At 36.0% G+C, this 72,089-nt stretch overlaps 5 protein-coding genes and 1 pseudogene across 14 annotated transcripts in view; 3 read left to right on the plus strand and 3 right to left on the minus strand.

Moving 5' to 3' along the window:
- The window catches only part of LOC114261270 (uncharacterized), a 3,527-nt pseudogene extending 2,340 nt beyond the window's left edge, over positions 1 to 1,187 (plus strand).
- Positions 1,188 to 5,389: 4,202 nt separating this feature from the next.
- Positions 5,390 to 10,970, minus strand: LOC114319338 (F-box/FBD/LRR-repeat protein At1g13570-like). The gene is made up of 2 exons (XM_082876833.1): positions 10,907 to 10,970; positions 5,390 to 6,024 (listed from the first exon to the last, which is right to left on the minus strand). The coding sequence occupies exons 1-2, from the start codon at positions 10,968 to 10,970 to the stop codon at positions 5,390 to 5,392; spliced, it is 699 nt and encodes a 232-aa protein (XP_082732959.1).
- Positions 10,971 to 19,125: 8,155 nt separating this feature from the next.
- LOC114261268 (uncharacterized) lies at positions 19,126 to 20,283 on the minus strand. The gene has a single exon (XM_028201508.2). The coding sequence runs from the start codon at positions 20,281 to 20,283 to the stop codon at positions 19,126 to 19,128; it is 1,158 nt and encodes a 385-aa protein (XP_028057309.2).
- A 2,227-nt stretch (positions 20,284 to 22,510) lies between these two features.
- LOC114261316 (uncharacterized) lies at positions 22,511 to 45,038 on the minus strand. 7 transcript variants are annotated; one of them, XM_082875680.1, is made up of 13 exons: positions 44,649 to 44,955; positions 43,240 to 43,404; positions 43,047 to 43,165; positions 26,474 to 26,548; positions 25,270 to 25,324; positions 25,056 to 25,160; positions 24,893 to 24,952; positions 24,659 to 24,790; positions 24,512 to 24,577; positions 24,325 to 24,423; positions 23,560 to 23,604; positions 23,039 to 23,141; positions 22,511 to 22,885 (listed from the first exon to the last, which is right to left on the minus strand). In XM_082875680.1, the coding sequence occupies exons 1-13, from the start codon at positions 44,769 to 44,771 to the stop codon at positions 22,800 to 22,802; spliced, it is 1,233 nt and encodes a 410-aa protein (XP_082731806.1). In that variant the 5' UTR covers positions 44,772 to 44,955; the 3' UTR covers positions 22,511 to 22,799. The 7 variants fall into 7 exon arrangements, with proteins under 7 accessions (XP_082731806.1, XP_082731808.1, XP_082731809.1 ...); XM_082875682.1 differs by lacking the exon at positions 25,270 to 25,324 and having other exon boundaries at positions 25,056 to 25,149; XM_082875683.1 differs by lacking the exon at positions 24,659 to 24,790.
- Positions 45,039 to 53,644: 8,606 nt separating this feature from the next.
- LOC114261315 (uncharacterized) lies at positions 53,645 to 61,937 on the plus strand. Its single transcript, XM_028201556.2, has 8 exons — positions 53,645 to 54,210; positions 55,715 to 55,960; positions 58,208 to 58,614; positions 59,193 to 59,378; positions 59,882 to 60,074; positions 60,647 to 60,723; positions 60,982 to 61,132; positions 61,334 to 61,937. Exons 1-8 carry the CDS (start codon positions 53,938 to 53,940, stop codon positions 61,628 to 61,630), a joined length of 1,830 nt encoding a protein of 609 aa, XP_028057357.1. The 5' UTR covers positions 53,645 to 53,937; the 3' UTR covers positions 61,631 to 61,937.
- A 1,919-nt stretch (positions 61,938 to 63,856) lies between these two features.
- The window catches only part of LOC114261314 (AP-5 complex subunit mu), a 10,499-nt gene continuing 2,266 nt past the window's right edge, over positions 63,857 to 72,089 (plus strand). For 3 of the 4 annotated variants that reach the window (XR_003628901.2, XR_003628902.2, XR_003628903.2), the window contains exons 1-5: positions 63,909 to 64,129; positions 64,266 to 64,409; positions 69,621 to 69,932; positions 70,891 to 71,183; positions 71,299 to 72,089. The exon at positions 71,299 to 72,089 is cut by the window's right edge and continues 145 nt beyond it. Coding sequence is in view for 1 of the 4 variants with exons in the window: in XM_028201552.2 (XP_028057353.2) it covers positions 64,062 to 64,129; positions 64,266 to 64,409; positions 69,621 to 69,932; positions 70,891 to 71,183; positions 71,299 to 72,089 (1,608 nt within the window). In the remaining 3 variants the exon portion in view is untranslated. Of the gene's footprint in view, positions 64,130 to 64,265; positions 64,410 to 69,620; positions 69,933 to 70,890; positions 71,184 to 71,298 lie in introns of all 4 variants that reach the window. The other variant, XM_028201552.2, reaches the window with a different exon arrangement.

The raw sequence follows: 72,089 nt of genomic DNA on the forward strand, positions 1-72,089 counted from the left end.
GTTCATAAGTTCTTTTCTAAGTTAACTTTCATTGTTAATATTGTTGGTGCATCTTGCAAGCGTAATGATGAACTACATGAAGCTCAAGCTACTGAAATTGCACACTTGATTTCCATTGATGAACTTGAGACTGGAAGAGGGGCAAATCAAATTGGCACTTTGCAACGAGCTGGAGATACTAGATGGAGCTCACATTTTAAATCAATATGTAGTTTAATAAAGATGTTTGGGGCAACTTGTATAGTTCTTAAAAACGTAGTCAAGGATGGATCCACTTATTCTCAACGTGGGGATGCCGATGCAGCGCATGATATGATTCCATCTTTTGAGTTTGTTTTTATTATGCATTTAATGAGGGAAATTATGGGTAGAACTGATATTCTTTGTCAAGCTTTGTAGCAAAAAACCCAAGACATCTCAAATGCTATGCATTTAGTTGCAACTACAAAAGCACTTATTCAAAAGTTGAGAGAAGATGGTTGGGACAGTCTCGTTGGGGAAGTAAAATTATTTTGTGAACGATATGAGATTGAAATACCTGACATGAGTGCTCGATACAGTGCGAGTCGAGGTCCACCTCGTAATCAACAAAATCACATAACAATCGAGCATCACTATCGAATAGATATCTTTACTGTTGCAATCGACTCTCAGTTGAGCAAACAATGGAGCTCCTTAATCTTAGCTCAAGTTTGGATCCTAAGAGTGCATATAATTCATTAAAAATTGATGATATTTGCACTCTTGTTGAGAAATTCTATCCTCAAGATTTCACAGAGCAAGAAATAATTCATTTGAAATTTCAGTTGCAACACTTTGAGCTTGGTGTGCCTCATCATCCGGATTTACAAAATCTCTCCACAATTTCTAAACTATGCCGGGGGTTAGTTAAAACGGGAACGTCAAAAACTTACCATTTGGTTCATAGATTGATTCTTCCCATATTGACACTTCCTGTTTCAACTGCTACTACAGGAAGGGCATTTTCAGCAATGAATATTGTAAAAACTAGCCTTCGCAACAAAATGGAAGATGAATTTCTTACAGATTGTTTGGTTGTTTACATTGAGAAAGAAATCGAAGAAAATTTTAGCGCAGAAATGATTATAGATGATTTCTATTCTCTGAAGCATCATCGAGCACAACTTTGATAGGAAATTATGTGCCTTTTTGTTAGTTTTACAGTAAAGGAGACAAGATATAGTCATTTTGTAACACACTTTTTGTTATATCATGGTGTTAATATATAAAGAATTTTAATCTTTGTTGCTTCATAAATGGTTATAGCTAGTGGATATTTATTTATTTATTTATTATTTAAGTCGACATTTATAATATTAATTTGGCCCTCCCAATTAAGAAATCCTACCTCCGCCCCTGAGCATATTGATAGATAGAGCTACTAAATGTGGTAAATTACACAAATCACCCATGTGGTATATTAAAAATACAAATAACACCCTTATATTTTTTAAAATTACACTAACATCCATTGTTTTAACGCTCGGTTTAGTTAGGATGAAAATGGTGGAAAGTGAAAGAAATGAAAAAAAAATAAGGTTTCGTTTGGTAGAGCTTTCTAACTTTAATTTCCCCCTTGGTTGGAGTGTGGTGTTTGTTTACAATTTTCAAAAATTGATTTCACTCCCACTTTTGCAAACGCGTCTACTCGGTCATCCTCCCGGACGTCCGGCCCGTTGACCGGAACCGTGTTCGGTTTTTTTTTTAGGCACCTGTTATTTTTATATTTTAAATAAAAAACATTTTCAGATTTTTTTAAAAAAATTTTATGAACTTTGAATAGAATTTTGGATTGTGTGTTTGGTTATGCATTGTAAGTTTTTGAATCAAATATCATATGTCACATCACTCAATCCAAACTCAGTTCAAAACTCTTTTCAAAACTCATAACCAAACAAATTTTTCACACTCAAATCACAATTCCAAAACTCACAAATTCAAAATACAACTCTATTCTCAAATCATAATTCTAAAACTCTACCAAACGCCATCAAAATTTTTCTAAATTTATTTACTATGAAAGTGGTGGAAGTTATAAGAAAATTAATTTTCTTGTACAACTCATAATAGTATGGTAACTAAGCTTCCAATTTTTTGCGAAAAACACGTGAAAATGCAACAAAGTTTAAATTTGTTGTAAAAGTAGTTACTTATAATTAGAATTCCTATGTTCTTACAAAATTTTCATCATAATCAAATTCATACGAGAAAAGATATTTTATTTTCCTTTTCTTTTCTTTCACTTTACTTTTTACCATTTTCACTTTCCATAATTTATTTCTTTCTAATCAAACGAATACGGGTTTGGATTCTCTCCAATTAGTTATCTCAATTTGAGAGAGCGTTTGGATTTAGTGGGGCCCATTTCAGGGTCGATCTCGATAATCTGAACAGTATATTTTTTAAGACTTGTTAAGTAAAATATTAATATAAAAAATTAAAATAATCGAATATTGGTAGTTATATGTTTAAAGGGAAAGGTTTCCCTTCAATCCACTATGTGAACTGGAGTGTACTGTTGGACCCGTGGAACCCACCATAGGTCCCGTTTCGATAATCTGAACCCTTTAATGTGTACAGCTTGTTAATTACTTCATGCCTGCAAAAAATCATGTTGATCAGATATCGATAGCCCCTTGATCAGAATACACTCTTGTTAATAATTTATTTTTAACATCATATTTACCATTAATCGGATATGAACTTTAGAGTCATGGCGGCGACGGTGGGAGTTATGTCCAAAGCAGTAAGTGGAATAGGTTGCGAAGCCTTAGGAGAAAAGATTGGCGGAGCGTGAGGCAGTGCTTTTTTGGACGATTTCGGAGCCATCAGAAGAGTCTCTGACTAGATCTATCAAACCTCACCACTGTCTCTGTCCCTGCCGTTGCAATAGAGATGGAGGCGGTGGTATATGTTGTGATGAGAGTAAGAGATAAATGCGAGGAAAAGAGAGAGAGAGAGGGTTTTGAGAAATTTGTTTTCAACAGATAAGTGTTTGTTTATTTTATATGTAAGGGTATTTTGGCCATTTTGCAGTGTCTTGTCCTTATAGCCATAATAAATTAACGGGAGCTTCTATTTGCATACATCACTTCCTTTCTATACACATTCTTCTTAATTGATACACCAAAAATATATATATATATATATATATATACTCATTACACATACTATTATTCCAATTATACCCCTATATCTAAAGCATACACACACAGCTTTCCAACATACTCAATCCACCCACCTTCCCTTACCTTTTTCATTCTCCAAACCCTAACCCTAAACCAGCCACTGTCGATGACACCATGGCTTCCCTCGCAGTCGCCGCTTCCAGTCATTACCCCACCGTTTCCTCCACCCACCATCGCAGCCCGCACACCCGTCCAACCCCTCTGCCAACTACCCCTCGTCCTTGCTACTACCACCATTGCAATACACCCACCGTTCGTTAAACCAAGGTCGAAAATCACACATTAATTCGACCATCAACATCCGAACAAAACACATTGGTTCGACACTGTACTTCCGAATTAATGTGTTTGGTTCGAAGGGGCAAAAAAGTGGAGGCGGCGGCGGCGAGTCACTTGGCGGCCGCAAAGAGAGAAAGAGTTGCAGATGGCAGGGAGGGGGCTTCGACGGGAGAAAAGAGAGACTAGGGAGTGTGAGCAACGAGCAATGAGGTGGGAAGAGGGCTTCGATTCAAGAAGATAGAGGCTAGTGGAGGAGGTGATGAAGGGGGTGGGAGAGGCGACGGAGGGGGTGATTAGGGTTAGGGTTTTGGTTGAAGAAGAAATGGATATTTGGTAATTTTATTTTAGGACAAAAATGTAATAAAACAAATATCATTAAGTGTGTGAGGAGAAGGAAAATGGTGTGTGCAAATAGAAGCTCCCTAAATTAACACTTGGACCTTTGAGCAAAAAAAATTAAAATTAGATTTATTGCCCGAGCATCCGATTTGATATTAATATTTATGTAATTAAATGGCATTTAAATTAATATTTTATTTTAAAATAATAAGACTCAGTCATATCATTTTGTATATAAATACCATTTCTTATCACGGGGTAAAAAACAAGAGCATTGGCTTCGCTAGGAGTTGATCTAAAAACATAGAGGTTATGATCTTTAAGGCCTACCAACTCAATTTAGGTGTGTTTTAAGATTTGCTTATTTTTTAGTTTATTAACTTTTTACAAAAAAATATGCAAAAAATTTAGAGGTAATGTGATAATTTGTAACAAATAAACAAATAAAATGCTTATTTAGGTGGTCCAAAACCAACCCTAAATAGAAATTAGTTTCAAATTTCTGTTCCCCACAAATCCCTCCTTTTTTTTCTTTTCCCTCCTACAAATTCATTCACAAATTCAAGATACAATTCAAACACATGGAAAAACATAAATAAGGAATTTAATTTACCAAGATGAGTGATGCTATATCTTCTAATGTTGTCCCTTTGATTCCACCTCTAATAACATGCTCCTATGTGAAGTAGTCTCACACTCTTTTTCCTCTCATCTTTAGTTCTCCAATTTCACATTATTAGAGGTGAAGTTGAAAAAACAAAATTAAGAAGATAACCATTATTCTACAATATAATAAGAATAAAAGTACAAATCATGGAGTTTCAAGTACATTGCATTCGTCCTCAGTTGCCACAAACAAAACCCAAGTGATAGCCATCCTTACAAAAAGCTTCCCGCATTGGAAACGTTTTAAGCAAAGAAATGAGTAGTGCTACATACTCATAAATTGAATTCTTAAATTTATCCATAGTGATGTGATAAGAAAGATAAATTTCACACAATTACAATACAATAAGAATAAAAGTACAAATCATAGAGTTTCAAGTACATTGCATTCATCCTCAGTTGCCACAAACAAAACCCAAGTGATAGCCATCCTTACAAAAAGCTTCCAGCATTGGAAACGTTTTGAGAAAAGAAATGAGTAGTGCCACATACTCATAACTTGAATTCTTAAATTTATCATAGTGATGTGACAAGAGAGATAAATTTCACACAATTAAACATGTAACAAATCAAAAATTGACATATATCATTGTCCATAGTTCAAGGTGGTTCACCTTCCAGTCCTTTGAGTTCGGGGACCCAAAAAAATTTCTAGACGAGCAAAGATGTTTAGAAAAGATGATTAAAAGTTGACTTTTTGATTTTTTTTATTCTTTGACTTTTTTTTTTATAAGAGGAAGTGGGTTAAAAGTTAAGAATGTAGTCCCACTTCTCAAAATGAGCCAGCTTTAACCTCACCTGACTCTCATCTTCACGACTCATTCCATCACTACTGGCAAAAACAAAATTGTTGAGTACTGGAGCATGAATATTCAAATATCGAAAGCTCGTGCAATCTACAAGCTCCTCTGCACAAGCGATGGGGTACTGAGTGTAATATAACTAACTGTGTCGGAACCAAATGCTATTTTATCAAGATGAAGGAATCGAAGATTCTGAAAGCTTCCAAATGATTTGTGGAATGCACAATTACAGAGCTTCAATCGTGTCAATTCATAGCACTCAGAGAAAAGGAGAAACTTATATGTAATAACATTCCAATTATCCATGGAGAGTTCCTTGATACCATTGCTCCACAGGAATGGTATCCAGATATTTATATATCGGTCCCAGTTAAATTCCATGTCCGGAATGTGGAGAATAAACTTTCGAATGGGACCTTTAGGATGATTATTGAGAATTTCGACAACTTTCTGCATCCATGCAATTGCATCTGGTTCAATCCATCGGTCGCGCTCTTCAAAGGGGCATTTGTCAAGTATGAATTGTGGATGTTCAGACCAATTACTTGTACTTGACAAGATGCATGTTCTTGCTGCGTCTTCAAAAGAAAAGTACTTTAGCATTTGGAGTTTCAACTCTATTGGCAAGGCACTGAACCATGGATGCAATTCTTCAAAAGGAATGTACTCTAGAATTTGAAGTTTCAACTCTATTGGCAAGGCACTGAACCTTGTGTTCGAACAATCTTCTGTGTAAATAAAATAACTTGAAATAAATTCAAACAAAATAAATAAATAACATACCAGATTTATTTATCGAACCGAATTAAAATTAAGACCAAGTCGAGTGTGTGACACTCTGTCCTTAAGACAGATTTGCCCCGCTATGGTACTTACGGATGAGTGGCGTCTATCTCCTAGGATACAATGATCTTCACAAATTGTAGTAGTACTCCAAACAATTTGTTCGGCAAACCAAACCTGTGTTCTAACTCTCTGAAATATAATCTAAATCTAAAATGAAGAATAATGCAAATGTTGTAAATTCTGGACAGCAAATGCAAATTAAACAGACTGAATTTTTGGATAGCAAATTGGATTACCAAGACTCAATTTTTTCCAGGGTCTAAAATGCTGGATATAAGGCTGTATATATAGGCACCCAAGTGTTGTTCCGAACAGGTGCAAAACATTGTTGAGAACAGGTGCAAACCCTGTTTCAAACATGGTCTGCCCGTATCACATGGAACTGTTTTTCCTTCCAAACAGTTTTGGAAAATAGCCGTTGGTGAATGGAACACTTACAAACCTGTTGATCAAAGTTTAAAAGTGCCCTTGCTACATTATTTATTTAAACTATTTGAAATAAATAAACATATATATATATTAAACTAATGAAATAGCTTAATAAATAAAGGAAGAGGTACAAACTTTAGGAAACCAGTTAAGAACCCAAAATTTGAATTTAGAATTAAATTAAATTCCCACAATAATTTTTATTGAAAAAATTCACATGAATTTTATTTAAAAAATTAATGTTAGATCCGAAAACGACGTCAACTATCCATTCACTCATAAATGGTTTTGACGTTCCGTCTTCACCGTATGACTTGCCACGCGGCAAGGTACACTTCACCTCTACAGACCCACCCCAAAAGACGTTTGGGGCCCACTCAATTTTGGGCTCAAAGTCAGCCCAAAATATGCCTATATAAACCATTTTTCCAACAATCCCCCACATGAATGGAATTTGACGGAGAGAAAATGCAACAACATGATCTAATCAGAGAGTACAGAAATTGGTAATATTCTGCAAAGGATAGGTAGCTTTTGGCTTTGAACCTTCCCTTGTGAGACACTATTGGATTTACTAGCTAAACAGTGAATATGATGTCTTGAACTGTTCAACCGTTTGTGTAAACCAAGACAATAGAACTCACACAGTATATTCCCTGACACAGTTTAGTTCTCACTATTGTGTTCATTTTGGCCCTGAACAACCTGGTCTTTCATGAGTGTTCTAAAGACTTATAGCCCTTCACAAATCTTATAGAACCGGCCCAGTTCACACTCACATAGGTGATTCTTATGAAGAGTATCCTACCATACTCCACTAGGTTTACCTAGATATAAGAATCATTAAAAGTTTTACGTAACCTAAAACGCTGCAGACATCACTATTTCATCAAAGAAATGGGTAGGAGTTAGACTCCCCAGTGATCCTTCTGAGTCATTCATAACTCGGTTGTCCCTTTGAACCTAGATCTTGGGATCTCCAGTCAACTAGGTTGGGTTGCCGTTGTGGTAACTCTTATTTAATAGGCTTAAGTCCCATTCCCCTCAATGAATTCTCAACTAACTCTCTTGCTAACCCTTTGGTCAGTGGATCCGCTATGTTGTCTTTAGACTTAACATATTCTATGGAAATAATTCCATTAGAGAGTAGTTGTCTCATGGTGTTATGTCGACGACGAATGTGTTGTGACTTACCACTATACATATGACTTTGTGCTCTACCTATAGCTGATTGACTATCGCAATGTATGCATATAGTAGGCACCGGTTTTGGCCATATTGGAATATCTTCAAGGAAGTGGCGAAGCCATTCTGCCTCTTCCCCTGCTTTGTCTAAAGCTATAAATTCGGATTCCATAGTAGACCTAGCAATGCACGTCTGTTTGGAAGATTTCCAAGATACAGCCGCCCCACCAAGAGTAAAGACATATCCACTGGTGGACTTTGAGTCTCTTGTATCCGATATCCAATTTGCATCACAGTATCCTTCAAGTACTGCTGGATATCTAGTATAATTCAGCCCAATGTTACGAGTAAAACGGAGATATCTTAGAACCCTTATAATTGCTTTCCAGTGTTCTACTCCCGGATTACTTGTATATCTACTTAATTTACTTACTGCATAAGCTATATCTGGGCGAGTGCAGTTCATCAAGTACATTAAGCTTCCAATAATTTGGGCATACTCTAATTGAGAAATACTTTTCTGTACATTCTTAGAAAGATACAAATTAACATCTACAGGTGTTCTAGCAAGATGATCATCATCTTTGCTGAATTTGTCAAGTATTTTCTCAATGTAATGAGATTGTGACAAAGCATATCCTTCTGATGTTTTGGTAATTTTCATACCAAGAATTACATCAGCAATGCCCATGTCCTTCATGTCAAAATGTTTATTCAACATTTTCTTGGTAGTTTTAATCATATCATTATTACTACCTATGATGAGCATATCATCTACATAAAGACATACAATGACATAACCTTTATCTGTGTTTTTAATATAAACACATTTGTCACACTCATTAATTTTAAATCCATTTGACATCATTGCCTTGTCAAATTTCCCATGCCATTGCTTTGGCACTTGTTTTAAACCATATAATGATTTAACCAATTTACACACTTTCTTTTCTTTTCCTGGAACAGAAAACCCTTCTGGTTGTTCCATGTAAATTTCTTCATTTAACTCACCATTTAAGAAAGCGGTTTTCATATCCATTTGATGAATTTCTAGATTGTATAGAGATGCAATGGCAATTAGCATTTTAATGGATGTTATTCTAGTAACTGGCGAGTATGTGTCAAAGTACTCTAGACCTTCTTTTTGTCTAAAACCTTTAACTACAAGTCTTGCCTTGTATTTGTCTATTGATCCATCCGCTTTCAATTTTCTTTTGAAAATCCACTTGTACCCAAGAGGTTTACAACCTGGTAGCAAATCCACTAATTCCCAAGTGTGATTTTGCAAGATGGATTCAACTTCACTGTTGACAGCTTCTTTCCATAAAGGAGCTTCAGGACTGGACATAGCCTCTTTAAAAGTTAAAGGCTCATTTTCTAACAAAAATGTTAGAAAATTTGGACCAAAAGATTTTGAAGTTCTAGCACGTTTACTACGCCTAGGTTCTTCTTCCTCATTTTGGTCTAACTCTTGCTCTTGATCATGTTCTTGATCATTACTAGTAATAGTATCAAAAGATCTCTTATTATTACTAGTCTCTTGTCCAGTTTTATTTGGAAATACATGTTCAAAGAATGATGCATTCCGAGACTTAATAATAGTATTTACATGCATTTCGGAATGTTCTGATTTATGAATCAAAAACCGATATGCACTACTATTCTTGGCATAACCAATGAAAATGCAATCAATGGTCTTAGGACCTATCTTAGTCTTTTTAGGACTAGGAATAGCCACTTTAGCCAAACACCCCCATAAGTATTTGTAGGATGGTACTCTACCATGCCACATTTCATAAGGTGTTTGATTCACTTTCTTTCGGGGTACTTTATTTAAAATATAATTAGCAGAAAGTATTGCTTCCCCCCATAAGTTCTGAGGTAATCCAGAACTTATTAACATGGCATTCATCATTTCTTTTAAAGTCCTATTTTTCCTTTCAGCAATTCTATTTTGCTGAGGTGAGTAAGGAGCAGTGGTTTAATGAATTATTCCATGTTCTTTACAAAATTCACCAAAAAGTGATTCATATTCACCACCTCTATCACTTCTAAGTTTCTTAATTTTCTTACCAAGTTGATTTTCAACTTCATTCTTATATTAAATGAAAGTTTCCAAAGTTTCATCCTTGGTTCGAATTAAATAAATATAACTATATCTAGTATAGTCATCTATAAAAGTGATTACATACTTTTTCCCACCTCTGGTTTGAATTGATTTAAAATCACAAATGTCACTATAAATTAATTCAAGTGGTTCCGTACTTCTTTCAATTGAATGAAAAGGAGTTTTAGATAGTTTTGCCTCAATACAAATTTCACATTTATGATTTGAATCAATGTTAAATTTAGGTAAACATTCCATATTAATTAATCTACGCAAAGATCCATAATTAACATGTCCTAGTCTACCATGCCATAAATTTGAAGACTCAAGCAAGTAAGAAGAAAATGTATTATTAATAACTGAGGGTACAACGGTCATTACATTTAATTTGAAAAGGCCATCAGACATGTAACATTTTCCTACATACATCCCGTTTTTGGTAAGTACAAATTTGTCACTTTCAAAAACTAGCCTAAACCCATTCTTACTCAACAAAGATCCGGAAACAAGATACTTGCGAATGTCCGGTACATGCAGCACATTGTTGAGAGTGAGTTCCTTTCCAGGTGTCATCTTGAGTACAATCTTTCCTTGTCCTTCAACTTTGGAAGTTGAGGAGTTGCCCATAAAAAGTTGTTCACCATTGTCCACTGAAGAATAAGATGTGAACATCTTTTTGTCGGCACAAATATGACTAGTAGCACCAGTGTCCACCCACCATTCTTTAGGATTTCCGACAAGATTTGCCTCGGAAACAACTGCAGAAAGATTGATGTCATCGACACCATTGGAAATATTGTCCACTTCGGTCATATGGGCTTGAGCAGGCTTCTTGCTTATTCTTCTTTTACTTTTGCCTTTGCTACGGCAATCTTTGGCCCGATGTCCCTCTTTGTCACAGATGTAACATTTGCCATCAAACTTGTACTTTTTATTTTCCCCCCCTTTAGAGCCTTGTGATGAACTTTCTCCAGAAGACTTACGTTTCTTGGTTTTTGAAGCATGTTCCACCACATTTGCCTTAGACTCCATAGGATTCTTACCTGCCCGCTTATCAGAATTGCGGTTGTCATCCTCAATTCTTAAACGCACAATTAACTCGTCCATAGAAATTTCTTTGCGCTTGTGTTTAAGGTAGTTCTTGAATTCCTTCCAGCCTTTTGGTAATTTTTCAATTAAGGCTGCAACTTGGAAGGATTCACTGAGAGACATGCCTTCTGCGTGAATGTCATGCAGAATGAGCTAGAAATCTTGAGCTTGGCTGATCACAGTTTTTGAATTAACTATTACAAAATCCAAGAATCTGCCAACCACAAATTTCTTTGAGCCGGCATCTTCCGTTTTGTACTTTTTCTCCAACGATTCCCAAAGTTCCTTTGCTGTCTTGATTGGACTGTAGACGTTGTATAATGTGTTGTCAAGTCCGTTCAAGATGTAGTTCCAGCAAAGGAAATCGGCATGTTTCTAAGCATCAGCCGCAGCAACCACTTGCCGGTCGGTTTCATCCTCTTTCAGGATAGGAGCATCTTCACGGAGAAAACGAGCCAGGTTCAGAGTTGTAAGATAGAAAAACATTTTGCTGTTGTCATCTTTTAAAGTCAGTTCCTGAGAACTTCTCTGGCTTTTCACTGTGATTTACTGGTACTGTTACAACAGGAGAGGGGGTTGGTGTCATTGCAGCCACCACAGTAGTATTTGTTTGGGCATTAGTTTCAGTAGCCATCAATTCTAATATATAAAAAAAAATTATAATTAGAATTTTCACTACACAGAAAATTAAACCAAATTCACATAATTAAATTCTGTAAAAATAAAAGAAACAAGAATGTAAATTTTATTTTCCAATTAATTTGAAAATAAAATAAAATTTTATTTAAACAAATTAATTCCACACAGAAAAATAAATTCTGTAAAATAAAAGAAATAAAAACTATAACTTTTATTTTTCAATTAATTAGGAAATAAAATAAAATTTTATTTAACCAAATTAATTCCACACAGAAAATTAATTTCAGTAACACTTCAATAATTAAAATACTGAAAACAGAATTTTAATTAATGAAAACTCAGAAAATAATTTCTAAAAAACCAAAATTAATTTCTTGACAATTTCTACAAAAATATATTCTGAATTGTTAATGACACCAGTATCGTACTACTAGTTGTCAAAGAAAAGAAACAGTATATTACTACTATCTGTCAAATAGCATATAATCACTATTTGTTTTTCCAACCAAAATATTATTTTGTAAATTCACAGAAAATAATTTTCTTCCGAAATTATTTACAAAGAATGAAAAAGGGAAACAAACGAAAAATTCTGTAAACAAAATAATTCGAATCTATCTTAAGATTGTTGGAACAATCTTCTATGTAAATAAAATAACTTGAAATAAATTCAAACAAAATAAATAAATAGCATACCAGATTTATTTATCGAATCGAATTAAAATTAAGACCAAGTCGAGTGTGTGACACTCTGTCCTTAAGACAGATTCGCCCCGCTATGGTACTTGGCGTCTATCTCCCAGGATACAATGATCTTCACAAATTATAGTAGTACTCCAAACAATTTGTTCGGCGAACCAAACCTGTGTTCTAACTCACTGAAATATAATCTAAATCTAAAATGAAGAATAATGCAAATGTTGTAAATTCTGGACAGCAAATGCAAATTAAACAGACTGAATTTTCGGATAGCAAATTGGATTACCAAGACTCAATTTTTTCCAGGGTCTAAAATGCTGGATATAAGGCTGTATATATAGGCACCCAAGTGTTGTTCCGAACAGGTGCAAACCCTGTTTCAAACATGTTCTGCCCGTATCACATGGAACTGTTTTTCCTTCCAAACAGTTTTGGAAAATAGCCGTTGGTGAATGGAACACTTACAAACCTGTTGATCAAAGTTTCAAAGTGCCCTTGCTACATTATTTATTTAAACTATTTGAAATAAATAAATATATATATATATATATATATATATATATATATATATATATATATATATATTAAACTAATGAAATAGCTTAATAAATAAAGGAAGAGGTACAAACTTTATGAAACCAGTTAGGAATCCAAAATTTGAATTTAGAATTAAATTAAATTAAATTCCCACAATAATTTTTATTGAAAAAATTCACATGAATTTTATCTAAAAAATTAATATTAGATCCGAAAACGACGTCAACTACCCATTCACTCATAAATGGTTTTGACGTTCCGTCTTCACCGTGTGACTTGCCACGCGGCAAGGTACACTTCACCTCTACGGACCCACCCCAAAAGACGTTTGGGGCCCACTCAATTTTGGGCTCAAAGCCGGCCCAAAATATGCCTATATAAACCATTTTTCCAACACCTTGAATGCAATTCTTCAGAAGAAAAGTACTCTAGAGTTTCAACTCTACTGGCAAGGTACTGAACCTTGATTGATCAGGTGGAGAATCACGGAAAGACTGTTGCTTCAATCGTTTATGTGCCTGTTCAGCAAAGAGGGACCCCAAGTGCAGTCAATGGACAACAAACTTCATACAGATCTAGCTAGTGTTTGATAACTTAATTCAAAACTTAAAACTTAACATATAAAGTGAAAATTAAATAAATTCGTTTGACAACCACCATCAGTGTCACTTACAAAATTGACTGTTGAAATGTATGCTAAAAATTAAAAAAAAAAAAATTAAGTAGTTGGAAACTTAATGATTGAATTAATTCTTGGAGCATCTCCAATCCTCTACCTTTTAGATATTTTGGAGAGTCTCACCCCATAAAACCAACTCCATCAGCTTCCCTAAAGAGGGCCCCTATTATAGGCAGTTGAACTGTTCCAGTTGCTCCTCAATTGTGGGGAGCTACTGCTACTGTAGGACCCCCAAAAATATAAAATTGTTTTTTATTCAACTGCTCTTGGCCTCTTCACCAAACAACTCTAATCACAAACAAACAAACAATCGTGGATTTTCCAACAGCTCTTTATCTTTTTGCTATTTCGTTTTCATGATATGTATTCTCTGATATATACAGACAGGGATGAACCGAGGGGCTGGCTGCTGGCAGTGGCCACCCTCCAAGATTACATAGGCTCACCCCTCCAAGATTTTTTTGAGAAATTTAGTACCTGCCCCCTCATTTTTTAATCTATATTTATTTTATTTTATTATCATCAATTTACAGGACTATGTATGTGTATCGGCAAAAGAATCCACTGAACTTGATTATCCTTGGACTCTATACCCTGTGTCTGAGTCTCACTGTTGGTGTAAGCTGTGCCAATACAGACAGCTAATAGTTTCTTGTAAACTGCTTAAAATCTTAATGGGTGAAATGTTGACTGCATGATGATTGCATAAAACTATTGTGTGATATCTTTTTGCATTGGGAGTTTTTACAGGAAAAATTGTGCTTGAAGCCCTAATATTGACGTCAGATGTGGTAGCCTCCTTGACTAGGTACACTTCTGGTTTCTAAGTGTATCAATTTTTTTATTAAATTTGAGTAAAAGCTTCCTTTGATATCAAGTGCTATAATGGAAGGTTTTGTAGTTTTATCAAACCACTGGTTGATCAGCCAGTGTAATTTTTTCACAAATTTTTATCTTAAGGTGGTCATTCGGGGAGACATCCGAAAGATATTCAGTGGTGAAAATCCAACATTAATGAACAGTGATTTGATGAAAGGCATATTGATTCCCAATTTGATGAAAAAAAAGTGAAATCCTGAATTTGATATGTATTTGATGAAACCGTTAGAACAAGTAAAGAAAGTATTTTTCATTAAATTTAAATTTGATGATAGTTTTGAGTAACCATTGGAGATGGTCTAAGAAGGACAAAGACTTCAGCTATCGTGATCCAATCTTGTTCACCTCTCTATTTACTCTCTTCTTGGCTGGTTTTATCCAGGTTAAATTGATCTTCTTTTGACGTTATATTGCCACGCAGATTTTCAATATTCACACTAAATTATATGAAAACATGTCTATGCTTATTGGTTTTGTACTTGACCTGGTTGGTCTTATGCTGTTGTGCAGATGTTCTTCCCACTTGGTTCCATCTCTGTTGCGGTTTATGGTGGAATCAGCACTGTAATTTTCTCAGGATATATTACTTATGACACAGATAACCTGGTCAAGCACTTCACTTAGGATGAGTAAACGTTCTCAACCGGTTCCTTTCCATTTTGAGGGTTCTTAGACAGAGTGACAGTTAGTTGTATAGTGCACTCACTCCCAATGAAGGTATTTCATGAAACAAACAGGCTGATGTTTGTTTACTTACCTTATCCTAACTGACTGCAAAGACTGATGTGGGTATAGTATATGATTAATACAAAGATGCTATTTTTGGCATCGTTAATGTCTATATTGCTACTGAGTAGGTTGTCGCAAACTATGGGCCTCACATAAACTTGAATCAAGTGTAGTCAATAGCTTTATTCAAAAATAAAATCTCTTTTCGGCTAAATAATTCTGGTTTCTTGTTTTTCTGGTGTTTGAATTTTCTTTCATTTATCATTATGTATCTTGAATTCCATTACATGTTAAGCTTTGGTACTATTTAAGCAGCTCAAGAATTGCAACTGTTGGGCATGCAGCTGAGTTTCAATCTTTGGATGGGGTGAAAATAGAAATGAAATAAAAGTTTTTTTTTATCCCTCTTTACCAATTGATTTTTATTTTGGGAAATTTGGCTATAAACCTATTTTACCTTTCTTTTATTGTTAAAAGGACCAAGAAAAAAATTTTACTTTTAAAACCCTCTCATAATTATAAAGTCTTGTATAAAGGACAAAATTTATTATTTAAATATTTTATCAGACTAATATACTCTCAACTAAATCTTCCCTAATTACCATCTTAATCTCTCAAGCTTCGTTTGATACAATTATTGCTTATACATAGACGATGACACCATGGCTAGGGTTTCAAAGGACCAGATTTGGTAGCAAAACCGATGCTAACGACCTCGCAGGCCTAGAGAACCATCACCGTCTACGCCATCAACAATTTCGAAACGACAAATCTGCTCTTCAAGCAAGCTGTGGTGGGAATACTTATGATGATTGTGTTTTATACATGCATGTCCTCACCGAAGTTACCAGATTCTCTTACATTCCCTTCATAATAGTTCTTTGCAGTACTATAGAAAGAAATAGATTACATATATATATATATATATATATTTTGAAGGCTTGAGTAATTGTTTTGATTGGTTTGCTTTTGTTTAACAATGGCGAGATGATGATTTTCTTATTGATCTATTATTACTTTCGATTTTTGATTCTTCATTATTTTGCTTTCAGATTAGCGATTTGGTGATCGTTCAGAGGAGTTGTTGAGTCCAGTTGCGTTTGATGAAGGCATTTCAGTTTTTTTTTTTTATTTATTGTTGTTGTTGAACAGATCTGTGTTAAATTTGCTTTTTGTTTTTTATTTTTAGATTTGAAATTGTTTTCCATTAATGATGGATTCGAGTAAGTTTTCGATAATTATTGTAGATTAAAGATCCTCGGTTTATTTTCGATCTTCTCTAATTTTTGTTTTTAATTATTATTATTATATAAGTTTAGATCATTTTTTGTTTTTGTTGATGATGAAGAAGAAACATATTGCAACAGATACTTTTTTTTTCTTTTTATGTTGATGTTGATGAAAATGAGACATATTGTAATAGATATGGTGAACATGAATTTGAGCTGTAGATGTCGTCTTGTTGTTTCCAATTGACATTTTTTTTTTATTTGTTATAGATCTTAGAGTAAAATTTAACTCTGATTCATTCATTTAGTATGTATTTTATTTTTTGTGATAGTAAAATTTTACTCTGGTTGAAAACATGTTGATTTGCTTAACAATATAAAATTTTACTTTAAATCATAGTAAACTTTACTCTGATTCAGAGTAAAATTGTATTTTTAGAGTAAATTTTACTTTTATACAGAGTAAAATTTATTTTTAGAGTAAAATTTTACTTTTAGTTTCAGAGTGTAAAATTTTACTCTCATTCAGAGTAAAATTTTACTTTCATACAGAGTAAAATTGTACTCTGAAATACATAGTGAAAATGTCTTAATAGGAGAACTGATAGATATGAGAGTAATATAGTAAAAGAAACAAGTTTTAAAATATCAAGATATTTTGAAAGTACTTATATAATTCTTGTCATTTTGAAAGAGAAATTAGATAGTGAAGGGGCTATGACTAAATTCCCTTTTTATTTTTTCATAATTCAATATCCAAACATGACCATGACCATGGGTTGTGACCATAAAGGGAGAATATTCATTATTTAATCATAACTTGGATGCTCATCGAAATTGGATATGACCAGCACGTTGCTAAAATCTTAATAATAGTCAAATTAGTCTTTTGATTAGTTCACTCTCCAAAAGGCTCATGTTATATAACAAAAGATTAACACCTTATTTGGGAAGTGGCTATTTTTATTTTTTGGTTATTTGACAATTTTATCAGGCTATTTTTAGTTTTTAGTGTTTGAAAAGTTGAGTTGAATTTTTTGGTTAATTATTATATTGAAAAAATGTGTTTGAAATGATATTTGAAACTAAAATGACAAATTTACCCCTAACATAAGACATTCACGTTTTTCCAAAATTTGTCTATAGGAGCAAAATTGTCATTTACTGCCTATGGTGACAGGCTATCAACTTATTGACAGTGGCTTAGACTACTGTTTGAAGCCTTAGAATACTGTTTGAGATTATTTAATTTTTTATGTTTGAGGCTATTTTAGTCCCAAATCTGGGTTCCCAAACGATGCTTAAATATTCATAAACACCAAGGGGCCAATCCTAAAGACATTTTAATAACAAATAACTAGCCTATCACCTATGCTTTGCACGGGATAATTATATATATTTATATTTGTTTTAATTTTTTTAATATATAAATTATGTTTTTTAAGATTTTTTTATAAAAATAATTTAATAATCTTATCACTAACCATAGTGTACAAAAGAAATTAAAAAGGCTACTGCAGTAACTATGCACAGGCTGTATCTATAATTATTTGTATGAGGAGATTTTAAATGCTAATGAGAGATTTTGACCAAATCAATGTAGATTGAAAAAAATTAATAAATGCTGATTAGGGGATTTTGACCAAATCAATAAATGCTGAGGTTTTTTTTTTTAAAATCAAAAATTTAGAAAATTAAGATTGAGATATTGGAGCTCCCATAACGCTTGGGATTTAGAAACCTCATTTTCCTTAATATATTTACAATTATCTATATATGTTTTTTAAATGTATTCTTTTTTTCCTTTTTTATATTATATTAAAGTTTAATATTTTGATAATAATCATATGTGTTGGACTTTTTAAGGAATTATAAATGTCTTCTTTTTTTATTATATTATATTAAAGTTTAATATTTTGATAATAATCATATGTGTTGAATTTTTCAAGAAATTTTTTTTATGCTTGTTCTTAATGAATTAAAGTGTTATTAGAAGGGATAATAATCATATGTGTTGAGACTTTTCAAGGAATTCATATGTATTAGATTTCAAAAAAAAAAAATTATACTTGTTCTTAATACATTAAAGTGTTATTATGATGGTAAGACTTGGGGGTTAGGAGAAATTAATAAATACTAAAGTTTTTTTTTTTAAATCAAAAAATCATGAAATTTAGAATGAGAGATTGGAGCTCCCACAAGCCTTGGGATTAAAACCCCTTTTTACTTAATATATAGCTTAGATGAGTACCAAAACCAATTGAGAAATTAAAATGGGTTCCAAAGCAGTTCCCACCTACGTTTGTAATTTGAGTTAAGTTGAATATGAAGTTGTTTCAAACGTATCACAAACCAAGTTTAATAAGGAGACTGATATGTAAACTTTAACAATTTTTAAAATATGTTCAAATTTAACTTATTTGCATAACCAGCATATCTTGAACAAACTTTTAATAAGTCGAGTACAAATCAAGCACAAATAAGTTGGACATGGATACATAATTGGTTTGACTTGTAAAAAAAACACATACTCACCATTTGTGAAGTAAACACACAAAACAATCCATTCTATATGAATTAACAATTTTAAGAGACTCCTAACATATAAAATTTTAGATCACTAACACAATTAATCACTTGATAAAAAAATATTGTATTCACACCTCAACCTTAAAAATAAAAAATAAAAAACTCACCATCATGGCATAAAAATTAACAATTTGCAAAATATCCCAATTGGAGAGTAGTAGTGAGTTATATAGAACAAAACTCAGAATATTTATCATCGTGGATCAACAAGCTCGTCATAATCCTCAATATCCCAACTGAGATCTTCCTCCTCTTCATAGCATCTTCCAGAATCAATGCTATCAATATCTTCAATCTTATCCCACCCAAAATCGTCTTCTTCCTCAGGTACTAATGATGGTTGGCTTGAGACATCGGAAAAGTCACTATCTTTACACGATCGGCCATTTTCTATCTTTCTTTCCGAACCCAATTCATCAGATCTTGCCTCCGACATGCTGCCAATTGATTCAGACCCATCATCCAAATGCACTCTCTTATCAACCCCATTGTCACTTTTGGATTCAGAAACAACCCCCTTATCTTCTTCTTGTTTCAGGCTCTTTTCTTCACTTTCAATGTTAGACCTCTCGACAACAATATTTTCTGAAGAATATTTCTCTCCCGCCTTTTGTTTTGAATTATTCATCAACTTAGACCCATCAATCTCTTCATAATCATCGTCATCAACATCCTCACCAAATTCATCCTCTTCTTCCTCCTGTACTGAAATTGCCCTCTTATTAACAAGCCTAGCTCTTGCCTCCTCTGCTTTCTTAACCTTACAAACCCAATAAAAATACCGACACCAAAAGGTCTCCCGATCAACCCTACTGGGAACAACCTCATTATAAATCTCTTCAATCATCCCATTCTCTTCGATCAAATCATCAATCTCCCATTCCTTCTCATCCAAATTAAACCCTAAATCCCACTTATAGTACTCCTCTAAATTCTCCGGTTCCTCGCAATACGTATTCAAAGCACATTGAATTTTGCGAATTTGCACATCAAACCTACTATACGGTCTCGAATTCTTCAGATTCTCAAATTCTTCAGAATCACCAGCAAGAAGAACAGAGTCCTTCTTACCGTCACATACGATCTCAGAGACTCTGTTCCCAAAATTAAGGGCGAACTCCTGAATCAGGGCGGTCTCGTTCCTCAGCCCGGAGGCAAATTCCTTGAGATCACGACAGTAGATCTCGATCAGAGACTTGGATTTGGAAGCAAGGGTTTTGATGAGGCGGTCACCAAAGGACCACACATTGGTGATTGATGAAATTGAGGGGTCGTTTGATCGGGAATTGGGTGGTGGGGAGGAAGGAGAGGTGTGTGGGTCGTCTGAGGAGAGCGAATTGAAGAAATTCATGGAGAGAGAGAGAGAGAGAGTAGGGTTTGAATTTGAAGCAATGAGAAATTAACTAGGGTTTGAAGACAAGTGAGAAGAAGAAGAAGAAGAAGAAGAAGAAGAAGAAGGTGAGTGTTTTTGAATTTGTATGTTTGTGTGAGTGGGATGTATATATAGACGTTGATATTCAGCTCAAGTAGGACTTGAAACCGTAGACGTGTGGGACATTGACAGAGAGCCAGTTAAGGTTGTTCTAGGTTTGGATTCGAACAAGTTTTATGTTTCACTCATGTAGTTTTTAGGTTGACTTTAAATTAGCAGTACATATAATTTCAGAATTAATTACTTAAAAATCTTACTTACAAATATTATAATAATTCAGATTCTATTTAAAAAATTTAAAATCAATAAATCTTATTTAATAAAATTGATAATATTATCAATTTTTTTAATTTTTAAAATTAAAAATATTATCAATTTTGTATAGTAATGTTCTAAATAATTGTTTGAGTAACTGATAAAAAAACAGGGCATGAGATCAAATGTTTTTGTCTTTTTGCTTGTTAGTTTGATTTAACTATCTAATAAAACTGAGAACATTATCAATTTTTTTATTTTTGCATTTATTTATTTATTATTATTTTTTTAATTTTGCATATCAATATTCCATCATCATACCTTTTTATAGGAGAAATTGTTAGTTTTGCACAAAAATAATTCAGTTTATTAGTTTTTTTTTTTTTACACATTATTTTTTTTCAATTTAAAAGTTGATATTTTAAAATTTTGAAATTCAAAATAAATGTCAAATCATCATGTTCTTTTATAAATAATCATAAATTATGAATAATTATTATTTAAATGACAATTACAACTATTAAAATTTAATAAAATTTAAAAGTCTAAAAAATCTTAATTAAAATTTAATAAATTTAATCTATAAAAATAATTAATTTAATTTGATAAATATAATTGTTTTTATTTTCTTATGTTTGACATCAAATTATAATCTTTTTATTTTATTGGGTTTGACATCAAGAAAATAGACGGTGAATATGCTTTTAAAAATAATTTTTTTTTTTTTAAGACAAATGTAATAAAATAAAATAGTTACAATTATCAAATCAATTTAATTTTTTTATAAATGATATACACACAATTTTTCAAAATTAACGATTCTGATTATCAAAACGAAACCTATAAAATCTAACATACCCAAACTTAACTGAAGGCAAGCCCAGTCATTTTATTATGTAATAAGTTATTAAATTCAACTTAAAAATTTAACAATTTTTATAATATATTTAAATTTAACTTATTTGCATAATAAATTAATTAATTCTTAGAAAGTTAATTACAGGTCAAACTCAAGTTAACTTGACTAATTTTATTCATACATAAAAACCTTATGGTGATATATTGAGAGGAAAATATAATTTTCCGTTTAACAAAAAAATTATATTTTATACGCACGTTTTCAAAATGAATAAGAACACCCATTTTTATTGAAAATTGTTTTCAAAACAAGTCAAAACATATCTTTTTATATGTATAATTTTTGATAATTTTGAAAGCTACAGTATTTTTTAACAAGCAGAACAGATATTAAACTCATTCTCGGTTCTGATTTTCCATATTTTTTACAACAAAAACATTAATAAACAAGACCAAAATAATTTGTCCTAATTCAATTTTCTCATCATTCATACTTGATTAATTGAGTTTTAGAAGATTATGATTTCATTTTGTAGGCTTCACTTTGCAATTTCTTAACGACCACAATTTCAACTCCTGCAAACCCTAGCAACTGTCTAACAAATACAATGTAGGAGAAATGATCAATACACTCCCTAAAATTTGTCTAAAATACAAATTCCTCCATCTAATTTGAGAAATTACAAATATCAAAGATTGCACAAAAATGATTTGTAAAAATTGGAAGAAAAATTGGAATCCAGGTCCTCCATCTCCCTGCTTTGCTTTTTTTTGTTTTTTTTTTTTGTGTGCGCCGCAGGTGGAGGGTGGTTGGGGAGGGTAAGGAGGTCACCGGTGGTGGAGGTGGCTTGGGGAGGTCACGTGTGGGTGTGGGTGTCTAGGTCTTCCTTTTTTCTTTTTCTTTTTCTTTTTTTAGGTACAAAAAAAAAAGAAAAAAGAAAAAAAAAAAGGGTTCAAATATAACATGAGAAACAAAATGTTAAAAAGAGAAAAAAAAATGAAAATTATGCAAGCTGAAACTGATAGGTTCAGATTTTGAATTGAAAATCACAGCTCAAATTTAATATATATATATATTACACTCACCATTTCCATTACTGACTATTAATTTCAACAATTGAAACACAGTTGCTAATGGCCTCTATTTAAACTGGCTTTTTTGGATTTTTAACAATTACTAATAAGCCCCTAGCTTTTCAACCACTGACAAATAATAGATATTGCTTTCTTTTCTTTTTTCCTTTTCCTCTCAAATGGGGTTTTGGAATTGTCATTATTACAAGGCTACACAACTATGAAACAATTATGGGAAGGTACCTCTATCATGCAAGGTTAGGTAGCCGAGACAATCTTTCAATTTCCTTGATTATCAGTTCCTTTTCCTCTTCGAATTGATCATCATCAGCTCCTGAAAAGTATACTGAATTAGCAGAGACAGGCACGATCCAACACAAACAATGATCGTAACAGATATTAACAAGAACCAATCATGTATGCAGACCGTCATTATCAATTAGACCACGTTGCTCTTAAATTGGAGATGATTTAAGTATGCATTTACCTTTTCCAGGAGAGAGACTGTGAAGCAAGCCCAGCAATCTTTCATGATTTTTAGCGAGGATAACTTTTATTTCTTGAGGCTTGTTAGGGTTGGCCACAAAAACCTATAGGTAGAATAAAATAAAGCAAATTAAAATGCATATAGACATGCACGGCCCTTTTAGTAACCATGTAATCCACGAAAAGTTATTTATGCAGTATGATGCGGTTTATTAATTAAGTAGCCAATGGAAAGGATTTGTGAAACTAACAAAGAATTGTATGTGATAAAAGGGAAACCCCCAATCCATGGTAAAGTGCAACACAAGGGCTCCTAGGAACTTGTACTTTCCATTTTCAGAGGTATGGTTCAATTTTGATGGTCAAGTTTTAGAATAAATAAATAAATAAATAAAACAAAAGCCAGCATGTATGGCCCACTTCCTTCGTCGTCTTCTCCTCATCCTTTTTTTTAATTTTTTTGTGAAGCTGAGGGGGTTTGTAATGGTATAATATAATCCTTGACAGCATGGAATGCACTACCTTAAAAATATGGAAAGCAGAGATCTGGATATTTTTGCTTGAATCCTGCTCACAAGCAAATTTCAAAACAAAAGCAAACAGGTAAGACAATGGAGGATGTACAATTAAAAAGAATTTGAGTGCATGCATTCATATTTGTCTTTGACAATATGGTAGGTTAGGCAGATAGATGAAGGCTTTCTGTGGACCGAGACAATATTAATTATCAGGTGACTATTATCGTTAGTACTATGTAAACTATGCTACACTGGATCCATTTTACTGCAAAAGGTTTAATTTTTGTCAACATTGTATCATAATTATGAGCATTAAGATACATTATGATGCAATCGTTGATTGGTTGACAATGGTAAGTTAGGCAGAATAATAGGGAAAATATTCGAGAACGCAAGGATCCAACCAAGCTGGGCCCAGAAGGAAGGGACTTCAACAGATTAGCAGCAAAACCAATAGATGAATCGATTACGCAACAATTTTTTTATGTTACAACAAAGTTCCTTTACAGTATAGGCTATGAAATTGTAAACCACAAAGCACAAAATAACAGAACAAAGTGACCTAGATTAACCCAAAAAAAAAGGAACTAAGCAAAAGGCAGCAAAATATGTTAAATAAATGAGAATCTGAATTACTAAGTTTAACTTAACTGAAGATTTAAGTGCACAGACATCACCAAAAACCGTTGCTTAGTATATCCAGAACTACCTATAGATCATGCAAACAGAAAATAGTAAAAGCGTCGATGGAAAATACAATATTCAATACCTTCAGCAAAGTCATCATGACTTTCATAAATCGAACCTCAACAATGTAGCGCTTCATTATATGCGAATTTGGAGACTCCAAAAGAAATTCCGAGAGAAGCTAAAATCATTACATTCTATAGTTAATAAATCACATGAACTATAGCACTCAGAGAGAGCAAATCCAACAAATCAGATGGACAATTAACCTTTAAAGACTGTCTTCTTGTCACATAGTTAGAGGAGGTCAAGAGTTTTTCATATTGCTCGAAGAACTGAAACAACAACCATTTATTAGATAAGCCAAAATAAACAATAAACAGTAAATGTACCAAGATAAATATGAATAAAGCCATCTTCACTGCCTGCACAACGCAGGTGTGCACAATAAAGAATTTGCATCGCACACTTTTCAGTAATTTAGAAAGAACACAAAAAAAGGATTTCCAAGATGGCCAGAACAGTCCTCGATAAATGGGATTTCCTACCTGGAAACACTCCATGGGAACATATTTTAATGGTGTCAACAAACATTTGAGGGTGCCTAGATTTGTTCATAACCTTAATGTAAGAAAGGCGAAGAAGCAAACCTCATCGTAATGAGCAGTCAGGAATTCAGAGACTGCAGCTTCATGTTTGGTAAGCAGATCCTGTGAACATTTCCTTAAAAAGATATCTCAATATGCAGCAGGTAAATGGGCTTTGAGAACCAAAATAAGTTTTTACCAAGAGCTATAAACTCATAGATCTGACCTTAAAGGTTAAAAATGCATCACAGGCAACATCAAAGTTAGGCAGTTCCACATATTTGAAGAACAACATAAAGCTTGGAGATTCCACTATGTATCTGCAAAAACACTACAGAAGACTGTGAGTGTGAAAATGATATTTGCTCAAGTAATAAAAATACTGCACGAAACCTACAAGTTCCAAAGAAAAGAAGCGAGGACTGAAGTGGCAAACCTACAAGGGGTGCAACTTGTATACAAAGAAACTGAATTTCTTTTCTTTTCTTTTTTTCCCTACAGGGTTGGAGTTGTCAACAAGATAAAATCTAATAACAAGGAGAGAAGGAATTCACATGTGAAAGTAAGACAATCACTACAGTGATAGGTTTTTAACTGCATATACTCTACTGTCTATAATTATGTTCTCAGCTTTTAAAGCTACTGGCTTCCACAAATGGCAGAATTATCTAACTTCTAATTAAATTAACGTTATCAAGCCCTCTAATATAAGGGCTACATTTCCGATAACAACCCATACTGAGTTCTTTTCTCAACAAGGAATTTGCTTGGGCTGCATATGATTCACACACCAGGTAAACAAGTGTTAAATTCCTAATGCTTAGAAGCCCTACTCAACATAGTGTACAGAAACCTTAAAAGCATTAGGAATTTTAGTAGAACACTTCAGCTCTATGACAACCGACAACATTAAAAGGGAAAGTTCTTCCATTCAGAAAATGTTTGCTTTAATGCTTCTCTTACAAACTAATTGAAAATCAGAATCACGATACAAATGTCAAGCATTTCAGAATACAGATTGAAACTCTCTTAAATCCTTGTCAATTTAGATTCAGAGTTTAATATTTTGCAAAGGTGATCCCTCTCCCTTCCAACCAATTTTTGGATCATTGGTTTCATTCTTCCAGAAAAATAGCCTCATCGGGAGAGAGGGAACTAATGTAAAGTAGAATCAAAGAAGACGACTCCTTCACCAGCACAACTCCTTGTGGGGTTTGGTGCACTAAAAATAAAGAACGTGTATTTATTTCCTTATACTATGCAATAAGATTGTACCTTCCCACATCAGGCAAAGAGAAAGATGTGCAACCATTCGCAGTACAGGTTGTGGCTTTCTTTTATCTATGCAAGCAAGCAAGGTTTTATTTTCTCTAATGCCACTAATTTGAGGCAGTCTGTCTAATGTCTCATCTTTGGACAAACCTCACGAGTAAGCCTCGGCAACATTTTAAAGCAATCATACCCCCAAGAACATCAACCTTTGTCTTATTTATTTATTTGTTTAATACATAAAGAATGGCCAACTATTTAAATACATCGACTGGAAATAGCAAAATGATTCATGATGTTAGCATCAATTTTAGTAAGAAAATAAGGACCTTCAAAAAATAACTAAAGGAATAAATAAAAGCATGAGTGTCTTACTTTGCAAGAGTAGGTAATTTGATGCATTCCCTCAATATATTTCCACAATTCAAGGCAATTTCCTTGTTATCATAGCTGCATGAAAACACAAAAATGTTGCATGCAGATCATAACAACACCATTAACAACAAAATCTATGTTCGTTGCTGATCCCAAAAAAAAAAGGTAACTAGGCAATTAATAAATCATGCAAAAATCCCTACTAAAAATTGCTCATGTAGGCCAAAAGATACTTGGGTACTTGGTTTATTGCTGATAGTAAACCGAACAATAATGAAACTTAAAGATAGGGATTCGATATTATTAACAGGATATATGCCCAGATATGATAGTTAATAATATTAAATGGCAAGAACTACACTGCCATCCAATGTAGTTCATGTTTTATAGGTTACGGAAAAGGTATGCTAAAATGTTCATTCAATTGCCAAATGATAGCGATAAAGATTTGTAGGAGCCGAATAATATTATTACGTAGGGAAGCCGATTTAAGTTAAAGAAAGAAATCAAGTTATGTACTATACGGCTCTATCCTAGAGGAACACAGAGGCCGAATAACCAGATCGGCCGTAGAATCAGCTGTAAACTGGGCCGCGTACGAATAGGTAGGACAGAATAGCCGAGTAAGCAATTATTCGTTGGTCGAAAGGTGGGCCCAACCATCAATATCAAGGACGACTATAAATAAAAGGAGCATCAGCTAAGAAAAGGTATGTGAGAACAAATAAGATTAACTTGAGATACAAGCAACCAAGAGAGTATACACTGACTTATCCGTCAGAGTGTTAATTCCGGCACCCCCGACCGGAGTGTTCATTCCTTTTCAGGTGACTAGCTGAGGATCAAGAGCGTCCTACAGGATCCATAGAGTATTTCCAAACCACATCTCCACCATTGGCGCCGTCTGTGGGAATACTCAAGCACATCCATAGTAGGCGTGACAAAAGATCCTTCGATAGTCGCTGACGACCTTACGCCACGAGATGATACCACTCCAACAAACATGCTTGGGCCAGAGAACATTGCCGCACGAAGGGCCTTGAACTTCAACTCAATTGCCCAGACCTCACACACATCAGTACATGAGACGATGCTAGCGATTATGGGTCAGGCGAAGCAAAATGAACAGAGGTTAGAAAACATGATGGCTAAGAACGAGCGCCTTCTACGGGATTTGGCCCTGGAGGTGGCAAAATCCCAACAGGCCGCGTGCCAAGATCGGGGACAACCTTTGGGAAAGGATGGTCAACGACCTCGAATTCGGAGACATGATAATGGCAGTGATTCTGACTCATCATCCCCAGAATCCAAAAAGAAGGGACGAGTCGAAGTCTCCAATTCTTCCGGAGGAAGTCTGCGTGCGCGGAATAAGCGAAGAAATGATTCAGACGAAAAGGATCAACATGACCCCTTTGTGCGACGGATCGCAAGGGCAGTGCTACCCAAAAAGTTCAAAGCGCCATCATTCACCCTGTATGATGGAAAATCGGACCCCACCGATCACATTCGTCATTATAAACAAGCCATGACGCTTCATGCAGACGACGAGGCCCTCATGTGTTGAATATTTCCGAGCAGTTTGGGACCACTGGCCGTCAGATGGTATTATAAATTGGAACCGACATCGATTAAGAGCTTCCACCAACTCCAAAAATCTTTCAGGGCAAGATTCATCACCAATGAGGTCCAGCCGAAGCAAGCTGATTCTCTCTGGGCAATACAAATTCAACCAGGAGAAACCCTTCGTACATATTCGGCGCGCTATTGGGAATGCTTTAATCTAGTAGATGATGCCCGCAATGACTCCATGGCCATCACCGCCTTTAAGATGGGATTGCATCCTGATAGTGCCCTCCGCAGCTCCTTGACCAGATGGCCCCCAAAAACAATCTGGTCGTTAATAAAGAAAGTCGAGGAATACTGCAAGGTGGAAGATGATACCCTACGGGTCAAAGCCGGGCACAAGGCCAATAAGACGTCCCCGTCTGAAATCGTGCAACCGATAAACGCTATACCACCACAGAGCCCTGAATCACGGAATCAGGCTAAACAAGACAAAAGACGGTATTCGCTCCGATCAAATGACTAATGTTCACATCGAGCTAATGAGCAACTTCAAGTGAATAGCAGGCGCATAAGGCGCGTAGACAAGAAATACACAGAGTTATCGGAGCCGATCAGTACGGTTATATCTAAAATTCAACACCTGCCATTCTTTAAATGGCCACCCAAGATGGTGGGACCTCCCGACACGAGAAGACGGGATAGGCGGTGTGAATATCACAAAGACCACGGTCATGACACCGACAGTTGTTATGCGTTGAAGGACCACCTTGAGGAGTTGGTGCAAGACGGTCGGTTTATGCAACACATCCGAAAGAACAATTCAACAAAAACAGTAGCTTTACGGCAGGATTCACCTCCACTCAGCGTAATTCATATAATATATAGCTTGCCAACGGCATCCACGATACATACAATTCAGTTGTAGCCTAACCCCCAAAAGCAAATCACACCAGCGAAACGGCCCCATAACGCTGCAAATATTAGTTTCGATGATTCTGATTTGGTCAGCGTAACGCTCCCCCACACTGATCCCTTAGTCATTGAACTACACGTAAATCGATTCACCATTGAACGTGTTCTCATTGACCAGAGAAGTACTTCAGAAGTAATGTACTACAAGACCTTCGTTAAACTCGGCTTCACTAAGTCGGATCTGTCTCCGACTGATAACCCGTTATTCAGCTTCAACGCTAATCCGGAATATCCTTTGGGCAAAATCACACTACCAGTTCGGGCGGGCTCCCGATCAGTGCACGTAGAATTTCTGGTTGTCAAGCTTCCTTCACCGTATAATCTCATTATAGGATGAACCTGGTTGCATACCATACAGGTCGTGCCAAGCACCTATCATCAACTACTTCGCTTTCCGACTGAACGCGGCATAGGGCAAATTCGTAGTTCCCAGAAATCGACGCAGGCATGTTATCTTCTTACTGCGAAGACACCAAAAGAACTGGAAGTAAATTCAATTGAGGTGCTGGATCGAGAGAGCCTCGACGATGTTGGGCGGCTCCCAAGTGAAAAGGCAACCGAAGCCCTGAATCGGGTTAAAATTGACGGGAATCCTGACAAGTTTTTCATGGTCGGCACGCTTCCCTAAGTAAAGCCGACTGGCAAGAGCTAATATCCTTCTTACTCGGCAACCTTGATGTATTTGCATGGTCACCATATGAGATGTCGGGGGTGGATCCATCCATGTCACAGCACCGCTTAAACGTTGATCCAAAATGTAAGCCAATTGTTCAGAAAAACCGGCGGTCAACCGCGGAGCCATACTACTGCCGTTGTTGAAGAAGTTGATCGGTTACTTAATGCCGGGACAATCCGTGAAGTGACCTATCCTACATGGATGTCGAATAATGTGGTTGTAAAGAAGAAAAATTGAACTTGGCGTGTTTGTGTGGATTTCACGGACTTAAACAAAGCTTGTCTCAAGAATTGCTTTCCCCTTCCCAGAATAGACCAACTCGTAGATGTAACGGCACATCATCAACGTATGAGCTTTCTGAATGCCTACAGAGGCTACTATCAAATTGCCATGCATCCAGAGAACCAAGAAAAAACTGCATTCCTCACCTCAAGAGGAACCTATTACTATAAGGTCATGCCTTTCGAGCTGAAGAATGCGGGAACAACCTACCAAAGACTAGTGACTGCTATGTTTAAAGAGCAACTCGGCTGTACCATGGAAGTATACATCGACGATATGGTGGTCAAGTCCAAGGAAGAGCAAACTCATCTAGCCAATCTGGAAGAGACATTCGGCATTCTTTGCAAATACAAAATAAAGCTGAACGCTTCCAAATGTGCATTTGGCATCAAATCCGGCAAATTCCTTCGCTACATTGTTAACCACCGCGGAATCAAAGCCAACCCAAGGCAAATCACAGCAATTCTAGAACTTGGCTCTCCTCGGTCGGTCAAAGAGGTTCAGAAGCTGATGGGAATGGCCGCCGCACTCAATAGGTTCGTTAGTCGTTCCACAGATCGCTGCCGACAATTCTTTCATACCCTTCGGCAAGGTAAAGCTTTTGAATGGACCCCCGACTGCGAAGCCGCTTTGGACGGTTTAAAGACTTACCTCCGATCAGTTCTGCTCTTGGCAACACCTTCGGCAGGTAATCCGCTCATTTTATATCTGGCAGTTTCCGACCGGGTGGTCAGCGCCGTGCTATTAAATGAAAAACTTGGGGAACAGCGGCCAGTTTACTATGTGAGCAAGGCAATGGTTGACGCCGAAACACGTTACCTTCTGTTGGAAAAACTCATCCTTGCTCTCATCATGGCAGCAAGAAAACTGATGCATTACTTTCAGGGGCATACCATTGGGGTACTAACGGACTATCCCCTCCAGTCAGTGCTCCGTAGCACGGAAGCATCAGGGCGCGTTTCAAAATGAGCTCTGGAACTCGGCCAGTATGATATCCAATTTCTACCCAGAACCTCAATCAAGGGGCAAGTACTCGCCGACTTTGTTGCCAAATTCACTGGGTGTCTCGCCGACTTTAAGTCTGATCAAATTCAACCTAAGCCAAACTGAAGAATATACGTTGGGGACATTTGGCAGTTGTACTGTGACGGGTCATCCAACCAACGTGGCAGTGGGGCCGGCGTAGTGATCATGACTCCCGATGGGGCAATTATCGAGCAGGCTGTCAAACTGGGCTTCGAAGCATCAAACAATAAGGCCAAATACGAAGCATTGTTAACCAGCTTACGGAATGCACTTCTCCTTGGTGCTCGGCGTCTGCTTATCTTCTACGACTCAAAACTAGTCATCAACCAATTGAAGGGGGAATACTCAGTCAAAAATGAAAGTATGGCAGTAGGAATGGCAATGGGCCGGGGCGGAGCCGGGGATCACACTCCCCGTCCCCGATCCCCGATGGTAGAAATTTCTCCATCCCCGGTCCCGATCCCCGACGGGGAGCCTACCACCACCCCCGCCCCCGTCCCCCAACGGGGATCAGGTTTCCCCGACCCCGATAATTCCCCGGCTAAAATTATAAAAAAAAAAAAAAAACAACATAAACATACAACAACAACAGATCTGAGCACACACTCATCAACAACAACAATCATCAACAGATCTGTGAGAGCATATATATTCATCAAATGTAAAAAAATAAAAATAAAAAATAAAAAAATCTAACACATCATTTTCTTTATCTTCATTAGAGGCTCACATGGAGGATGAGACAACAGAAGCGAGAGGCAGATCGGAGGGACAATGACGACGATCTGAGCTCAAACGGAATGGAGGGAGGCCGGTGATCGGAGGGAGGCAGAGAGATCGCCGCGAGGCAGATCGGAGGGAGAGAGAGAGGTCGGCGTGAGATCGGACGGAGGGAGAGAGATCAGCATGCGGCAGATCGGACGGAGACAGTGATGGAGGTCGGGGTGAGGCAGTGACAGTGAGGTCGGAAGAAGGGAGGGAGATCGGAAGAAGGGAGGGACATCGGAGGGAGGCAAGGGTTTGAGAAAGAGAGAGAATGAAAAACTGAGTCAGAATATTTGGTAGTGTTACATCTTCATTAGGAAATATATATATAGGGAGGGTTATAACTGTAATTTCCTATCGGGGAAACGAGGACGGGGCCGGGGACGGGGCCGGGGCCGGGTCCGGGGCTGGGGAAGGTATCACCGTCCCTGGCCCGAAAATAATCAGGGATTTATTTTTTAATACCATCCCCGGCCCGTAGGGAGTTTCTTTCGGGAAAAAACCGTTCCATTCAGGATCGGGGGGTCGGGTCCCCGTCGGGCTGGTTTCAAATTACCATCCCTATATGGCAGCCTACATGAAAACGGCGAATTCTTTGTTGGCAAAATTCGACCATCACAAATTGAATCAAATAACTCGGGATCAGAACACACGTGCAGACGCCCTGGCTTGCCTAGCCTCCGCCATCAACTCTGAAATTAAACGGATAATTGAAGTAAGATTCATCCCTGAGCCGAGCATTGCCCCTTTGGAGTCATTCAGATCAATATCATAGAATCAGGTCCAAGTTGGATGGACCGTATCACTACATTCCTACCTTCCGAGCAACTTCCAGCGAATAAGAAAGAAGCACACAAATTGCGAAACAAAACCCTGCGATATTACTTAGATCCGCAAGAAAAGCTCTACAAAAAATCCCTTTCTGGTCCATAGCTAGAATGCGTTCATCCGGATAAAGTCGAGGAACTCTTGACTAAAATACATAAAGGTAGTTGTGGTGCCCATTCTGGCGGGCGCTTTTTGGCTCATCGAGCTGTGACACAGGGGTACTATTGGCCGACCATGAGAGCTGATTCCGAGTGTTACGTCAAGAAATGTGAACAGTGCCAGAAGTTTTTCCCTTTAACCCATTTGTCTGCTGAAGAGTTAAGCTCTATCACCAGTCCTTGGTCGTTCGCTCAATGGGGACTAGATATCGTCAGACCATTACCTCGGGCCCCGGGAAACAAGCAATTCTTGATTGTCACGACAGATTACTTCACAAAATGGGTCGAAGCAGAGGCACTAACACACATTCGAGATACTGATATTAAGCGTTTTGTATGGAGAAATATCATAACACCATCCGGCATTCCAAGAGCACTTTTTTCAGACAACGGCACCTAGTTTCATTGTGGCGTCTACCGAGAATTATGCAGCACGTATGGTATTCGGCCCTATTTCTTCACCACGGCTTATCCACAGAGCAATAGTCAAGCTAAAGCCTCCAACAAAGCCATTTTGGACGGCATCAAAAAACGATTGGAGAAGGCTAAAGGCAGGTGGGTCGAAAAGCTCCCCAGTGTGTTGTGGGCTCATCGCACTACACCAAGGCGGTCCACTAGGGAAATGCCGTTTGCCCTATGTTTTGGAACCCAGGCAATTATCCCCCTAGAGATTGGCTTACCCACTCTGAAAATGAAGGTCATCGACTTGGGCCGTAATGACATGATGTTAGCTTTGGATCTAACTCTAATCGAAGAACGCCAAGACTGTGCCCTCGCATCTATGGCGCGGTATTAGCTTTGGATCTAACATGATGCTGATACCGCGCCATAGATGCAAGGGCACGGTCTCGGCATTCTTCAATCAAAGTCAGATCCAAAGCTAACATCATGTCATTACGGCCCAAGTCGAAGACTTTCGTTTTCAGAGTGGGTAAGCCAATCTCCAAAGGGATAATTGCGAGGGTTCCAAAACATAGGACAAATGGCGTTTCCCCAGTGGACCGCTTTGGTGTAGTGCGATGAGCCCACAACGCACTGGGGAGCTCTTCGACCCACCTGCCTTTAGCTTTCTCCAACTGTTTCTTGATGCCGTCCAAAATGGCTTTGTTGAAGGCTTTAGCTTGACCATTGCTCTATGGATAATCCGAGGTAGAGAAATAGGGCCGAATACCATACGTGCTGCATAATTCTCGATAGACGCCGCAATCAAACTGGGTGCCGTTATCTGAAATAAGTGCTCTTGGAATGCCGAATCGTGTTATGATATTTCTCCATACAAAACACCTAACATCAGTATCTCGAATGTGTGTTAGTGCCTCTGCTTCGACCCATTTTGTGAAGTAATCTGTCGCAACAATCAAGAATCGCTTGTTTCCCGGGGCCCGAGGTAATGGTCCGACGATATCAAGTCCCCATTGAGCGAACGGCCAAGGACTGGTGATAGAGCTTAACTCTTCAGCAGGCAAATGGGTTAAAAGGGAAAACTTCTAGCACTGTTCACATTTCTTGACGTAACACTCGGCATCAGCTCTCATGGTCGGCCAATAGTACCCTAGTGTCACAGCTCGATGAGCCAAAAAGCGCCCGCCAGAATGGGTACCACAACTACCTTCATGTATTTCAGTCAAGAGTTCCTCGACTTTATCCAGATGAATACATTCTAGGTGCAGACCAGAAAGGGATTTTTTGTAGAGCTTTCCTAGCGAATCTAAGAAATATCGCAGGGCTTTGTTTCGCAGTTTGTGTGCTTCTTTCTTGTCCGTCGGGAGCTGCTCGGAAGATAGGAATGCAGTGATAGGGTCCATCCAACTTGGACCTGATTCTATGATATTGATCTGAATTAACTCCAAAGGGGCAATGCTCGGCTCAGGGATGAATCCTACTTTGGCTGAGTATTCCCTCTTCAATTGGTTGATGACTAGTTTTGAGTCGCAGAAGATAAGCAGACGTCGAGCACCAAGGAGAAGTGCATTCTGTAAGCCGGTTAACAATGCTTCGTATTTGGCCTCATTGTTCGATGCTTCGAAGCCCAATTTGACAGCCTACTCGATTATTGCCCCGTCGGGAGTCATAATCACTACACCGACCCCACTGCCACGTTGATTAGATAACCCGTTACAGTACAACTGCCAAATGTTCCCAACGTATATTCTCCAATTCGGCTTAGGTTGAATTTGATCAGACTTAAAGTCGGCGAGACACCCAGTGAATTCGGCAACAAAGTCGGCGAACACTTGCCCCTTGATTAAGGCTCTAGGTAGAAATTGGATATCATACTGGCCGAGTTCCAGAGCCTATTTTGAAACACGCCCTGATGCTTCCGCACTACGGAGCACTGACTGGAGGGGGTAGTCCGTTAGTACCCCAATAGTATGCCCCTGAAAGTAATGCATCAGTTTTCTTGCTGCCATGACGAGAGCAAGGATGAGTTTTTCCAACGGAAGGTAACATGTTTCGGCGTCAACCATTGCTTTGCTCACATAATAAACTGGCCGTTGTTCCCCATGTTCTTCCTTTAACAGCACGGCGTTGACCGCCTGATCGGAAACTGCCAAATATAAAATGAACGGATCACCTGTCAAAGGTTTTGCCAAGAGCAGAACTGATCGGAGGTAAGTCTTCAAACCGTCCAAAGCGGCTTCACACTCGGGGGTCCATTCAAAAGCTTTACTTTGCCGAAGGGTATGAAAGAATTGTCAGCAGCGATCTGTGGAACAATTAATGAACCTGTTAAGTGTGGCTGCCATTCCCATCAGCTTCTGAACCTCTTTGACCGACCGAGGAGAGCCAAGTTCTACAATTGCTGTGATTTGCCTCGAGTTGGCTTCGATTCCGCGGTGGTTAACAATGTAGCCAAGGAATTTGCCGGATCCAATGCCAAATGCACATTTGGCAGCGTTCAGCTTCATTTTGTATTTGCGAAGAATGCCGAATGCTATGAAGCACGGACACGAACACGCGACACAACACGAACACGACAGGGACACGCGAAAACGCAAATTTTCAAAAAATAGGGGACACGACACGCTGAGAACACGTTCAATATATATAATTAATTTTATTTATATATGTCATAAAATTATTAAAAAAATTATTAAAAGGTAAAATTAATAAAAACATATCATTAAAATTAACAAAATTAATCATTGATTAGTAATCAGAAATAAATAAATAAATAAAATAATGAAATCAACCATATAAAAGACATAAAAGAAAAAATAAAATAAAATTGGAAAAAAAAATAAAAGTGAGAGAGAGAGAGAGACAAATCAACCGTATAAAATAAAAAAACAAAACAAGATAAGAGAGAGACTGAGAGTAACTGAGAGAGATGAAGAGAGAGTATCTGAGAGAGCGACTGAGAGTAAGAGAGAGAGAGAGAGAGCGACTGAGAGAGACGAAGAGAAGATCGGAGAAGAAAAAGAAGATCGAAGAAGAATAAGAGGAAGATCAAAGAAGAAGATTACAGAAGAAGAAGAAGACCGCAGAAGAAGATGGAAGTCGTACCTTGGATAACTGCAAGAACAACGACGACAGACCACCAACGACAGATCACCGACCACCGACATGCGAAGAGCTACCAGGTGTGGCGAGCCTCTCTCTCTCTCTTTCTATCTTTTGTTCTCTCTGTTCTTTCGAATCTAGGGTTCAACAATTTGTTCTGGTTTTGTTATTTACAAATTGCCCCCCACAGAATTTTCATAAATTATGAATTTTACCCAGTCGTGTCCCAAAGGTGTCCCCAAGCATGTCCAGAGTGTGTCCGGTGACAAAAAATTCAAAAAAAAAAAGGGGACACCTTTCACTGCGTGTCGGACACGTGTCCACCGCGTGTCCGACGCGTGTCCGTGTCCAACACGTGTCCGACACTGATACGTAGCCTTCTCCAAGGTGTACGTGCTTCACAAGCCGAATGTCTCTTCCAGATCGGCTAGATGAGTTTACTCTGAAGAAAGTTCTTCCCGCTACTAGGAGCCCCACCGATGGAAAGCTAGGTCCCAATAGGGACGGCCCTATCAAGTTAAGTCAATCGCCGGCACAGGGGCATATCGGCTCAAAGACATGTCTGGGAGAAGTCTGCCACGTCTTTGGAATTCCACGCATTTGCATAAATTTTATTATTAACCCGACTTGTGGGGCATGATAACTTGTTTTGAATGTTCGCCGTGTACAACTTTCACTTTTACAATGCAAGGCTTCTTATTTCCTCGCTATATGAAATTTAGTTCAGTAAATCAAAAGCCTCCGCATTCGGAGCGCCCTTCGTGGATATCACAATTGGCCAAAATAAAAGCCTCCGAATTCGGAACCCCATCCGTAAATAACACGTTTGGGTCGAAAAAGCCTCCGTATTCAGAGCGCCCCTCGTGAATGTCACGATTAGCCAAAATAAAAACCTCTGAATTCGGAACCCTATCCGTGAATGACGCGTTTGGGCCGAAAAAGCTTCCGAATTCGGAGCGCCCTTCATGGATATCACGATTGGCCAAAATAAAAGCCTCTGAATTCGGAGCCCCATCCGTGAATGACATGTTTGGACCAAATAAGCCTCCGGATTCGGAGCGCCCTTCATGGATACCACGATTGACCAAAATAAAAGCCTCCGAATTCAGAGCCCCATCCGTGAATAACACATTTGGGCCGAAAAAGCCTCCGGATTCGGAGCGCCGTTCATGGATATCACAATTGGCCGAAATAAAAGCTTCCGAATTCGGAGCCCCATCCATGAATGCCACGCTTAGGCCGAAAAAGCCTCCAGATTCGGAGCACCCTTCGTGGATATCACGATTGGCCAAGATAAAAGCCTCCGAATTCGGAGCCCCTTCCGTGTATGTCACGGTTGGGCCGAATAAGCATCCGAAATCGGAGCGCTTCGTCGACGTCCTAGTTGGCCGCCACAAACGGGACTAACAGTAATCGATGGTCATGACTTAATTTACGAACAATAATTGAAACAATATAAAGACATTCAAAATAAGATGTTTCATTCAATAGATCATAAATACATAATTCGCATAAAATTTGTAATAGGTCATGCATATTTTTTATCTATAATACATGTGTAAAAAAAAAAAAAATTAAAAATTGAAGAGAAATATATTATTCGACACCGCCCTCATCGTCAGTCTTCTCGGCTTCAAAAGCCGCGAAGGGCAAGTTATAACTTTGATATAGAGGCGTCACTGAATCAATGCCCGCTGCCTGTAGAGCCTTGGTCCACCCATACTTGAATCCACGATTTTCGCATCGGCAGACCTCCTCGGCCAACTTTTCCTTCGTCTTCTCTATACCAATCTTCCGACCGTCAAAAAATCCATCATTATAGGCCTTCGTCCTTATTGCTTCTTTAGCGAACATGCTCGTCGTATCACGATCGGCAATGGCCTGGTTTAGCAGCCGTTGGGTCACCCTTTCCTCTACAATCAGGTTACCTTGACCTGCCAAATGATTACCGGTAACTTTTGCCTGTTTTAGTTCTCGCTTGACTTTCTCTACGCGCGCCTCTAAGTTCCGAATGCGCTCATCTTTTTGCTCAATCTCTCGCCGCGCGGCACGGAGACGCATGCCGATTTCATATTAAGTATATAGCCCTTTCACCGCTCTATGGACACCCTCCCAAAAAACTTTGAAATCAGATCGCCCAACCATCGACTGCTGGACTTCCGGCAAAAAAATCTGTCGAGCGAATTCAACTGCCACGCTTGGATCGCAGATGATCGAATCTGCCTCTATTATCGGTTTGTTTCCCACGAAGACTGAAAAGCTCAACGAGCGTGGTGCCCCACTGGTCTCACTTCGCAAGCAAGGGAAGTTCCCCCGCTGTTGCCTTTCCTTCCTACCTGCTTCAACGACGCGGAGAATGGCACCTTTCACGTTTCCCCGACGTCCTACTTCCCGTTCGCAATGGCCCGCCACCTCGATTCATCGTTGAATGCAGCTCAGCCAGTGTCTTACCCTCTCCTCTGCTATTAAAGAATAGTCTTCTAGACATCTAGTTCAAACCCACTATTCTTCTCCTTCCTGTGATCTGCCAAATTTGGACACCAATATGGACCCTAAACGAACGCAACCCCCACTCTTCTTATTAATCACGGGTGCAGCGTTCCATTCAATGCTCTGCACCCTGAACTGTCGTTGTTCGGCGGTCCTGTTTATTAATTTGCTGGAGCAAGGACAGATTCATTAATCTATTCGACCTAAATATCAGGGCAATGCGCCGAAATGTTACTGTGCCCCAGCCAATCCCTGAACTGCCGCTGTTCGGCGGTCTTGTTCATCAATTTTCTAGGGCAAGGAGAGATTCATTAATCTATTCAGCCTAAATATCAGGGCTATGCGCCGAAATGTTACTATGCCCCAGCCAATCCCTGAACTGCCGTTGTTTGGTGGTCCTGTTCATCAATTTGTTGGGGCAAGGGCAGATTCATTAATCTATTCGACCTAAATATCAAGGCTATGTGCCGAAATGTTACTGTGCCCCAACCAATCCCTGAACTGCCGTTGTTCGGCGGTCCTGTTCATCAATTTGCTGGGGCAAGGACAGATTCATTAATCTATTCGGCTAAGTCGCAGTGCTATTCAGTTATTTTAGTGCTAGATTAATTCAGTAGTTTGTTCCATTCATTTCATTTCATGTTTTTACATCTTACTTAGCCGTTAACAAGCACATGCATCAGGCAGAAAGGCAAAGGCAATTTTCATTCATAAACTAAACACAAACAGAAGTCATTTTACAAATGAAAACTACCCTACGTTAGCTTCTCACAAAAATAAATAGTCAAAAATCTAACAAATCTAACAAAACCTACATACACACGATAACAAAACAAAATGAAAAATACTTTGACCCTAGGTCAGTCTTCAGGGTCAGACTCCAGCGGCTCAACGTCTACCTGCTCGTACAGAATCGGCTGCTCCGATACCACGTTAGCGGCAGCTAAGGCTTTGAGCCAGCCGTGTTTAAGCCCTTCATTCTCAAACTTAGGCACTTCCTCTACATAGTTCTCTAAGGCCGCATCCTTGCCAGCTTGGAATGACTTGGAAATCTCTGATTCGGCATTTGCCATCGCCCTCTTCGACTCCTCCAAATCGGCCTCCAGCTTGGCAATCGTCTCGTTGGCCAATTTGAGCACTTCTTCGCTTGCGTTCGCCCTTTCCTCGGCGGCCAATCTCAGTTGGTCAGCAGTCTTGGCCTTATCTGCTTCAGCATCGGCCCTCGCCCTTTCTTCCGCCGCTTTCATGGCCTCAGACTCGGCTCTGAGAGAGGCCTCTGCTGCCTTGTCCTTTTCGTTTTCCACCTCGGCTATGAGAAAGCCGATTTGTTCGATAGCGTCATGTTGGCGACGACCAATCTCAGCTATCCTTCCCGCCGCCTACAAAACAAGGAATCAGTAAGTAAACTGATATAAAAATTTTCTTTTGTTTAGCCTTGCAAAATTATAAACAAGGATCATGTACCAATATCGCCGATTGAGCGGCCAATGTGATGGACAACAGATCGGGCTCTGCCCTAAAGGTTGCTCTGTCAACCGGCAGAGAAATGGAGGAGGCCAAGCTCAAGGCCACAGCGGCGTCTTTTACAGCCGATGCATCAGAAGCAACCGGCACGTTCTTTATCCTTGGTTGTATTATAAACGACACAACTAGGTCCAACTCTTCCATGCGTGGCCGTTTATCCACTAGGTTTTCCCAAAAATCGGCTTCGTGTTCGGCCGGACATTTTTCTCCCCTGTGCTCCGTCACTTGGCCCTCCTGTTGATCGACAACAGGCTTCGTTTCGGCCACATCAGTCCGAACCGTCTCCTCAACAGGAGCAGGTAGAGGAGATTCTGCCCTAGCGTCGAGTGGAGGTTCAGTTCGCTCGGTTTCGGCTCTCCTACGGGCAGCCATCCTCTCGGAATTTTTTCGCCTGGCCATTTGAGTAAGCGACTCACCAGCCATGTTGTCAAGATATGAGCCGGGTAAGTCGGTGAAAATATCTTCAAAAGACACGTCCGTTCGGCCAGAAGTGGATGAAAGATTGAGGCCGGCTTCTTCAAAAGCCAAATTTAGTGCCGCGTCAACCTTCTCCTCTAGTCCGTCAGATCTATCCAAGGAGGGTTGATTCGGCTGCTCAGCGACTCCTCCGGTTGCTTGTTCGTCCACTAGCTCTAAATCTGAAGCTTCAAGACCAATTTGCCTAAGGTTCTTGAAGCTTAGAAAAATAAGCGCCATAAGGTGCTGTTCACCCCATGGAATCGGAATGTTATCTGCGGCCGAAAAAAGTAGCGTATGTCGGCTCGTATCTCAAAAGAATGTGGGCCGCCCTCCCTTGCTTCTGGAGGTTCAGACGGCTAAAGAACTGGAGTGCGGTTCTGATCCGTGCAAGTATAGCGTCGTCGGCCGAGACGAGAACTTTTTTCAAATCGTTTCCTACACAAATAAAATGGTAAATACGTAGAATTTGAACCAGGTAAATACTTAATAAAAATTCATGGGGGGTTAAACGGCCACCTGGTTCGCCTCTTCGCCTAGGCATTGGATCCAAGTGATCTTCGCCCTCGCCGAATTCCCAGTTGCCGAGAACAACAGCCGTGACATCATCAATAAGCTTGCCAGAGCTGGCAAGCATAGTCACCAAATGATGGTCGATGTCCTTGGTCCTAAGGAAGTAGCGCCCCTACCGGCTAGAGGATTTGGCCAAAGCATAACAATGCCGAATAGCAGGGATTCCAAGGTTAAGCCTAAGGCGTCGGTTTAGTTCTACAATTTCCATTATTATTCGGTAAAAATTTACGTTCGGCTAAGAAGGGATTAAACCCCAATGGCAAAGAATAGCCCTCAAAAATGGATGAAGGGGAAAACGAACTCCGCCCTCAACGATTGACAGGAGAGGAAAGACGATTGTACTCTCATCAGTCCTCTCCATATCAACTACGCTCTCTGCCAAGAGTGACAGATGGACGTCGTCAGGAATGGAAAAATGGCGACGGAAACCAGAGACTCGATCCCCAGAAATAAGGGCTTTCAAATGTTTCGCCATCGTAGCCAGTAAAGTGGACGCTCTAAACAGAAAATAAACAAGGAAATGGGAGTCAAAATGGAAGAGAGAAAAACTTACAAGAAATGAGGACAATGAACGGAAAGAAGTTGCAAAGGACGTGAAGCGAGGGAGGTGAACTGACAGGCAACGAGAAACCTTGTGTATTCAAAAAAGCATACAAACGAAGAGACAACACGGTTTCAAATCATATTAAATGAATGAAACGTACAAAGGGGCAGGAGATTATAATAATTCCTAAAAACAGTAGGCGTTCTGACGCTTGCGTTGGAATAAGGGAAATCACCGTATTTTTTGACCCTCTAAGTCCAAAACCAAACATGCAGAATAACTGACATTAATAAGATGTTTGGGGGGCAATTGTGGGAGCCGAATAATATTATTACATAGGGAAGCCGATTTAGGTTAAAGAAAGAAATCAAGTTATGTACTATACGGCTTTATCCTGGAGAAACACAAAGGCTGAATAACCAGATCGGCCGTAGAATCAGCTGTAAACTGGGCCGAGTACGAATAGGTAGGACAGAATAGCCGAATAAGCAGTTATTCGTTGGTCGAAAGGTGGGCCTAACCATCAATATCAAGGACGACTATAAATAAGAGGAGCATCAGCTAAGAAAAGGTATGTGAGAACAAATAAGATTAACTTGAGATACAAGCAACCAAGAGAGTATATACTGACTTATCCGTCGGAGTGCTAATTCCAGCACCCCCGACCGGAGTGTTCATTTCTTTTCAGGTGACTAGCTAAGAATCAAGAGCGTCCTACAGAATCCATAGAGTATTTCCAAACCACATCTCCACAAGATCGTACAAGTATTAACTAAGAAGTAACAAGTAACAAGAAAACACTACTTTCAAAACATTACAAATTTTCCTTCTTAATATTTGATTGAAATTTGATGGGTATAACATGACTAATGGTTGTAAACCTATAATTAGTTTTTTTAATAACAGGGCATCTTATTATCAGTTTTGGTTGTCTGGGAAACTACTTTAAATTTTAACTTTTCATATCTTGTATTATAAAGCAACTTGATGTCCAAGGTTGAGAAACAATTTTTTGCCTTCTCTCATGGAAGCACTTAGACTGTCCCCACTTTAGGACCACATAGATGCTGAAGAAAGCGGAAAGGGACCCATTCACTCATAAAGAGTTATTCCAATACCATTACACAAACCTCCACCATTCATGAGAGCCAAAAAGAAGAAGAAAAATGAACATGCAAAAATTGAAGGAAAACCATTAGAGAAACTTACCTCACAACAAGAAAGTCTAGTAACTCTAAATGGTTCTCTAGATATTGCACACAGCAATAAGTGGAGTCGCCCTTTTGTTTCAACAATATGGACCAACAGTGAACCAGATCTTTTCTTGCCTGTATCATTACATTATCATTGTTCAAGTAGAAGCCAAACACATGAAACAGTGCTATGGATCATAATAACTTACTTCCCATCCCAATATAGGTAATTTGTGAATAAAAAGAGCAAGAACATCTTCTTCACAGATTTCAAGCGTCAACTGCGAAACCTGATCCATGCTGGGTTCAGCCTCCCCATCTCCACAAAGCATAACTCTCATTGTTGCAAAGTTCTTCTCAACTTCTTCCAAAGCCTGCAAACATATCGTGAGAAAATAGTTTAACATAGATGCACAACGATTATAGTTAGTATAACACTCATACGTTCCAAAATCTTAATATAACCCAGCCTACTAACCTTGAGGTTGTGGGTTCAAATCTGAGAGTAGTCACTTTGTATAAATTATGTTAAAAGTGAGGTCTATATCAAATCTACCCTTCCAGACCCCATCTAATTGGGGGGGGGGGGGGGGGGGCGCTAAAGTGGTTGTACTTTTTTGTGGGAAATTGCTGGCCTAAAATTTTAACAATTTGTTTTGATACTTTAATTTGGATCAGTAGGCATTTTAACAATTTGTTTGGATACTTTATAGAGCTATGCAAACTAGTACTAATTTATCATAGCACCTTTTGTATTTATTATCAAGTCCAATGCATTCTATCATAAACCCTTTCATGCTGGCATGCAGGGTAATGCCAAAAAATAAATAAAACATCACAGCAGATTCACACTATGCCAAATATCGGTTCACATGGCAGCAAAACTTCACCAAGATTGCAAATTCGCAATCTGACACAGTTCGCCACCCCTATTAGGTAAAATGGGCTACTGAGATCAGTACCCGACATTAGCTTTTATACATTGAAACTGGTGGGCGAGATAGACTAGTGCCTCGTTTGGTTGAGGCTATTTTAACCTGGGAGAAGTCAGTATATTTTTGTCTTATTAGGACTTTATTCAAATTTGATCAAGTTTGCTTTTTTTTTTTTAGGTGTTTATTATGTTATGAAACAAAATAGGAAGTATCTAGTTTGCAGATCGCAAAAGAAAATACAATACAAACTAACAAATGTGTCGTGCAACAATGAAACCATCAAAACTGAAACAGGATTGATATGGTAGATGCTACATCAATAAGTAACCAAAATTTGTTAATTGTATAGCATTATTCTATTGAAAAATTGGAAAACTAATTGCAAATTCGCGAGTGCAAATAAGACATGTACCCAGTACAAGTGAGAGATCTGTGCCACGGCTGCACAATTCTCAATTACACTCCGTTGATTTGCAATTAGTTTCCGAATTTCTCATTCATATCATATTCCCCAAGCATTCATTGTTAGATATTATGTTAACCGAACCCAATTAACATTTTGAATTAATGACACAAATTATAATAAGCGCAGCTGAAAATGTAAATTAGGATTTAAAATTCAGAATTCACATAAAGCAATCATTTTTATCACCATTGGATATACAGAGAGAGAGAGAGAGAACCTTCTTGAGGGCTTGAACCTCGGCGACGGTTTTGGCGTCGAGAGCAGTGAGGCAGTCCTTGATAGCTTTAACGAGCTCTTGAGGGGTTTTAGGCCTCGAAGGCTTGAAGAACGAGAATGACATGATTGATTGTTCAATCTCTCTGTCTCTGCTGTGGATGAAGTGTGGGGGATCAGGGCTTTCACTGCCAGGAAAATACTCTCTCAGAAAAGAGAAGGCCCGACAAGGGGCTTGATTCTGGAGTCCAACCCCCCCCCCCCCCCCCCCCCCCCCCCCCCCCCCCCCCCTCCTTTTTTCTGTGATCCCAACCACCACCTCAATTGATTCGACCTATTCTCTACTTGGGCAAAATTATTTCTTTTCTTTTTTTTTTTTTTTTTTTTTACAACGAAAAATGAAACTAGCAAAAAATATTAACAAATCAAAATTATAGGGTTCGTTTGGTTTGTATTTCTGAAAAAATTTTGGAAAATTTTCTCTACAAATAAGTTTTTAAAAGTAATCAAACCAAACAAATTTTTCCGAAAAAATTTCTCAAAACTTGTAAACCAAACAAGTTTTCCAAACAAATCTCTCTCTCACACACATCAAATCAATCACTTTTTCCAAAACTTTCTCTCAAAATAATTTTTCAAAACATCTTTTAAAAAAAACTAAACCAAACAACTTTTTGTACTTTTTATCTCTAAAACACATCTCTCAAACACAAACCAAACATACCCATAAATTTTTTATTATTGCAATTTAAATTCTTAATTTTAAAAATTATTTCAATTATAATCATTTATTAGTTAATAGGGGCAATTTATGTAATGTTTCTTTTTTTTGTCAATATTACTAAACAACAACAGTGGTTATGAATTGTAAAATAAAGAATATAGATGACAGTGAGTTGAGAAAGGAAAAAAAATAACGGTGAATGAAAAAATAAATAGATAGACAATACTAAAGTAGTAAAGATAAGGATAGTGATAATAACTTACATGGTATTTGTTATTAATAATTTGTAAAAAGTGGATCAAATTGAAAAGAAGAAAAAACAAAAATGGAGAATAAAAGCAAAAAATGAGAATACACTAATTCTTTCTGGAACTTGGTGTAATTTGGCCATCTTTCTTCAGTTTTATATTATATTATATATTTTTTAATTAAATATGAAATTTATTTTTGTTTTCACAAACACAAAAGTGATTTTTCAATAATTTAGAAGGAAAAAAACAAAAAAAAAAAAAGAGAAAGTGTTTTCACTCCTACTTAAACAAATTTCTACTATCTCCTCCTCCTTCAACCATTGCCACCGCCCAATAAACACCACTACTAACCAACTCTAATGGTCTTCTAATCGACCATCATCAAATTTTAACGAGTTGTAGTCACCCTTAATTTTTTGATTACTTTGCAATCATTTGACTGCTAACTTTAACTATCACTTCCGACAATTGTACAAGTTCACACTAGGAGTGAGCAGCGAATATATCGATCCATCAAAACCGACCGAATCGAACCGATCCATCGCATTTTGAACGAATGCGTGATGACGAGCGGACGGTTGCGTATTGATTTTCTCCAATCCGCCAATCTGGCAGACAGATAGTGAATTTGAGATGCCTTTGGCCACAACCAAGCCGCCAAACCGCAAGCACCTTTAGTAATTTATAAAACTTTGTGTTTTTAGTTTGTTTAAATATTCTGTTTATATTTTCAATTTTAAAAAAGTTTAAATATTCTGTTGAAAAAAAGTTTTCAACTTGAATATTTTTTTTGAATTGAAAAAAATAAACGTATTATTTATCTATATTTTTTAGTTTTTAAATCTATCTCTAAAAATAATAAATAGAAAATATGATATATGCTGGTTGGTTTTTGTTTTCAAAAAAAGATATAGATGTAACAATACAGAGACATACAATCTATACTACTGCTCTGTTTTATGATTTTAGTGGTTTGAATTGTTTTTATATTTTAACAATCACATATTGTAATACTTTATGTGGATGAGGCATGCTGTGATTTTGATATTCTAAAGTTTCAAACTTTTTTTATTTTGGATGAGGCATACAGTGATTGTAATATTTTTTTAAATCATTGATTGTAATACTTTTTTTTTTTTTTGAGGAAATGCACAAGTTGAATTATGTTGAAAATTTATAAAATTTTAAACCGCCAAACCAATTCGCATCCATCCCCCAATCTGCTCAATCCACATTCGCCGAATTGGTGGACGGATGCGGATTGATTTTCTCCAATCCGCCAATCTGACTGACGGATTGAAAATTCCGTTGCCGCAATCGACCCGTGCCCACCCTTAGTCCACACCCTCTTTCACCCCACACTATCTTGTTCAACTCACCAAATATAAGCATTTTTATTTCTAAAACATTTGCATACGTCATAAAACAAAAATAAAAAATGTATACACCAACTAAGTTTTAAAAATAATTTTTTAAAAAAAAACAAAATAAATTCTAATTTTTGTATTTTACTAATTTAAATATTAATTTTTTGATTTATTTTTAATATAATTCATTAGTATATTTTTGTTAAGTAAAATAAATTTCTAAAAAATATTTTAGTCATTAAAGTTAATCTACATGTACATCAAATATCTAAAATATAAATTGTCATTAAGTTTAGTGACTAATATATATATATATATTTTTTATTTCAATTTTAGTGAACTAAAATAAGCAAACAATTTAGATTAAAAATTTTAAAAAAATTATAATTTTAAATTGACAAAATTTAAAAATTAAAATTTATTTTATTATAAGAATTAAATTTTAAGTTTTGTTTTTTAAAAGTGTATAGAGGATGTGTACCATACACACCTTATATGTGTACCATACACACCTTATAACTAAAAAAAAAAACATAATTTTATATTATATGGGTCATAATTTTTAAAAAAAAAAAAATCACAACAAAATATCACATGAAATATAACCAAATATGTCATGAGTCATAACTAAAATATTATTATGACTAAAAAAGAATATTAAGATACCATTAAAATTCTCATAAATTATAATTTTAGAAGAAAATAACATAATTAGTAGAATTTTATTTTTTTCCTTCTTAATCTTAGACCATCTTTAATTCTTGATAAGATATTTCATCAAATAATGGTATTTTAGCCATTTCATCAATTTGACATCAAATAAAGAAAGAGATATTACTTTTATCAAATAAATAAAATATTTATCATTTTATCAAATTTATAGATGACGGTAGACATTCTCCTAGAAATGTTCTTATTTTTACAAGAGATTTATTAAAAATCATTTTTCAAATATTTATATCTCAATTAATCCATAAGATATTTTTATATTTTAATAAGTCTTATTATTTGAATATTTTATATACCAAATCATAATTCTCATATTTAAAGTACTTTATGGATATTTCTATCATTACAAATATTTTTTGAACAGTTACAATTTAGTGATAAACATTCATATTTTACAGTGTGAATATTCACGTTGACGTGTGAATGTTCGCATTGATAGTGTGAATATTCATACAATATGAATATTTACATTGACGTGTTAATATTCATCTTGATGGTGTGAACATTTAAATTAACGATGTAAACATCCACGTTACGAAATATTCACACGATATATGTAAATATTATTAAGAATATTATGATAAATATGTCACTCATAAAATTGTTGGACAATCTTCACTGTATTTAATTAAATTAAATTCTGTTGTGTACTAAACTACAACCAGAATATAAAGAAATAAATAAATGAGAGAATTTGTTTGATTACAAAAATCAAACTCAAAATAATAAATAATTAAATAAAACCACAGATTTTATTTTGTTACAAAAACAAAAATAAAATCTGATTAAATAAATAAATAAAAACAGAATAAAATTAAACAAAATAACTTTTCTGATCAAGTCCAGTGTTTAACACTGTGTCCTTAAGACAGATTCGTCCTCTCCACGGTGCTTTCGGAATTTGGACGTCTATCTCCCAAGATGAAATGATTTACCACAAACAATAGCAGCATTACAAATTGTTTGCCTCACGAACACACTAAGTGTTTACACTCTTTCTTTCAGAAATAAAATGCAACAAAATGAAGAATAGAATAAGCAGAGGTGAAATACGAAATTTCTGAATGAATAACATCAAATGAGGGTGGTCCTATTTATAGATGTAAATGTGGCTCTTGGTTTTAAATTGAACAGGTATGATACCTGTTGGTTTTGAATTCAAACAGATTTGAATCTGTTAATAATTCAAACAGATAGCAAAAAAACGGAAGGGCCCTGTTTGGGTGTGCATTAATTCCAAACTAGTTTATTTCTGTTTGAAAACGGGAAGGACCCTGTTTGGATGTACAGAAAATCCAAATCAGTTTAATTTGAATTCTGAATTTTATTTTACCAAAAATAAAATTAAATTCAAATGTTTTTGGCCCAAAAAAATTAGTATTGGGCTGAACAAGCCCAATCCAACCACACACCACGCACCCGCGCCCAAGCCCAGGCCAGGCCAGGCCCGCCCGACTTGACAGCGCGCGTGGTGATTTTTTGTCCAATGGGTCTAGCCCATTTTGCCTATAACCTCTCCCTCTAAAACACTTGGGTATCCCTTGGGGCACACCTCAAGTACCAAACCCACGCCTTATAAACCCTTTCAAAATTTCCCATCAAATCAATGTGGGACGAGCCATTTTACAACCTTAAGGAATTTCCACCAAAACTCCATTTCCATGGAGCACACTTTGGCTTCAATTTCCCATTCACTCGGTAATGGTTTTGAGCAACCAAATATACCACGTGAATCACAACGCGGCATAGAACGCGTTACCACTTTGACCCGAGTAAATCGACGCTCGGGGCCCACCTAAAAAATAGACCAAACTTGAGAAAAAATTCTGGTTTTACCCAGAATTTTTCTACCATTTCCAACAAAAATTTATTTAAATATAAAAAAATAATATGAATGAAACAGTAAAAAAAATTTATGAAAAAATTGTCTACTTTTGGATAGAAAATTGGAAACTTATAAGGTAAAAGGAATTTATGAAAAAGTTAATCTAAATTTTAAAAAAACAGTTTAGTCATTAAAAGTTAATCTACATGTACATCAAATATCTAAAATATAAATTGTCATTAAGTTTAGTGACTAAAATATATATATATATATATTTTATTTTTAGTGAAGGAAAATAAGCAAACAATTTAGATTAAAAATAAAAATATAATTTTAAATTGACAAAATTTAAAAATTAAAATTTATTTTGTTATAAGAATTAAATTTTAAGTTTTGTTTTTTAAAAGAGTATAGAGGATGTATACCATACACACCTTATAACTAAAGAAAAAAATAATATAATTTCATATTTTTTGGGTCATAATTTTTTAAAAAAAAATCACAACAAAATATCACATGAAATATAACCAAATTTGTCATGAGTCATAACTAAATATTATTATGACTAAAAAAGAATATTAAGATACCATTAAAATTCTCATAAATTATAATTTAAGAAGAAAATAACATAATTAGTAGAATTTTGTTTTTTTCCTTCTTAATCTCAGACCATCTTTAATTCTTGATAAGATATTTCATCAAATAATGATATTTTAACCATTTTATCAATTTGATATCAAATAAAGAAAGAGATATTTCTTTTATCAAATAAATAAAATATTTATCATTTTATCAAATTTATTGGTGAAGGTGGACATTCTCCCGGAGATGTTCTTATTTTTAAATTGAGATTTATTAAAAAATCATTTTTTGAATATTTGTATCTCAATTAATTTATAAGATATTTTTGTATTTTAATAAGCCTTATTATTTAAATATTTTATTTACCAAATCATAATTCTCATATTTTAAAGTATTTTATGGACATTTTTATTCTTACAAATATTTTTTGAACGGTTAGCAATTTAGTGATGTGAATATTCATATTTTACAATGTGAATGTTCACATTGATATTGTGAATATTCATACAATATGAATATTCACATTGACATGTTAATATTCATCTTGATGGTGTGAACATTTCAATTAACGATGTAAACATCCACCTCCACATTACGAAACATTCACACAATAAATATAAATATTATTAAGAATATTATGATAAATATGTCACTCATAAAATTTGTTAAAATATAAAAAAATAATATGAATGAAACGGTAAAAAGAATTTATGAAAAAGTATCTACTTCTGGATAGAAAATTGGAAACTTTATAAGGTAAAAGGAATTTATGAAAAAGTTAATCTAAATTTTTAGAAAATATTTTAGTCATTAAAGTTAATCTACATGTACATCGAATATCTAAAATATAAATTGTCATTAAGTTTAGTGACTAAAATATATATATAGATTTTTTCAATTTTAGTGAATGAAAATAAGCAAACAATTTAGATTAAAAATAAAAAATTATAATTTGAAATTGACAAAATTTTAAAATTAATATTTATTTTGTTATAACAATTAAATTTTAAGTTTTGTTTTTTAAAAGAGTATAGAGGATGTGTACCATACACACCTTATAAATAAATAAGAAAAAGGAAAAATTACTGGTAAATCCCAAATTATGGAATGTTGTCCCATTTAGTCTTGTGTTTTTTCTTATGCACCATTTGGTCCTATTTTGATGATAAGGAATATTTTAAATTGGTAGGGTGTGGATGGAGATTACATCTTTACCCATTGTGGCAGATTTTGAGGGATTCTGTTAAATGATGTTTGGGTGTCAACGTGGAAGGCAAGTTTTAGCATTTCCATTTCATATTGATGTGAGCCGATTTTTGGGAATTCTGTTAAATGATGTTTGTGTATCAATTTGGAAGGCAATTTTTTACATTTCCATTTGGTATTTGCTGATGTTGGGTTTACGTAAAGTGTGGAACCAATTGTGCGTTAATGGGAGGGTGTTGATGATGCGTTGATTTTCCGGCGCCGGTGTTACATTGAGCAACATTTCGTCCCTGTTTCATTCCGTGAAATGATAATAACATTATAACCTTAAACAATGCATAATAGTTTACCACAACTGATGTATGATGTTACAATCACTTACTCACATTAACATCAAACATATAGCAAACCAATCTGTAGCTAATTACCAATCACAACAAACTTCCCATTAACAAGCCCCCACCCAATACTTACCCTCAACCCTTTCTCACGTTGCACTCGAACACCAACATGCACATCAAAACAATAAAATTCCACACCACAAATTTTAAATACAACACATGATTTCTTCAAACGCCCAACACACAACCACTATATGCTACACAGCACCACACCCATCACACCCACATTCAACGTTTCTTATATTAATATATACACAAAATCAAACCATGTCAACATCGCATACTACCCCACCCAACCTCAACCAAACATCGCGTTGTTTTCATACATTACCCCCATATCAACATCATGCTGCATTCATACATTTACACTCCAACATATACGCAACAATACATGTTTACCCATACTACCAACATCGCCGCATACATCATTTACCCCAAAAACAAAAACAAAAATAAAAAAACCCAAAAACACACACAGACAAACACATTCCGATGAAAAATTTCCTTGTCAATCAAACGAACCCCATACCTGATGCTATTACAAAACAAATCCAACGTTGCCTTCCAAGCATTGATGAACTAGACTCGCCGGAAACTCGTCTCCAATGTCAATCAATTCGATTACACCAAAACACAATTCGTATTCCTAGAGTTTCAACGACCCAAATACCAAATTAGAAAAGCATAATGACGAGTTAACATTACCAAGATTAGCAACATCACATAAAATCCATTTCCCTGCATTAATATTGGGAATATACTCTTTCCCATACTCATCTCTTCCGTGAAGATCATAGCAGTTGGAAAACTAAAATAGGCTACAATAAGGTTTTGGGGTACTAATGTAACTGAAGCATTGTTCAATCCCTAAATTACCCACATATTACACACTTCACGCTCTAACATCACGGTCAAATATGTACTTTTATATAAAACGGGACTTACTAGTCTTTAAGATAAAACACAGGACTAAGTGGTTCACAAATTCCTATTTTGGGATTTATTAGTGCATTACCCTAAGAAAAATAACATATTTTCATATTTTTCTTGGTCATAATTAAAAAAAAAATCACAACAAAATATCACATGAAATATAATCAAATATGTCACAAGTCATAACTAAAATATTATTATGACTAAAAAAGAAAATTAAGATATAATTAAAATTCTCATAAATTACAATTTAAGAAGAAAATAGCATAATTAGTAGAATTTTGTTTTTTTCCTTCTTTATCTCAGACCATCTTTAATTCTTGATAAGATATTTCATCAAATAATGGTATTTTAACCATTTCATCAATTTGATATCAAATAAAGAAAGAGATATTTCTTTTATCAAATAAATAAAATATTTATCATTTTATCAAATTTATAGATGATGGTGGACATTCTCCCGGAGATGTTCTTATTTTTAAAAGAGATTTATTAGAAAATCATCTTTTAAGTATTTGTATATCAATTAATCCATAAGATATTTTTGTATTTTAATAAGTCTTATTATTTGAATATTCTATCTACCAAATCATAATTATCATATTTAAAGTATTTTATAGATATTTCTATCATTACAAATATTTTTTGAACGGTTAGCAATTTAGTGATGTGAACATTCATATTTTATAATGTGAATGTTCACATTAACGTGTGAATGTTCACATTGATAGTGTGAATATTCATATAATATGAATATTTATATTGACATGTAAATATTCATCTTAATGGTGTAAACATTTAAATTAACAGTGTAAACATGCATGTTATGAAACATTCACACGATAAATATAAATATTATTAAGAATATTATGATAAATATGTCACTCATAAAATTTATTGATATATAAAAAAATAATATCAATGAAACGGTAAAATGAATTTATGAAAAAATGCCTACATTTGGATAGAAAATTGGAAACTTATAATTTATGAGAGAGTGTCTACTTTTGGATAGAAAATTGGAAACTTTATATGTATAACCGCCCGAGTCCACCGACTGGCCGAGATTATATATAACTCCAGGTCACCCCTCGCTCTCTCTCATCCCTCTCTTTCATCCTCCACATTTGTCCACTGAGAGCTTTCTCGTCTCGGTCGATCATCACTGTGTATATGTGTGATACATACTTCATATACATATCTATACACAGAGATACATAGTTATACATACACAGATATATACATTATTATATATATGATATGATATGATATGATATGATAATGAGAGGTCATGATCGGATAAATCCAATCTTGCCGGACGAGTTGATCCTCGAGATCTTCCGTCACCTCGGCTCGAAGCCCAGCCGCGACGCCTGTTCCGTCGTCTGCAAGCGGTGGCTCGACCTCGAGAGGCTCAGCCGCGACACCATCCGAGTCGGCGCCTCCAACAACCCTGACGCTCTTGTCAAGCTTCTGGCTCGCCGCTTCGTCAATGCCAAGAACGTTTACATCGACGAACGACTCTCGATTTCTCTCCCCGTTCAATTCGTAAGTCTCTTTTTTTTTGTTGGTTTTGAGCTTTGATTCAATTCGGAGTTGTTTTGGTTTTGAATTGTTTAAATTCGTCTTTAGATTATGTTATGCGAATTGGGGGTGCTTGATTTCGAGCTTTAAATCGAAATTTTTTGCGAAAATGGTTAGTAATTTCAGGTTTCAATTTCTGTCAAATTGGGGTATTAGGTTTATGTGATTCAGTTTAGGAAAGTTGCATATAGAAATTTTTGTAGATTTGGATATGGTCAAGGAATCAGCTGAATAATTTAAAATTCGTAGTCAGATGCAGATGACGAATCGAAAAGACTTGGAACTTTAGGTTTCCCCAATTCAGCACAAGTTGGGAATTTGGAAGGAGTTGAAGCGGGGCGGGGGACAAAAAATCCATTCTTGATTCCTTTCCTCTGTCTGTGTGTTATTTTTATCTTTAGGGGAAGGGGGCAGATGCATATTGAATATGCCATAACCTTTGATCCCAAAGGAGGTATCATCTGTGTAGGCGGCCATGTGAACTGAGAAGCTGAAAGACAATGCCTATTAGTTCCTAACGAAGTCTGACTATTCTCCCAACCTAACATTCTTTAAAAAAAAGTTACTTACAAGCACTGATGCTGGAAGATAATGTGGAAATTCTATTATAGTGTTGGAAATTCGTTTCCTAGTTGAACAGAGTCCTTTTATCTTGGCAGATGATATAGTTTCGTCTTATGTTGTACTACCACATCTTGAGCAAGATGACTCGGATTTCAGACCATGCTGTCTGGTTTTATCATCTCAAAATATAATGTCAGACCATGCCTAAACAAAGACAAGATAGGTGTTCTGTCTCTTTGAGGCTGTCCACTTGAATTTTATTTCACTGGTTTGCTCTACCAAAAGGCTTTCCGTCTGTTGAATTACATGCTGCTGTGTCTTTCATCACTAAAACATCTTTAACATAGGCATGCCATTCTTCACCAAGTGCAGTTATTGCTCCATCTTTGTTGCATGTCTCTAGTGTTTATTTGTTTCTTGTGCTGACTGATGTTGTATCTATCTCTAGCATTAGCTTTTGTTGCTACACCATAACATTAACTCCACCAGCTCATTTGATGAGCACATTGTTTCTTAATTGTAAATACTAAACATTTTTCATCTAGACAGCATGACTGTCACCAAGTTATGCTGTGATTTCACCCTGCGAATCCCTCCACTCTTGCTTAGTTATATGGGCAGCAACTCTCCAGCCCCTTTTTTTTATAATAATTAAGTCTGGACAATGAACAATAATGTCTTATTGTTGGGAGAACTTAAAAAAAAAAAACAATGGTGCCAGTGCACTGGTTTATTGCAGGGAAAATGATTCAAGCGTTATGTGTGTATTTGATCCATTTTTTTTTTTGATTGGCAAGTTTCTTTGATCCATTGTTTATATGAACTTATTTCTCAGGGAAATGTGTATTCAATCTCTGTTTGATAACTATTTCACTGGATGTGTAAAATGTTTCCTCTTATGCAGGGAAGAAGACGTGGTGGTGATCCATCTGCACTTTCATCCCTAAATCTTAACTATGCAACTGAGAAAAGTGGGTCCGAAGATGTTGAAATGGACTCATACTGTTTATCAGATGCTGGTCTGACTGCCGTGGGTGAAGGATTTACAAAACTTGAGAAGCTGAGCCTTATCTGGTGCTCTAATGTGACGAGTGCAGGGTTAAAATCTATAGCTGAGAAGTGTAGTTCATTGAGATCTTTGGATTTGCAGGTGAACATCTAGTTATCAAACGTGAATTTTCTTGGTGTTGTCTGAGTTGTTGATTTGTACTTCTTGTTTCTTGAACCATCGTTAATATAATTGAGCACTACTCCAGATTATGGTGTGCGCATGATTAGTTCAACTCATTTAGAGCTGGTTGTGTAATACCATTGGGTCCTCAACGGACATGTAAGCTATTCTGCCTAAGTAGGTTACAGGATCAACTCTCTGTAGAGGGGGGACTCCTCTACCAGAGGGAAGAAGTGCTTTATTATCTCAATGATATATTTTAATGGAAGGACAATAACTTTACTGGCTTGGTCTCAGCTTCTCCTTGATGCCTTAGACCATCATAAATGAATGTTGTGTTGGTTGTAGAGGACTATGGGTATGTGTGGACTTTGCATGAATCTTGATTACATTTTCTAGATTGGCTTGTTGAGGGAAATCTTCATAGGTTAAGTGCTAGTCATTTACGAGACTTCAAGATTTCTAAACTTATGTTTTTTTTTTTGGGCACAATTATCCAGGTCATTAGACTGTTTTGAAACTAATGCTACCGAGATTGCTGTCTTTGTTGGTCCCTTAGATTGACTACAGCTTTGATACTGATTTCTTATCTGAAAGGTTGCCATTGCTCATACAGGGATTTCTTTGATACCGATTTTTTAATCAAAATATATTATTTATGAAAATGAATAGAAGTGGACGGACAAAGTGCATAGAAGGGGACTGCCTTTTCGTTTGAGAGGCCGAACAAGGCTGCAACTTCTCTTATGCTACTGTGTGTAGTCTGTGTGGGGGTTTGTTTTGATTATAATGGAGCTATTTTATTTACTTTGTAGGTTTATATTACTTCGTCAGAAGATACCAATTCATTTTTTTCTTACTTTTTCATTTTTTAATGTATATACTTCAGTTTCAAATTTTGGAATTGTATTTTACATATTTTGGCTTGTGGTTTAACTGACTGTAACCTTTTGTGACTTTTTTAGTGAACTACAAATTTGATAGTGTGGAAATTTCATGTGAACTGTGTCTCTCTGGAGATTGATTGATATCATTCCTAGGCATGGATTGAGATGTTACTGTTCCATCATTTCATGCAGTATTGATATCCAAGTTTATGTTGTGGACCTATGAAGCATGGACACTCCAAAATTGGTGCCGTAGTGGTGTCCGACACGGGGACATGCCAAGGACACGTACGGGACACGTTAGATGGCATGTCCCTTTAATTTAATGCTTTTTTTGTAGGGGACACGGCGGGGACATGCGTTCCATATCAGGACACGGCATGGGATATGGCGGGCACACATGTGTCCATATCGGGACACGGCATGGGACGTGGCGGGGCTCACTTCTTTTTTTTTCCTTCTTCTTCTTCTTCTTCTTCTTCTTCTTTTGCCTCTCTTATTTAGTGCTTTTGTGAAGAATATTGTTGGATGTTGAATGTTTTTCCCTTCTCGTCTTAGTTTTTGTTATCGTTTATTATGACTTTTTTGTGAATGGATGATCTATTAATTTGTTTAAATGTAGTGGTTATATTTATTGAATTAATGTTACTATATTAGTGTTAATTTTGATTTAGAATGAATGTAATATAAATCTACATGACACATAAAAATATATATAAAAAATAAATAAAAATTCGCCGTGTCCCCCGCCGTGTCCGTATCCCCATTTTTCGGAAATTGCCGTGTCTCGTGTCCCGTGTTCGTGTCCGTGCTTCATAGTCGTGGACTAATATGAATGTGTATGTAGATATGTTCATCAAAGTTTGTTTTGTTCCATTTAAGTTTTTACAGCTCATTGGACGTTGTATCTTATTATTTATCGGCTTCCACTAGCCCCTATTATTGTATTACGGTTAAGCAGGCCTTTGGTAATCTCGGATTACTGGCCGGTCACATCTCTAATCCCTTGGGACAGGGGTTGGGTCGTGACATTGGGTTTGGGTTGGTTGCTGTCGATAAACTGTTTGCAATAATTCTGCTCCCGCTCTTTATACGTGTCAGGTTTTGATGCGTATTTTCTCAGTATTTAAGATACATCTTGGGAGGCCTTTCAAGGGGTTACTTTATTCTATTAATTTACTTTATAGTTCACAAAGCTATTTCATATATGATGCTTATATTTTTTTTCCCTGTTAGTCTGGTTTTCCAATTTCTCTTTAGATCCCTTTTTCTATCTAGTTTTGTGCGTCATATATTCACCAACTAAAGTCTAGAGTGTTCACAAAGTTTTTTTTTCAAGGGTTGCTATGTTGGAGACCATGGTCTAGCTGCTGTTGGGGATTGTTGTAAGCAAGTTGAAGATCTGAATTTGCGTTTTTGCGAAGGCCTGACAGATAGAGGGTTGATTGAGTTAACCATCGGTTGTGGGAAAACTCTAAAATCTCTTGGAGTTGCAGCTTGTGCAAAAATAACTGATGTTTCCTTGGAAGCAGTAGGATCTCATTGCAGATTTCTTGAGACGTTGTCATTGGACTCGGAGTTCATCAACAACAAAGGGGTCCTTGCTGTGGCAAAAGGATGTCGTCTTTTGAAAGTTCTGAAGTTACAATGCATCAATGTCACGGATGAGGCACTGGAAGCTGTTGGAATTTTCTGTTCATCATTGGAGTTGTTGGCTCTTTACAGTTTCCAGAGGTTTACTGACAAGTTAGTCATTCTTCCCCCATTTTTTTTTGGCAAGCCCTTATTAGTATTTTGACGTAATCTTGGAATAATCAATTTACTCTCTCTCTCTCTCTCTCTCTCTCACAGATTGTCTCTTTAGATTAGTTTGTCTTGAAATAAGCTCTGGAGCCCCTCCTCAAGTTGCATTTTCTGTTCCCTCCCCCCTCCCCGTTTTATGTTATGGCTTCTATGAAGACATTAAAGGCTTTGAGGAAGAATCTCGGTTTAACCACTTGCTTTAAGCATCTGCCTACTTCAAAAGCGTATGCTATGAGCATTTAAAAAAGGAAAAAGGAAGAGAGAAACATGAACTCTTTTCTCTCATTCATAAGTCTCTGTATATTGAGAAATTGACATCATCAACATCTTTTTTCTGGCTGTTGTTTTCAGTATGATTTTGCAAAGAGATGCAACATATAACCTAGGACATGCTTGAAATCATTTTCTTTCTGCTATATTGCAGAAAATATGAAATTTTGGCCTCTATACAATTTTCTAAAAGAAGGAAAAGAATTTCTTTTCAGCATGCTCATTTGGAAGTTTTCTGTTTGTGTATCCAGGGGTCTGAGTGCTATTGGAAAAGGGTGTAAGAAGCTAAAAAATCTTACTTTAAGTGATTGCTATTTCTTAAGTGACAACGGTTTGGAAGCAGTTGCAGCTGGTTGCTCTGAATTAACACATCTTGAAGTCAATGGGTGCCACAATATTGGCACAAGTGGACTAGAGTTCGTGGGAAGATCTTGCACGTACGGTTTGGTGTCATTAATTTATTTCTAAATTATTATTAATGTGTTGCAACCTGACACCTCATTGATGAATGGATATCTGCATTCAGATTAGCCTTGTTAACTAATGAGGGTATGAATCCTGCCGTGGATTATCTTGCATCCTGAACCATACATATCCTTCCTTAGATGCCATTCCTACTGCTACTCCCTAGAAATGGAGGGTGTGGGAGGGATAGTTTGAGTACTTGCCTAAAATTTGTGCATAATGGCTGCTCTTAGACTCGATTTGCATACTCATGGCATAACAGCTCAGGCTTCTACCACTGACAGGAAAAAATATTCATATAAAATGCATTTTTTTCCCCCTATTTTTTGACTTGCCATATTGCAAGTGTTAAGTCACGCTTTGTTTGGCTTTGGCTAATTATCACCACTCTTATATTATTCAAAATTTTCTGGCACTGTTCATCTGTTAATACTTCCCTCCTGATTTAATTATTGGTCTTGATCAAATACTGCAGACGCCTTTCAGAGTTAGCTTTGCTGTATTGCCAAAAGATAGGTAATTTTGCCCTTTCTGAGGTTGGCAGGGGCTGCAAACACTTGCAAGCTCTCCACTTGGTAGATTGCTCAAGTATTGGGGATGATGCCATATGCAGTGTGGCTGCAGGCTGCAAGAACTTGAAAAAACTTCACATTCGTCGATGTTACGAGGTATTTGTTTCACCTAATCATTTTCTGCTTGCATCACTTGCTTTAAAATTAAATCTTTGGTGATGAACACGATCTCATAGTTGTTTGGATTATATTTGGCATTCGTTTGCATGCTTCAAATTGTCTTCTTCTGGGAATACCTGATGTATGTTTTGGTTGTTCTGCACCCAAAATTTATATGCACACAAAATGTTACAATATGGTTTTGTTTTGGGATGATGGTGGAAATAACATTGTATTATGTAGTCATGTTCATATGCAGCACATCTGTGGTTGTATATAACTCCTGCGAATATTGTTCTTAGATGTTCAGAACTACTCCTTCCCCGTCTGCCAGTCGTTTATTTTTTGTGATACAATAGCTACCATGTTTCGCTTGTGAACTAAGAATATTTTAGCTAGTCTTTGGCTTTCTAGAGGGAAGTAGCATATCTTTGGAAACTGCTGTTAAATGACCTAGAACTTAATTTTTCTGTTAGTTAAAATCTGCAACTTCAATGACTTGCGCTTCTTCCTGTAAAGACATCACGCTTCAGTTATTAATTTAGCTTACTTTGTTGTGTCATTAATAGGTTGGGAATAAGGGAATCATAGCTGTTGGTGAGAATTGTAAATTCCTTACAGATCTTAGCCTTCGGTTTTGTGATCGGTAAGAACTTATCTTCCTTGTTGGTGAGAATTTTAAAATTCTTATTTGTGTTCTTTTTGTGGGGTCCAGGGTTCCTAGAAATAATATACACTTGTTTGTTCAGTGATTTCATTTTTGGGGGGTTAATGTTTGAGACTGAGGATATGTAATAGGTTATCTTAAGGCGCTGTCTTGTAAGCTGTCACTATCACTATAGTGCTTTCTTGGTTGTTGCATTATTGGACTCCCCGTGTGACTTCACATGCTATTTAATTACAGGGTAGGGGACGAGGCACTAATAGCTATTGGTCAAGGTTGTCCCATAGAACATTTAAATGTTAGTGGCTGCCACCAAATAGGGGACGCGGGAATAATAGCAATTGCTAGAGGCTGTCCTGAACTCATTTACCTGGATGTAAGCGTTCTTCAGGTATGTCTACTATTCGTTTCCCACGTACGAGGAGCAATGTCCATAGTTTCACTTGTTCTAGATGATTGGTTTTTAACATTGCTCTTTGTCCTACATGATTGGGTGGTTTTTACCATTGCTCTTATGATTTCTAAATCCTTGATTTTACTAAAAGAACCCCATTTTCCATTTTTTTCTCTATTTTTATTTTTATTGTTACAGAATCTAGGGGATATGGCAATGGCTGAGTTAGGTGAAGGCTGTCCCTTACTCAAGGACATAGTCCTATCACACTGCCGTCAGATAACAGATGTGGGTCTATCCCATCTTGTGAAGAAGTGCACCTTACTAGAGACCTGCCACATGGTTTATTGCCCTGGTATTTCTGCTGCTGGTGTTGCCACCGTGATTTCTAGCTGCGTGGGCATAAAGAAGGTCCTTGTTGAGAAGTGGAAGGTAAGCCAGAGGACTAAACGGAGAGCTGGCTCGGTCATCTCCTACCTTTGTGTTGACCTTTAGACCGCACATCACTTCAAAAAAGGTTTCCCTCACGAGTCCTCGACTTAGCGGGATCCAATTTGGAGCTCAATCTAGCACTTTTGTGGGGGATAAGCAAGCATGTTGGTTTTTGTTGAATCCCGTTCTCTGAATGTATCAGCTCTCTTTGTGTACAATTTTGTAATAAGGGGGGTGTTGATGTAGGAAGTAGTTTTGTCGGTTTGCATGAATGAAGTTGAGGCTTTACTGGTAACAATAATAATCTTGCAGCCTTTTTTGTTTGGATGATTTTATGATATGTTATGCCATGTACATTTTGTTCTTGAAAGTGCAGTGGTTTGGTTCTTGTAATAATTTGCTGTTTCGTGATTCGAAATTGGCACTAGTAAAGGGTTTTGATGAGTTTACCACCAAGTAAAAAAAAAAAGGTTTTTGATAACTTGAGGTTTTTTGGGTCCAACTCTTTACGTTGCATCAGATTGAGTGTATTCGGGATTTACTGTGCTTGAAGTTTGCTCGGTTGGTGTAGTATGTTAAAAGCAGATGATATAAGCCGTTTGGTGTACTTATTAAAACAGTTTATAGATTATAAGTTAATAGATTATAGATTATGACTTTAATCAGAAGTTCTTAATCTGTTTGGTGTAGTTTTTGAATTATAGATTTAAGTTGCTGAATAGTGTTTGTTAAATAAGTTATAAAATAGCATTTTTAATTAATTTTTATTTTTTGTTTGTTTACATTTCTCATAAAAATAATAATAATAATCTATAGTCTATTTGAGTTTTTTTCTATTTTTTAAAAAAATAAAAAATAGAAAAATTTAAGAGTATAATCATAAATTAACATGTTTACAGCAGAAATTAATAATTAGAAGTAAGGGGTGAGCAGTTTTTCAGAATCAGTTTTTTTAAATTAAAATAAGCTGTTAGAATCAGAAATTGTTTGAAATAAATTTAACCAAACAGTCCAAAATAATTTTTTCAAAACTAAAAGTTATAAGTAAGCTTTGAAAGGCTGAAACAAACATCCTATATACACAAACTAAACTCTTTCCATTAAAAAAAAAAATGAAATTCATTTTTTTCCAACTTTTCAATAACTACTTTTATTTTTTATAAAATAAAATTAGAAAAATACTTTAGAGCTTGAAATTTTCGAGGCTCTAGTGGCTCGAATTTAAAATAACATCGTTTTGATTTTTTTTTTTTTTGTTTGCTTCTCTCTCTTTTATTTGTGAAACAGAGGGAGGAAGAGAGAAAAGAAAGAGAAAAGAGGGAGGGGGATCAGAGAGACCCACCGGAGCCGCCATCATTGACGCTGCCATTGTCCACAGAGCTGTGTATACACAAATAGATCTGTGTGTATACACAGATTTGTATTGATCTGTGTATATATCTCTCTCTCTACGTTTTGTGTATTTCTCTCTTTAATTGGTTTTGATTTGTGAGTTTGATTTTTAGTTTTGATTTGAATCTCTCTGGATTTGATTTTTGGTTTTGATTTGTGGGTTTGATTTTTTTGTTTGATTTGTATTAGTTTTGATTTTTGATTTTTGAGTTTCTCTGCTCTAGAAAACCAAGAGATGTTGCTCTCTTTGATGCTTTTGCTCAAACAAGAGATTTTTTATTTGTATTGTTTTTCTGCTTTACCTGATGCTGTTGCTCTCTCTGTTCCATCTCTTTTCTCTCATCTTCTTTTATTTCTTCTTCTTTTGCGAGTTATGGAAATGAAGAAGAAAAATAAGAAAGAAAGAAGAAAAAAAAAAAAAGAAGCCAAAACCACGTTGTTTTGGAATTTCAGACCACTCGAATCTTTAATTTTTCGAGCTGTCTAGTGAGATTAATAAAATTATAAACATCTCATAAAATACACCAAACGAAAATATGTTACAAAAAAATGAAATATTTATAATAAATGGTAACTCATCATATCCAATTTTCCTATTTTAAAAAAACTCAATACAAATCATCTTCGGATATAAATGTGTTTAACATGTGTATAATATTTATATTGTAAATTAATGAGATTAAAATTGGTAAAATTTTAACAATATATAACTACGTATTATTGGATGAATTTCAAATTTAAATTTACGTAAATAATTATGTTTTTAAATTTTGCATTTGATGAATAACCCAAGAAAACTGTAAAATATGCTAATAATATTTTGTATACTTTATACTTTTTAACAAAAATAATGAGACTCAACCGATTATAAATTTATTTTTCTTAAATATGTATAATGATAAAATCATTTAACGATTAGAAAAATAAAGATCTCGACCCCGCTTCACTTGCGGTCTTTATATTTCATGATGAACCCAAGCAAAAATAAAAATAAAAATTCACGATAGACTCAATCCTAGTTTCCATATATAAAACACACAAAAATAACTCCTATTTACTAACTAGAGAGAGAGAGAGAGAGAGAGAGAGTTGCAGGAAGGACATGGCGGGTGGTTGTAGCATCAGAGCTCTCTGGATCCTCAACAATCTCGACTCTGTTGTCTTCTCCAGGTTCCATTCCTTCACACACACACACACACACACACATACATGTACACATATATATATTCTGTTGAAATCCTAGGGTTTTCATTGATCTGGATCTTTGTTTAGATTGAATTTGATTTTTGATATGTTTCTGTAACAGGAGGTTTCCGGTGGTGGAGAAGCGGTGGCGCGCAGCTTGCAAGACCGAGAACGAGAAAAGTGCTGATAGTTTGAAGTACGCTGTGCTGCCATTGCTTCCTACTGATTCGGAGCTTGCTGTTGCTTTCGTCGACCGCAAAAAGAGGTCATTTCTGAGAATAAGATTATGCTGATTTGCCCCCTTTATATATATATATATATATTTTAATACGGAATTATGTTCGTACTACAATTAGATATTTGGATATATATGGATCTGTCTCGTTATCACTTGATTGTGCTTGGATTGTGAGCATTATGAGGTGCTGATGCTGGTAATTCAGCTGGAAAAAAAGAAAAAAAGAAAAAAAAAAGTATGTTGTTTTTCTTTATTCTGATTAGTTTTGGAGCTGATTGTTCTTGCATCTATGAGTGTTCTTGCATCTGAGTGTAAAATATTGAATCTTGTATTCTTAAAAATGATTTATTCCTTTGGGAGTTAATGTGATAACTTCAATTTTTTTGTTCTGAAGAACTCAAGAGCCTTTTATGGTTAATAAACTCCTAGGCTCGTTTGTCAACGTCACTTTTTAGTAATAGAGCTGTGGGATAGTGATTATAGATTATAACTTAACAGATTATAACTTACAGTTGTGAACATGAGCTAGTAAACTGTTTAATGTAGCTGTCGGATTATGGATTTAAGCAGCAGAGTAGTGTTTGGTAAATAAACTGGAAAATAGTTTTTTGCTTTGTAATTGTCATTTTTGCTCTTATGAATATAAAAATTGTAATTTTGTCATTTTTTGCACTTTAAATTTTGAAAAAGTTATTTTATTAATGGAAGGTAATATAATTAGTACCTAATTTGGTATATTTTTCTATTACTTCAATATTTTTTATTTTTTTTTTAATATAAAGTTCACAAGAGAACAAGAAAATGTTATTGCAATAAAAATACAATAAATTACTATTAAGGCAATAAAAATAAAACTTCTTAGATATTTAAAGAACTCCTAATTTCGTCTGCAAATTGACATACAAATATTATATCTCCTCACTTCCATTTCGTTGTCATCATCTACAACATAATTTTCATGGCGTGCTTGTTGAGATGAAGAACCTTCCTCTTCATTAGGCACATAATCCGTGAATCTATCATATGATAAATGAGTATGTGTTAATCTCACCTATTATTCATAAGGCCCGTGTATGGATCAATTTTAAAAAATTATTTATATTGATAAAATTTTAAACCTAAAATAATAGAGGAAGCACACCTCGAGCTTTCACCACTAAGCCAACATTTTGGGGTTGAAGGGTCCAATATGTTTGCATACATTGGATAAAAAATTTAAAAAATAATAAATATATATATATATTTCGTTCACATTTTTTTTCTTCTCTTTTTTAAATTTTTATTCAAATTCATAATCAAAATACAACTTAAATACATGTGCTTGAAATGTTTATTTGTTGTGGTTCTATTTTCTTTATTTCTTTATTTTTCATATTTTCTAAATAAAAATACTAAAAGAATAAAATAATTTTTAAAAGATAACTTCTTAAGTATTCCATAAGCACTAAGTTATTTTTCAAAAAAATTAAAAACTATTTTGAAGAACAACTCGCCAAACAAAGTAGTGCTCTAAAAAATAAAAATAAAAATAAAAAACAAAAGACAAACACAACCCAACAAACATTACACAGTTTATCCTTAATTCTGTCCAATAATCTACTCGAAATAGGGCCAAAGTCATTTTCCCAAAAGAGTACCAAATGAAGATTACAAAACAAATGAAACAAAAGCAAGTATTAATCTACATTTGCATAAATGATCACTCAATTCCATCAGAGTCCTCGTCAAATAAAAACAGGTATGGAAATAAAGGTGCATTTCCACTAACTGCTCCTTCCTCATTGATAATCCCAGAAACTTTCCAACCCAAATGCTGCATGTAAACTTTGTCATAGGCTTCAATATTCAAACCCGAAACTGGGAACAGCTCAACCTCATTTACAAACCGATTGGTTCTTCCAATTAAGAAAGGTGTTGCAGCTTGAGAAACCAAGGCCTTGAAATGTTCTTGTTTTGAATGAGTCAATTACACCAAGTATGTGATGAACGATAATTTCAATATCTTCCTCTTGCATATGAAGAAAAGATGGTAATTACAAAGTTGTTTGAAGCAACATTCAACTCATATGATTGTCAAAATCAAAACCAGATAACAAAATTTTGGACATTGATGTGAATGCGGCATGTAGTATATGATTGTGATGTTGGCCTGATAACAACCAGTTTAATTGCAAAGACAGTCAAACAAAAACAAAGAACCCCAACTTTACTCAGAGAAATAAAATTAAAGAAGCAAAATTTCTGGTAATTAACTTGGAATCAGAACAATCAACAACAAAATATTGAACTACCCACTTAGTTACTAAAAAAATTAAGACAATTGCAGTGCAAAATTGTCAAGATTTCCTTCAAATTCTTGCCAACCAAACAGAAATTAAACAAAATAGATTAATTAGATTAATTAGACAGCTCTTTTAGTATGGATATGGTACATCCAAGATGGACTTCAAACTCAGACCATTGTTTGACGATAATGTACAGAAAAGACAAGGCACAAGCACATGATTATAATAGAATGATTATTGAGTAATCACACAAAGGACATTAGCCAGTGTTGGTGGTAACATAAAATTGTTATTCAACCTAGCTTAACCATTTGGGGTATCTACTGACTTAGAATTTCCTCATCAAATGACAAAAACTTACAATTCTTTAAATAACAAAAACTTAGAATTTCCTCATTTGGATCATCGGCCAATATACACAAAGAATTGGAAGTCAATACAAATAAAGCTACAAATTATCACATGTTGTCTTGGTACTTCATCCATTATGGCTCATAACTTTCTCTGCCAACTACATCTAATACACAGACCTATGAACTTGTATCTTTGGATCATAAGCAGTAATGCAATTTAACATAAGCAGAAAAATTAAATTTTTAGATTTGAAGAAGAAATTAAATATCTTTCTCAATTTAGAAGAAATAAATCCTTCTTTTAAGATTATGAGCATATCACTTGAGAACACAATAATACAGCCCCTAAGGTTGTTCATAAAACTAGAAGAAAGCATATCAGTAACTGAAAGAATAGCCAATGATGACAATTCAAGTGCTTTCCTTTCCTGGACAACCAACTCATGAAAGATATTAATGAAGCAAACATCTTTAACAAAGCTCTACTAATAGCATGAGTTTAATCTTTCTCATTAACATAGCACATTCCAAAGACAGGTTTCAAGTAGACAAACCGGAAAGAGAAAAGGAATAGGAATACAACCTACAAAAGGGAAAAGGACGAATCTACCTCAAAGAAAAGTAAATAAAACTGACTAAACTAGTGTTTTTGTTTACCAAACACAGGTTTCATCTAATTATTCCTAGCAAACATGTTTGTGATCAATACGCATAAATGTGAAAAAATAGGAAATCAATTTCAATTAATGTTTTTTTTTGCTAAATGAAATCTTTAACTAAAACAAAAAATAAAAAATAAATAAAAAAAGGGGCCAAACTGAAAAGAAAAAAAAAGAAAAAAAAAAAAACTACTAAGAAGAGGGCATCAAACCATTTCACAGTAATAAGAGAGAGAGAGAGAGAGAGAGAGTGAGAGAGAGTGAGGTAACAACTCGCACACCATTTCACAGAGCAACCAAAAAAAAATCCTAAATCGATGTGTATATATATATCTACATATAACATACAAAGGGCATGAAATCTTACCTTTTTTGTGCAGAACAATGGAAAACAAGGGGCCAAACTGCACAATCGGCTGCGATCTTGGAGATGTGGAGGAGTTCGTCGTCGGTCGCTAGAGGAGAGGAGAAGTAGAGAGGAGAGTAGTGTGAGAGGAGAGGAGATTAGGGCAACGGGAAAGAGGGTATATATCATGGCAGTTTTGTAATTTCCTCAATTTTGGAGGGGCATTTAAGTCATTTCAGCCCCCCCTTACCCGCTGCCCACATAAGTCGAATTTGGTTAAGCACCCCCCAAGCTACTTTGGAAAATAAGCTGAAAATAGCTTCACTTAAGCTATAAGTTGTATTGATAAGTTGTGCCAAAAAATCTAAAATAGCTTAATATAAGTTAAAAGTTCAAATAAGTTGCTTATAAGCTGTGCCAAACAGGCACAACAACCTATACAAAAAAGTCAAAGATTTCATTTTCTCTCTATTTTTTGCATATCTTTTTGTAAAAAATCAAAAAGTCATCCCAAACATACTAATTTTTTTTACATTATATTTTAGCTAAAAAGCCAAAAAGTTACTAAAAAAACTTGTTCCCAAACGAGGCTTTCTCTACCAATATACATTTTGGATCACATTCAGAAACATGATTTATTTAGCGAAGTGATCCAAAAATTTCTTACTTGTTTTTTATGAGGAAAAAATTCAAATATGATGATGTAAAATCTAGAAAGATTGGAGTCTTGGCAAGAGAAGATCTAAATGGGGACCATAATGCTGTTCGGATAGTGATGTTAGTTGATTAATTTGAAGAATAAGAAAACCTAAAAGTAAGTAGATTTTAATAAATTTTGTTTTATTAAATGTCTAACTGTCTATAAAATGTAATTCTTACATTTAGAAGTGCTTAAGAATTCCAATGTTATAATCTATATAAGCCTGCCTCAATTGAAAGCCTTTTTTTTAGGTCGTGTAATAGGGAGGTGTGCCTTATACTAGGGCAAGTGGTATACCGTGTTCCTATTCTTGTTAGTTGTTTTGTGTACCATAATGCTAGAGTTGTTTTTGTCGTTCTTTATGCATGAGTCATGACACAAATTAGCAATCAATTACATACTTTTGTTAGTAATTACAATCTTGTTTTTTGTTAACCTCCAGGCCACAATTTGTAACCTATTTTACTATAAGCTGACAGGTTGAGTCCCTACTATTCAAATAACCTATTTTACTATAAGCTGACAGTTTGAGTCCCTACTATTCAATTTGTAACCTCTTTGTGCTCAAACTTGACTATTCAAATAACTGATACATCTGTGTGTGTGTGTGTGTGTGTGTGTCGTAGTATTAAGTTGGGTTCATCCTTTCAAAAGTTGCATTACATTTAACATAACTGCTATTGATGATAAAATGTATTATGTTTGCTTATTGTTCACAAGACTATATGATCTAATCATGATATTATAGTCATTGCCTTTTGTATTGGTTGGTTACAAGTCACTGTATGTTTTCATTATTTTCATTTGGTGTCCTTTATTTTCTTAGTTCATGATAATTCATCTTGATATAATTCTTCTGATGATTATACTTACTAATTTTGCAGTGTTTGTGTAGGGAAGGGTCTGCTCGTGGGTTTGGAATACGTGTAGCTCAGTCAGCTGAAGGGTCTGATTCGTGGGTTGATGATCCAGTTACACGCCATATTATAAGCCTATATATTAACAAAGAAGGGGAAGGAGAGAATCATCTCTTATGGCCATTAATTTTGCACATAAAAAGTCAGTATTGCATCCTTGCATTGCCTTTAGTTGAACCCTGTCATCTAAAAGCATATGCGAGAATATGTAAAAGATCTGATTGTGGAAATGCTGTTGGAGTGGATGGAAGTGTGTCTTCCCTTCTTCTTGATCTTCCATCCATCACAGGGTATGGTAAGTTACATGCAATATTATTCATGAAGCAGAACTAACAAGAACAAAACAATGCTCCTACGGTTTTGTCTGTCCTCTACTTGGTTCTGACTGGAATTTGAGATTCCATGGAATAGGGATCTAGGATGCTCCTATTGCTTTTGAACAAAACAATACTAAAGCAGCATAAGCAGATAAAATCTTCTTCCATACCCTCTTCCTTGGAATCTTTTCACGTGTTTCTGCATACCTGAAATAGTGGTTGTCTGGTTTTGTTTTGTATATTTGGTCAGATGTGGCTGTCAGAGTCTCTGGCATCTTTGGACTCTCTTTCTCTCTCTCTGGTTGGCTACTTTTTTCTTGAGTTATGCCACCTAAGTCTTCCAAATCTTCATTTGGATCAACAAATATTTGAATAAAGATATGTGGAGTATTCTGTCTATCTTGATTTATTACTGAACCTAGCTGGTTTAAAAGTGCTGTTTTCACTTGGGTTCAAAATTTTGCAAATGAAACTGTGACAACTATAGCATCCCAGGGCTCTTATTTCATTGTGTTTGTTGGCCGTCAAAAATTGGTTGTCAATGACTTAGGTTTTGCACACCTGACAAAATGGAACTGGTTAGTGTATGGTGCCACTTGTTTGAGTTGCCCTTCTTTAATTAATTCTGAAACTCCAGTTAAAAAAAATTGTTTCATTCTGTATGGGTGTTTCACTGTTTCTTTCATTAACTATGATTTTGTCTGTGGTTTATGTCATTATTTATTTTTCTGTAGTTTTCAGATATACATTCTGATTAATTGAAGAACAGTCTGGTCATTTTTTATTTTGTTGTTACTTTTTATTTATTTTTTCTGGTTTTTTCTTCTATTTCTCTTTTGCATGGTCTGTAGCACTGTTGCTCTAATATTTGCTTACACAATCAATATGTCTTGTTTGATCTTTCCTGACGTATATCTTTTCCCATGTGTAGGGCCTTTATGGTGGCACATGCCATAGGGGATGTAGTTACTGGGGATGTTCCAGAACCTGAGGTGGTTGTTAGTGCTTCTCCATCCGTAGGGGGGTTGTTGGATTCCCTAACTGGCAGTATTGGGATTTCAGGTATTTCTGCAAGAGCAAAACCTGTAGCTGCACCAGTTGCACCTTCTACCACCTCAAACACTGCTGTGACCGGAGCCATTGCATCAGATGCTCCAAGGATTGGTTCAAGGCCCCTGGACAAAGATGCACTTCGAACTTTTATTAGTAGCTCAATGCCATTTGGTCGGTACTTTTTATTATGGTATTTCTCATCTCAAATTTCCTATATATTTTCTTATGTTGATCAGCTTATATTTATCTAATAACCACCTCTTATTCTTGTCTATTTTACATATAGGTACACCCTTGGATCTCAACTATTCCAATATTTCTGCTATTAAGCTTTATGGCTTTGCTTCATCAGATTTGCCCCCAGCAGAGAGAAAACAGCCTGCGTGGAAACCATATCTCTATAAGGGAAAGCAGAGAATTATTTTTACAATTCACGAGGCTGTTCATGCTGCAATGTATGACCGGGACGAGATCCCAGATACTATATCTATTTCTGGGCAAGTGAATTGTCGAGCAGAATTAGAAGGATTGCCTGATGTTTCTTTCCCCATGATTGGGTTGGACAATGCTCGCATTGAGGTATTATCATTTCATCCTTGTGCCCAAGTACCGGAACATGGAGTAGATAAGCAGGCCCTGATGTTTTCACCACCATTGGGTAATTTTGTTTTAATGCGTTATCAAGCACTTTGTGGCATTGGGCCTCCAATAAAAGGATTCTACCAGCTGTCAATGGTCTCAGAAAATGAAGGTGCATTTCTATTTAAGTTGCACCTGATGGAAGGTTATAAATCTCCTCTTACAATGGAGTTCTGCACTGTGACTATGCCATTTCCTAGGAGAAGGTTGGTTTCGTTTGATGGGACACCTTCTATTGGAACTGTTTCAACCACTGAGCATTCAGTTGAGTGGAAGATTGTAACAAGTGGAAGAGGTATTACTGGGAAGAGCATTGAGGCAACTTTTCCTGGAACAGTTAGGTTTGCACCATGGCAAACTCAAAGATTGATTTCCTCTGGGTCAGTCTTGGGAAGCGTAGTTGATGAGGATAGTGATATAGAAACAGAGGCCACTAAT

The sequence above is a fragment of the Camellia sinensis genome, chromosome 6, assembly GCF_055761805.1.
Source record: "Camellia sinensis isolate YWXY chromosome 6, ASM5576180v1, whole genome shotgun sequence".
NCBI lineage: Eukaryota > Viridiplantae > Streptophyta > Magnoliopsida > Ericales > Theaceae > Camellia > Camellia sinensis.

Excerpts from the sequence above, each read along its gene's own strand:
- LOC114319338 (XM_082876833.1), bottom strand. The coding sequence starts at position 10,970 with ATGGACGAGTTAATTGTGCGTTTAAGAATTGAGGATGACAACCGCAAT. Across the intron at positions 6,025-10,906 it reads CAATTCTGATAAGCGGGCAG|AAGATTGTTCGAACACAAGG; the intron begins GTAAGAATCCTA and ends TTATTTACACAG.
- LOC114261268 (XM_028201508.2), bottom strand. The coding sequence starts at position 20,283 with ATGAATTTCTTCAATTCGCTCTCCTCAGACGACCCACACACCTCTCCT.
- LOC114261316 (XM_082875680.1), bottom strand. The coding sequence starts at position 44,771 with ATGTCATTCTCGTTCTTCAAGCCTTCGAGGCCTAAAACCCCTCAAGAG. Across the intron at positions 26,549-43,046 it reads CTAGACTTTCTTGTTGTGAG|CTATGATAACAAGGAAATTG; the intron begins GTAAGTTTCTCT and ends GTTTTCATGCAG. Across the intron at positions 25,325-26,473 it reads AAATTACCTACTCTTGCAAA|GGAAAAAAAGAAAAGAAAAG; the intron begins GTAAGACACTCA and ends CCAACCCTGTAG.
- LOC114261315 (XM_028201556.2), top strand. The coding sequence starts at position 53,938 with ATGATAATGAGAGGTCATGATCGGATAAATCCAATCTTGCCGGACGAG. Across the intron at positions 58,615-59,192 it reads TTCCAGAGGTTTACTGACAA|GGGTCTGAGTGCTATTGGAA; the intron begins GTTAGTCATTCT and ends TTGTGTATCCAG. Across the intron at positions 60,724-60,981 it reads AGCCTTCGGTTTTGTGATCG|GGTAGGGGACGAGGCACTAA; the intron begins GTAAGAACTTAT and ends ATTTAATTACAG.